The following is a 72,089-nucleotide window of genomic DNA, read 5'->3' on the forward strand; positions in this document are numbered from 1 at the left end:
GATACCAGCAGCAAAGACCACAAGTGAATCAACCACCTCCGCCTCCACCTCCCTCAAATCAAGGTATGTCACTTGATGAAAATGTTAAGGCTTTGGCTAACAATACACAACAGTTTCAACAGCAGACCAAAAATAGCATTCAAAACATACAGAGGCAGATTGGTTAGTTAGCCTCATCTGTGAGTAAGCTGGAAGCTTAAGGTTCTGGAAAGCTTCCATCACAAACAGTTATGAACCCCAGAGAAAATGCGAGTGCTATACTATTGTAGAGTGGGAAAGAAGTTGATAATCAGACTCCACATGAGCCAATGAAAAAGAAAAAGCAAGGAGCAAAAGAGCCAAAAGAGTCTAAAGTTCCTGAAGTTGAGGTAAATACTGAACCTAAACTGAATAAGGTTAATAATTTTGTTCTTCCTCCATTCCCCTGCAGGTTGGCCAAGACGAAGAAAGAAGAACAAGAGAAAGAAATTTTGGAGACTTTCAGGAAGGTGAAGGTTAATATACCTTTACTTGATGCGATCAAACAAGTTCCCAGATATGCCAAATTCCTTAAAGAATTATGCACTACAAGGCGCAAGTTGAGTACTAATGAGAAGATCAGTGTGGGGGAAAATGTGTCGGCATTAATTCAGCGAAAATTACCCCCTAAGTGTAAGGATCCAGGTTCGTTTTCTATTCCCTGCAAAATAGGTGATTCTAGATTTGAAAGTGCAATGGCATATTTAGGAGCATCTATTAATGTTATATCAAATTCAGTTTTTCAAATTTAAATTTGGGTCCTTTGAAAGAAACTAGTGTCATTATTTAGTTAGCTGATCGTTCTAATGCTTACCTGTAACACCCTAGGCAAATCCCACATCGACACACTGGGGTGAAAACTTCGTGTCCCACATCGGAAATGGGAAGAAAAGATTTGGGCCATATATGTGGGAGCCTTCCTCACCTGGTCAGCGCGCTTTTGGGAATGAAACCTCCCAAGGGACAAATCCATGAGGCCCATGGGCCAAAGCGGACAATACTAACTGGAGAAGGATAGGGCTGTTACATTACCCATTGGTAGCAGTTGAGGATGTGATGGTATAGGTTGGAGGATTGATTTTTCCTGTAGATTTTTACATTCTGGATATGGAGGATAGTGTTCCCACATCAAAGTCAGCTTTGATTTTGTTTGGAAGACCTTTCCTAAAACTACCAAGACAAAAATGGATGTGGATGATGATACCTTAACTATGGAGTTTGATAGAGAAACTGTCAAATTTAATATCTTTAATGCCATGAAGTATCCTGTTGATGACCATTCTATTTTTTCTATTGATGTTGTTGATACATTTGTGCAGGATGTTTTTGAGTTAAGCATGGAGGATGAGTTAGAAGTGGTGATTAGTCAAGGAATTCAAGAAATCAATACCAATCAGCCATTAAGTGTATAGGTTCAAGAGGCAGTAATGGCATTGCAGTCACTACCTCCTACTCCAAAAAGGTATGAAGTATCAAAGATTGACTTACCTGTATCTCACACAAAATTATTACCTTCTGTGGTGCAGGCACCAGTTCTTGAACTCAAGCCTTTACCTGAGCATTTGAAGTATGTTTACTTGGAAGACAATGAGACACTTCTAGTTATCATCTCAAGTAATTTAACAAATATTCAAGAAGACAGATTGATTAGAGTTCTGAGAATACACAAGGAAGCAATTGGATGGACAATAGCTGACATCAACGGTATAAGTCCATCAGTGTGCATGCAAAGGATTTTACTGAAGGATGAGGCTAAACCAAGTAGAGAAGCTCAAAGGAGATTGAACCCACAGATGATGGAGGTTGTGAAGAAAGAGATTTTAAAGCTACTAGATGCAGGAGTTATTTACCCAATTTTAGACAACAAATGGGTAGGTCCAGTCCAAGTAGTGCCAAAAAAATCAAGAGTCACTATGGTAGCAAATCAAGATAATGAACTTGTTCCAACAAGGATTCAGTGTGGATGGAGAATGTGCATAGACTCCCGCAAGTTGAATTTAACAATAAGGAATGACCACTTCCCACTGCCATTCATTGATCAGATGCTTGAGCGGTTAGCAAGTAAGTTTTATTTCTTTTTTCTCGATAGTTTTTCAGGATATAATCAAATTGTGATTGCACCGGAGGATCAAGAGAAGACTACCTTCACTTGCCCTTTTGGAACTTTTGCTTTTAGAAGGATGCCCTTCGGGCTTTGTAATGCACCTGCCACATTTCAGAGATGCATGATGAGCATATTTTCAGATTACATTGATACTTGCATTGAGGTGTTCATGGATGATTTTACTGTGTATGGTGATTCATTTGATGCATGTTTACATCAATTAACTTCTGTTCTTGAGAGATGCATTGAGAAAAATCTTATTTTGAATTATGAGAAGTATCATTTTATGGTGGAACAGGGGATTGTTTTGGGTCATGTTGTCTCTAATAGGGGTATTGAGGTGGATAAATCTAAAATTGATTTAATTGTTAACTTACCCTACCCCACAACTGTGAGGGAAGTACGCTCTTTTCTTGTTCATGCAGGTTTCTATCGCAGTTTCATTAAGGATTTCTCTAAGATAGCATTGCCTTTGTCTAGACTCTTGTAAAAAGATGTTCCTTTTGAGTTCAGTGAAGAGTGCAAGGAGGCTTTTGACAAATTGAAATCTGCATTGACATCACCCCCTATTATCCAGGCTCTTGATTGGACTATACCGTTTGAAATTATGTGTGACGCGAGTAATTATGCAGTGGGAGCAGTTTTAGGGCAGCGTGTTGATAAGCTCTTTCATATAATTTATTATGCATCCAGAACATTCATGTAACACCCTCCCCGTAGCAACTCCATACAGTCTACTGTTCTGGTGACCAGTGTCGGTCCGGACAGCTAGAACGTCCGGAAAAATATTTAAACTAAAGTGAGAAACCATAAATAACTCAAATATTGACAAGAAAAATTTAGTAAAAATTTTAGAAATAAAATGCAACTAAGTCAAACGAGCCGGTGCCCAAGCGATGGGTAACCAGAGGTAAGTTGCGGTTCTCCCAACTAGGAGCCCTAGACCCGAGGAAAAATTCATAAAATAATTTTTGGGACTCCAGAGAAGGGTCATTGAGGTTCCTATGGCATTAGAATGCCAAGAAAATATTTAGAAAAATTTTTCAATCGGTACAGACAATTTTGACCCGTTAAGCCAAACGGAGGGCATTTTGGTCATTTCGCCTTCAGAGGTGATTTTTGGCCAACTTGTCCAGTTAAGTAAATAATTATAATGATCTAAAATATGAATAAATATTGCTAAAAATTGAATTGAAAATGAGTAGAGAAAAGAAGAAAAGAAAATGAAGGAAAATGCTTAATTATGACATATGATGATGTCATTTAAAAGCCCCCCTCCAATCACCATTTGACAAACCAATAAAAAGAGATAAAAATGACTTAAAATGAGATAAAAAACAAAGGAAACCAGCAGTTTTCTTCTTCATACGGGCTAGAATAAGAGAGAAAGAGAGAGAAAAGGAAAAGAAAGAAAGAAAGGAAGAAGGAGAAGGAGATGAACAGTAGCAGAAAAAGGGGTTCAGCAGGGCAGCATGTTTCTCTTCCGTCCAGGTGAGTTTGGCTCAACATCTATGGCTGATTTTTGGATATGTTTGAGGTATATATGTGTGGAAGTTATGGTTAAAATTTGGTGATTGTTCAACAGTTGGATTTGGAGAAATATATTGTTGAACACAGGCTGTCTGTAGGTTGAATTCTGAATTTTGGCTACTGAAATTTGAGAAAAATAAATAGTTAGGATGCTTATAAAATTATGAAATTTGGTAAAAATGATATTTGGGATGTTGAGGCTGCTGGGTTAAAATTTGGTGAATTTTAGACTTATGGTTTATGAGATATAAATTGTTTTGCATGAGCTGTCTGAGTAAGACTGATTTCTGCAACAATTCAGATTTTGAAGGGTTGAATGAATGTTTTGATATCTCATGATATAGAGATTATTTGATGCTAAAATTTTTACTGATATTGTATAGGGATGTCTTGAATATATGGTTAAAATTTGGGATTTATCTAACGGTTAGATCATTATATATAAATTTGAATGCACAAGCTGCCAGATTGGGTATTAATGGGTGGTTGTGGATTTAAGATTTATGATAGGAGTTTAGTCCAATTTAAGGGGAAATGCTGTTGAATTTTTATTGGATATTTAATTTAGGAAAGTGAAGTTATAATTGATTATGATTATTATGATTCTAGGGGAAATCTTGAAGAATAACAAGCTCAAGGTTGGTTTCAAAAAGGTTAGTGCCTATTTACACTTAAATCTCTTTTAATCCATGTTAAAGACTTAAAGTGAGTAAGGTTTTGTGAATTAAATGAATGGAAACTCATGTGTATGTCCACCATAGAATTCGGCAGCCCTAAGGAAGGAATGATTTTGATTGTTTGATGGACTTAGAGTGGGCTAGAAATGATGTTTAAGGTATATATATTCATGGATAATGAACTAGTGTGCTAAGGTGTATGGGTAAATTGAAATGGATGCTAGGGTTTTGAGAAGTGAAAAATTGACTTGGCTTAGGAAATTGTTAGAGAACATTTTAATGGTCAATTAGTGACCATTTTAGGTGAGTTGACCATAATTTGGACTGAAATATGGAATGGCAAAGTGGAATGGTAGGCTGCCTAGGGGCAGCAGCAGGGTGACTGAAATTTCAGTCCACTTGGACTACCATATCTTTGGCTGTGTTGGTCCAATTGGTGTTTGGCCAATTGGACATGAAACTAGGCTTATAATGGCACATTTTTGCTGAAGAAACCATGCCCAAAAGACCAAAGCAAGTGGACCAAAAGTTGGCCCCAATCCGGATACCCTGCAACAGCACCTACAGAAATGACCAAATGAATAGTAACTGTTCATTTGGCCATAACTCACTGTAGATATGGTCAATTGATCTGAAATTTTTACAGCAACAAGTTAAGACATAGAAAAACAACTTTCATGAAGAAACCTACCCCAAATTATGACTAGAACCTAACCCAAATGGCAGTGGCATTCACTGTTCATGTTACTGTAGATATGGTCAATTCTGCAGTTTGGCAATCCGGCCAGCTGTGGTTTTTGGACCATATCTGGAGCTACAAAACTCCAAATGGAGTGATTCAAAAAAGGAAATTCAACTAGACAAAATAAGGAACAACTTTAATGTTTACCATTTCCTCAAATTCCCATTGCAACAGGGCTTAATGGAACAGTAAATTTGGGTTACAAAAACTGAAAATTTTGCCCTCTTGGTTTTAAGTTTGGAAATGGTATTTGCGACTTATTCCAACAAGTTTTAAATGCAAAATGTGGTATCTTTGAGAACTTAGGTTCAATAAATTTATTGTGTATGAAAAAGTCAACATTTTGGTTGACTAGTAAGGTGAATAGTAAACAAAATGACACATATTACATAAGTAATACAACTTGAAATATAAAATGTAATTAACACAAATGGATTGTTTAGAGTATAAATGAGATAAAGTTATCATTAGGATTTACGTCTTTGTTTCAAATAGGATTATAATACCTTGTACAAAAATTGGTACATGAGAGGTAATAATGTGAATACTAATTCATATAAATATTGTAACGATTAGATGAATCACATGGATGTGTAAATGGGTTAATTGCTCTCATCATGAGAGAAATGGAAATATTTCGATGTACAAAGGGTATATGAAAATCGATTGATGTAAATTGCAATTAACGTGAATGGTATGATGAATGCATAAATTATATAAAAATGAGATTTGAAGATTTATGCTTCTACTATAAATAAAATTAAAATACTATGAACGATAATTGGAACATAAAATGAAATAATAAAACTTATGAACATTTAATGATATTATGTGCCCTTGTATTGCCTAGACATGTGTGTCGGATTGGATAGTTTGGCATGCCAATAGGGTATTGTTTTAGCAGTACTGCGAAAGGCTTTATGCCTGTATTCATGGCTTTATGCCTGTATTCATGGCTTTATGCCCATATTCATGGCTTTTATGCCCGTATTCATGGCTTTTATGCCGATTATGTGATATCATGGCTTTTTAGCCATACTGACTGCATACGTGGTTGACGTTCTGCGTCCCATGGTATGACGGCCCGAGGCACCGCGGTGTCCAGTGCCAACGACCCGTTATCCAGTCCAGTCGTCCAGTATAGGTTACTTGGGCATGGAAAAGTATAACTGTGATTGAACTGATTATTAAAGAAAATACGAAAATTAAGTGTTAGGAATGATTACAAAAATACAAAGAAGCTCAATATCATGAAGAAAATAATTAACAAAATGCATGAAGAAGTTAATATCATAAAACATGATTAGCCCTCGACTAAACAATAAGTTAGTAATTATTCATTTCTTATGAACACAATAGCAAGGAAATTATTATTTTTATTTGCATATTATATTTTCTTGTATTATTGGCACCACTAAGCTTTATGCTTAGCGCGTCGCTTTTGCAACGCGTAGGTACTGAAGATTTGGACAGAGGGCCCAGTAGACCACCAGTTCGGTAAGGCGGTTCACAATCGCATAGTGTCCGTGTCACCTCAACCTGCGATTGCATTGGTAGGACACTAGGTGTCATTTTGGCATTCTGTAATAAATTTTGATTTTCTCATATGTAATGAAACTTATGTAATGTATTTTGATTTTCATGTAAATAATGCAAATTTGTGCTTGTAAATGGAAAAGTGAATATTGATCTGTGACTGTTACATGACTATCAAACGAGATGAATGATTGAGAATTGAAATTGAGAAATGAATGGTTGACAAATGTTGAGATGATGATTATTGGAGTTTGAGAGTAATTGAATACGAATATATGAATATTGGAAGTGTTTTTCACAGGTTCCGAAGAACTGTTTTCTCCATTTTTAGCCGGTACTCCGCCGGATTTTCTTTAAAATTTTCGGAACCTCAAATAAATTACAATTTCAATAAATGAATTATATTTCACAAGTTATTTTCAAAACTATGATAAAAATGAATTAAGATAAAAATAGAGTGCTCCGGCACACTGAGTGGCATAACTTGCTCGGCTACACTGTAGTCGGGTAAGGGGTGTCACAACTCAATTCAGCTCAGTGCAATTATTCTACAACCGAAAAAGAGTTTTTGGCTATAGTTTTTGCTATAGATAAATTTTGGTCATATTTGCTTGGTTCTAAAATAATTATCTTATCTGTTCATGCAGCGTTGAAGTATCTCTTGGCAAAGAAGGAAGCAAAACCAAGGTTGATTAGATGGATCCTTCTGCTGCAAGAATTTGATCTTCAAATCAAGGATAAGAATGGAGCTGAGAACCTAGTAGCAGATCATTTGAGCAGGTTAATGACACAAGAATATCCATTTCCTTTGCAGGAACTTTTTCCTAATGAGCAGTTATTTAAATTGCAAGGTATGATCCCTTGGTACGCTGATTTGGTGAATTATTTGATTACTAAGGTTGCGCCTTTTGATTTGAGTAGAGCTAAGAAAGAGAAATTGAAAAATTAGGCTAAGTATATGTGTGGGATAACCCGTATTTGTGGAAATTTTATTCAGATCAAATTATTAGGAGATGTGTTCCTGATAATGAGATTCAATCTATTCTTGCTTTTTGTCATGTCCATGCATGTGGAGGTCATTTGAACCCAAGAGAACAGGTAGAAAAATATTAGATTGTGGTTTTTACTGGCCCACTATATTTTGTGATGAAAGAGCGGAAGCATGAAAAACACAAGTTTATATCATTGAATTCAAAAATTTTTCACCTAGGGTCACATGCATCATGCAAGATTTATTTTTATCTATTTGATTTCAATGATAAACAACATATTAAAACTCTTTTAATATGTTTTTGGATCTACATTTGCCATTTAAGATTTTAGAATTAATCAGATTAATTTTAGAACCCTAGATTAGATCAAGAACAAGTGCACTAACTTCTTAATGCACTGCAGTGTGTTTGAGACCTTTAGGATGCGTCTTTATGACACCAGATGTTGTCCCTCTAGCTTGTCCACACCAAGATCACCTATGATAGCCCTTGAATAGCTTTTAAAGCTTTTTCTATTAATTAGAAAATCAAGTTTTGCCTTTTAAGAGATTAAAGATGTATACAGGACACTAGAAACAATTTCTAGTATTTTTAATTCAAGAGATTATTTGCTAATCTCTTGGAATTGATGAGAGATGAAGAAGAAGAGAGAATGGCAGCCTCAAGGGTGGTGGCACAAAGGGAGGCAGTAGCTGGTAGTCTTTTGTTCTTTCATCCTTACACTTATATAGCTAGGTCACCACTTAAAACCCTTGCCACATGTCACCTTCTGATTGGCTCTAGGTTTAATTGACCCAATCACATTGTGTCAAGTGTCAAACCTATATTTAAGCTTAATTTTAATCATCTTACATGATTAAAAGACATTTGGCAAGCTTATGTGAAGCGCCATGTGTCACCATCTCATAGTGCCATATGTCACCCTGTGAAATGACCAAAATACCCCTGTGTATTAATTTTGAGTTCTCAACCCAAAATAATTATTTCTCTTCTTCTAATCAATATATATCAAATATAAATTAATTAATTAATCTCTATTAATTAATTTCTCATTAATTAAATTCATATTTAAACACTTTAAATATAAATTTAACTTACACTATACATCTAATAACCTAGATTTGATTTCATCCAATAACTTATTTAATTAATCAATTAAACTCTTTAATTAATTAATTAAATCATATTTAATTTGGTGATAACTTGTGTATGTGTGTGACTTACTAGGCTCATCACTAATTAGTAATGAGATATGATATCAACTCTTAATATCATCAGAACTCTTTTTTACAATAAATGATTTCTCTAAACCATTTTATGCACCTCATAGACCATGGTTAACACCTAGCATAGTATGCCATGGCCACCCAATTAGTAATAAGGTTTACCTTAAATGAACCTATAATCATATGTTACCATGCACTAGAATCTCTCTGTTACAAAATCCCAATTCAAGCTAGAGTCATGGTTTATGTCAAACCCCATTTGCTATAAATATTATGTTCTCTTTTAATTCCATTTCTTGATTAAAAGATTTTCTCATCACAAACTCTTTTCTGATTAAATCTATCTGTCCTGGCCAGGATCTTGAAACATCAAGAAAAATTAAATGAACATAGGATTTTATCCCTATTTACTTAGAGGAATAGATTTCACCTTGATCAACACCTATCTCCATATATAACTAGTAGGAGCCAACAAATGCCCATATACCCATACACAGTACAAGTATGAAAGCACTGTCAAACTCAAACCATCTATATACAAGATAACTGTGCTATCTCAGGTCTAAAGATTATATGCACTGATACGATTTATGATAATACAATGAAAAGAGTAAACTCCATGTGCTTGTCATAAATGTCACTGGTTCGACCTACTTATCATGTATAAGTGCCTATCATGTTTGTCATATGGCATGAGACTCACTATTCCATCTTATTTATATCTCATATAAATAGCTTGGGAACAAACATGAATACAATTTTTCTGGATAACCCATGTCCTTATTGTGAAGTATCCTCGATTGTGAACCTATTTATGATACTTTGTACCAGCATTATTGTCACTCATATTCTTAACAACTTAAGAATAAAATTTCTAACAAAATATCAATGGACCTTTTCTATTACACATAAATATATTATGTAAACGGAAAAGTGAAAATGCCTTTCATTAATAAAAGATGTATAAGTTACATACTAAATGATATGCTCTAGGGCATACTACTAATAATCTCCCACTAGCACTAGAGCCATTCATTACAAAATCTTAGACCCATCTTCTCAAGATGTCGGTCTAGCTGAGTCTGTGACATAGGCTTAGTGAATGGATCAGCTGGATTTTCAGCTGATGCTATTTTCCGCATGGCTACATCACCTCGTCAAACTATTTCTCTGATAATGTGGTAGTGCCTTTCTTTGTGTTTGGATTTCTAGTGAGACCGGGGTTCCTTAGCCTGTATGACTGCTCCATTATTATTATAATGAAGTGGAACTACTGACTCAACGGAACGAACTACTACAAGTTCTATCACGAACTTCTTTATCTAAACAGCTTCCTTTGCAGCATCTGATGCAACAATATACTCAACCTCGGTAGTGGAATCTGCAGTCGTGCTCTGTTTGGAACTCTTCCAACTGACTACACCTCCATTACAAATGAACACATACACAAAGGTAGACTTTCTATCATCGATATCTGATTGTAAATCAGAATCAGTATAACCATCCAATTGCAAGTCTCCACCTCCATAGATCAAGAATAAATCCTTAGTTCTTCTCAAGTACTTAAGGATATTCTTGACAGCTATCTAGTGTTCCAAACCTGGATTGGATTGATACCTGCTAGTCAAACTAAAAGCATATGCAATATCCGCCCTAGTACACAATATTGCATACATTAAACTTCCAATAGCCCGAAGCATATAGAATCCTGGCCATTTTATCTCTTTCTTCAGGTGTCTTTGGAGACATCTCTTTAGAAAGTTGGATACCATGTCTCATTAGCAATAATCCTCTCTTGGAATCAAGCATGTTAAACCTTTTTAACACCTTTTCCAAATATAGACTTTGGGATAAACCAATTATTCTTTTTCGCTCTATCTCTATAGAGGCGAATCCCAAGAATATAGGTTGCCTCCCCTAAGTCTTTCATGGAGAATGTATTTGACATCCATACCTTTACAGTCGTCAACATACCTGTGTCATTACCCATCAATAGTATGTCATCCACATATAAGACAAGGAAAGTGATAGCACTGTCACTAACCTTCTTATATACACATGGCTATCCTCATTTTTTATAAAACCAAATGATTTAATGGCTTCATCAAAACGGATGTTCCAACTCCTCGAAGCTTGTTTCAACCCATAAATGGATTGCTCTAGCTTGCATATCTTAGAACCATCTTGGGATTCAAAACCCCTAGGTTGTTCCATTAAAATGTTTTCTTCAATGTATCCATTGAGAAAAGCTGTTTTGACATCCATTTGCCAAATCTCATAATCATAGTATGTAGCTATTGCTAATAGAATCCTAATTGATTTAAGCATGGCAACAGGCCAGAAAGTCTCCTCATAGTCGATTCCTTACCTTTGGACGCCTTGCCTTATAGGACTCTACCTTTCCATCAGAACCAATTTTCTTCTTGAAAACTCATTTGTTCCCTATAGGTACAATACCTTCAGGGGGGCCAACAAGATCCAAACTTGACTCTTATACATGGAATCAATCTCGGATTTCATAGCATCAATCCATTTTGAAGAGTCTATATCTGATATAGCTTCTTCATAGGCAAGGGGATCATTTCCATGATCTACTTCTTCATGAGTAGACAACTCTTATTCTTCTTTATAAAGGAAACCATATCTCACTGGTGGGTGAGATACCCTAGTTGTTCTATGAGGAACAGCTGTAGATGTTTCATCAACGGGTGTAGGTTGACTGGATGGATCTATATCCATCTGATCTGTTGGTTAGTCAGAATTCTCTAATTCTAACTCTATTTGCCTTCTTTTGCCTCCTTCTTAAACAAACTGTTGTTTAAGAAATGTGGCATCACTACTTACCACAATCTTTTATGAAGTAGGCAAATAAAAATAATATCCAAAATTATCTTTTGGATATCTAACAAATCGACCCTTTTCTGATCTGGTTTCCAATTTATCAGTGTTCAGCTTTTTGATATAAGCTAGATAACCCCAAATCTTAAATGCTTAAGACTTGGTTTTCTTCCATGCTATATCTCATAAGGTGTGAAAGAAACTGATTTTGATGGAATCCTATTCAGAATATACAAAGCTGATTCTAATGCAAATCCCCAAAAGGAGATTGGCATATTAGTATAGCTTATCATACTACATACCATATCCAGTAGGGTATGATTTCTCCTTTTAGATACACCATTTAGCTGTGGTGTTCCTAGAGTAGTCAGCTGGGAAACAATGCCGTGCTCTCTCAAGTATTCATCAAATTCAGTACTCAAATATTTACCTCTATGATCTGATTGAAGAGCTTTAATACTCTTTCCTATTTGATTTTCTACTTCAAATTTAAATTCTTTGAACTTTTCAAAGGATTCATGTTTGTATTTCTTCAAATACAAATAGCCAAACCTTGATTTATCATCAGTAAAGGTAATAAAGTAATGAAAATCGCATCTAGCCATTTCCTTAAATGGACCACATACATTACTATATATTAGCTCTAAAATATTTTCGGCCCTTAGCCCTTGTCCAACAAAGGGTGATCTAGTCATTTTGCCCTTAAGACAAGATTCAAAAGTTGGAGTAGGCTCAGAGCCCAATGAGGAAAGAATCCCCATTTTCTCCAGTTTTGCAATCCTATCTTCTGTAACATGACATAACCTTAAGTGCCAAATATATTTTGAACTTGAGTTGATTTTCACCATGGCATTGCATTCATTCAGATCACTTACATTCATTTTGTGTTTGTCATTATTATCCAAATAATAAAGACCATCATTCATATAACCCAAACGAACATATTTATTTTCAAAATAAATATTACAAACATCATCTGTAAACTGAAATTCATAACCATTTCTAGTCAAACTAGATATAGAAATGATGTTCTTAAAAGCATCAGGTACATATGAAATATTATCCAAACACAAAATATGTCCTGACATGTAAAAAGATTTAGAACCTATGGCTAAAGTTTCAACAGTTGAGCCATTGCCAATCCGAACTTTAACATCTTGAGAACGCAAGCTGCTACTATTTGCTAGTTCCTGCATATCATAAGAAATGTGAGAACTGGCACCAGTATCTAAAACCCAAGCTGTAGATGAACTATGAGTATCATCAGAATCTAAATAACAAGATATGGACATACCTTCCGAAGGTCTATCCTCTTTGTCCTTCAGAGAAGCAAGATACTCTGGGCAGTTCCTCTTCCAGTGCCCATCCTTGTGCCAGTGGAAACACTTTTCTTTGCCTCCATCAGCTTAGTCTTCCCTTTTTGTTTAGTTATTTTCTTGGAAGGACCAGGAATCTGAGGTTACGTTTTCTTATTGCCCTTCTTATTGTTGGACTTTCCAGCAGAATAAGATGCAATCAAAGCTACCTCTTTTCCTTTATTGCCCAGCATATTCTTTTGGGCAAGAACTACCATGTTCAGTAAACCAGCCAAGGTGCATTCCTGTTCAGTCATATGAAAATTTGTCGCAAAATTCCCAAAAGACTTAGGAAGGAACTGAAGTATCAAATCCGTCTGCAGTTGGAAATCCATGTTAAAGTCAAGATGTTCCAGCTGCTCAATTAGCTGAATAATCTTGTGGACATGATCCCCAACATTCTGTCCCTCAGACATCCTCATGCGGAATAGCTGCCTAGATATCTCATACTTAGCATTCCTGCTGTGCTCACCATACAACTCTTATAGGTGAAGGAGGATCTCACTCGCACTTTGCATGTTCTCATGCTGCTTTTGTAACTCCTTACTCATGGAAGCAAGCATGCAACACTTAGCTCTCATATCATGCTCCTTCCACTTATCCAAAGTTTCATGTTCCTCTTGAGTGGCCTTTGGAAGTAAGGGACCAGGAACATTTAAGTCTAGAACATATCCTATATGTTCAAGGTTCAGGAAAAGTTTCAAATTTCTTAGCCAATCAGACAGATTAGGTCCTGTCAACCTATTGCGATCAAGTATGCTTGCAAGGATATTGGATGGTGGTGGTTGTTCTGTGCTCATTTTTATCAGAAAATTAACTGCAGAAAATAACCAGATTAATTAGTAAATGTATCATGTGATTAACCAAAATGATTATGGTCTTTTAATCAAATTGGTTCTCCTACTAACTTAACAAATCCTACACTTCCAAATTAGAAAATGAAAATCCTAGTTGGATGGATTTCTAGTGGGTAATTGAATTCTTATAATTCTATTGATCATCCTCAGGTACATCCATTATTGGAATTACAATAAACTATAAGTGAGCAACTCCTTGCCCATTACATCTCATGTGGGGTTTAATAATTTACCTAGCCCCTAATGCTCAAAATCTCAAGTACATCCATTATTGACTTATCTTGCATTAGTTAAGTTGATCCCATTGAGCCAGTAATATGCAAATAATTTTAATGTCCTCAGGTACATCCAATATTGGCCACCAAACCATTTACATATTTACAACATCTCATGCTTAACAATTATTCTTAAGAAAATCTCTTAAATTAATTGCATCTCATGCAAGTATTTAAAGTTTCTTAAAATAATTGCCTCAATGTAGGGCCCATGTTATAATTACTTTAATTATAGCATATACAACTTAATCATTTGTTTGGAAGATTTTGTAGTCGTCCTAATTACTATTATGTTTTCACTTTGCACATTACCCAATTAGCATGCCTATATCATATAATTGCATACATTCCCATACATCTCATGCATTCATGGATAATCGGTAAATATGGTATGATCATGGACTTTCTAAGGGATTCAATTCTGAGCCACCAAGAATTGAATCAGGGCATTCCTAGGTGAACTTCATTCATTCATTTTACAAGAGTAGCTGAAAGAGTACATAATCAACACTTGATCTTGAATTCCTCCCACTGGTCCCACCAATGCTCTTGACCTCCTTGATCTTCTTGCAATCCAATTACATAGTAATCCTTGGCATACCAAGGTGAATTTATAAGAATTAAAATAAATGAAATTACAACCCAAAATTATTACAACCTTAATAATACATGCCCAAAATAAATTAAAATAAATAAATTAATTTACAATCCCAAAGAAACATAAAAGAAATAAATCCAATCACATTAGTCTTTTATAGTCCATTATCACCCACAATGCATATCACTATTTAACAATTAAATAAAATATACATACTTAAATTAAATTGAATATAGACATATTCAACTTAAAAATCTAGATTTGAATACGATTCAAACAAATTTAAAAATTCAGATTTGAATCACATTCAAACAAATTTAAAAATTCAGATTTGAATCACATTCAAACAACCTTAAAATTTCAGATTTGAATCACATTCAAAAAATTTTGAAAAATCAGATTTGAATCACATTCAAACAATTTTTAAAAAATTCAGATTTGAATATTATTCAAACAACTTTAAAATTCAGATTTGAATATGATTCAAACAACTTTAAAAATTAAGATTTGAATCACATTCAAACAACTTTTAAAATTCATATTTGAATCACATTCAAACAATTTTTTAAATTCTGATTTGAATCAAAATTTAATTGTGTGATTAAAACTCTAATTAAACAATTTAATTAAACATAGGATGAGCTTTTAGATCATACAAAAATTGTAACACCCCCATTTGCATTGCCTGGTAGATTTCACTGTTCCGGTGATCGGTGTCGGTTCGGACAATTGAGGGGATTAGAACCACACTTAAGACAACTAGATAAGCCACAAATACAAATAATTAGTACTGTTCAATTAGTTAAGTATAAACAAGAAAAATAGAACATAAGAAGTTAAACGAGCCGAGAGTCACAGCGATGGGTGACCTCCTCGGGAACGACTGCGAAGTCGTTTTAAACTCAAATTTCGAACCGTAAAAAGTGACGCTGCTGTCCTTAGGACCCTTATGAACATAGTGGAAAAGAGAAAATCACGAAAAAGAACTGTTAAGCTAGTCAAATAATTAGGTCAGGGAGCTGAAAGAAATATGGAATTATTGGCAAACCGGGATGAACTGGCGAGGGGCAATTTGGTCAATTGACCCCGAGAGTTGACTCCTGACCTAACTGTCAAATAAAATCGGAGAAAAGAAAATTTCGGAATCGAGAATTAAATTAAAGAACTAATAGAAAAATAAATAAATAAAAAAAAGAAGAAGATGGAAAAGTAAAAGTGATGACATCATGCATGATGTCATAAAGAAATTAATTAATTTATTTAGTAATTAGGATTTTTGGTCTTCTAAAAGGGATAAAGATTAAAGAAAAGAAAAGAAAAAAAAAATTTAGAAAGCCCTTCTTCTTCCCAAGTTGCCGCCCCACCTTCTCCATGAGCCCTCCATGGGAACTTCTCCATTAAAGCTTGCATTCAAGCTTTAATTTCTCCACTTAGTCTTAATAATTTCCCTAAAAACCTCACTAGACCTTGCAATCTCAACTTAAGAACAAGAAAGAAAGAAGAAAGGAGAAGAGAAATTGAAGAATTGGCATTAAAGTTGAGGTTAGTATGTTAACTTGTCATTTTTCCATTTTAAATGCATATGTGATGGTTGAAATGAGCTTAGAACTAATGAAATGAAAACAAATGTGTGGGGGGAAGGACAAACTGAATTTTCGGCCAGCTTGAAGAAGGGACATAATTTGTATGGTTTGATGCATTAGAATGAGTTTAAAGGCCTTAATTAGTTGAATGGTTAAGTTGAAATGCTTAAATGTGATTAATTGCAACAAAGTAGTGAGATTAGGGTTTGGAGGCCTAGGGTTTTGAGGCAAAATTTGGAGAAATGCATACATGATGAATTTGACCTATTTTGAAGTGAAAAATGGTCAATAATGACCAAAGGAGATGTGTGGGAATTATTAGAATGGAAGTCAAATTCGTAGGTTGAATGGTCATGCTGCTGGCAGCATGACCAAGTCAACTTTGAAGGACCAAAACGGAAATTTTACAAGTCCAATTGATATGCCACCAATTGGGGATGAAAATAGACATAAAATGACACAATTTTCGTTAAGGAACCATGCCCAAAAACTGACCAAAACCTAGTGAACAAATTGACCAAAGTTGAGTAAGAGCAGTCTGCCACTGCACAAACTGACCAAATGAACAGTAACTGTTCATTTGGTCATAATTCGAGCTAGGTAAGTCAAAATGACCTGAAATTTTATCAGTAATTAGATAAGATATAGATCTAAAACTTTCATGAAGAACACCAACCCAAATTATGCCATTAACCTAATCAAATGATTGAGCAAAGTTGAGTTACTGAACCTGCAGAACTGCAGATTTCCATTTGAACAGTAAAGTTCCAATGGCTATAACTCTCCCTAGAAAACTCCGATTTAGGTGATTCTTGAACCGATGGAAACCTAAGACATAGTAGAACATTTCGTATGAAGGAAAGTAGACCAAATTATGGACTTAACTTGATCAAATTACTGAACGAAGTTGGATCAAAAATCTGCCAGAACCAAAATTGCAGCATAAACAGTGCAAGTGAACAGTAATTGTATTTTGGCTATAACTTGAGCTACAAAACTCCAATTGGGGTGATTCAAAAATGAGAATACACTTAAGATAATAAGGAACATTTTCTATGAAGGAAGGTTTGCCAAATTCCAACAGTAAGAGGACCAATGAAACAGTGCAACTTAGGACTCCAAAACCGAAAATTGACAATTTTGCCTAAAAGACCTAAGCTTTGAGAAAATGACCAAAACCAACAAATTTAATGACCAAAATGTGGTATGTGGGTGAAGTTGGAGTTCCCATACCTATTAAGCCTTAGAAAGTCAAAAATTTGACTTGAATAGTGTAGTGAATAGTAACCCGAAACACAAAATTTCAAGAGCATCGAATTTAGCACGTTAGAGCTAGATAAAAGTGAAGTTAAATTTATTATTGGATTTATGCTAAGTTATGGTACTGAAACACTGTGAAATTGTGTTTCAGTGGATAAGAATACCGGGACTGAACCTGAGGAGTCGAGTCAAGGCCAACAGGCGACTCGTTTGAGGTTTGTGCACAACATCACTATGCTTTAAAATCCATTGATAAAGTGAATGAAATATGCATTTTACTTTTGCTTTGAATTGTGAAAGTTTATTTTGACCTTATTTATGATGTTTTGATTTAAATTGTGAAAGTTATTGTGTATATTTGAAATGACAATGTTTAGCAAATTGTTAAGATAAGTTTTGAAACCACAATGTCATGACCATATATTTGAACACCTCACTAGCTCGACTAGTGGGTGTAATTAGTTTCGAATTTTGATTCCTTCTCTGGAGAAGTGTTGAGGTGTGCCAGTAGAAGAGGATGTGAATGGATATCCATATATTTGAGCTAGCTAGCCTTGTGATGTGATTTCTCTTTAGCCTCTGGCAATTAAGATTCTATTTGTTTCGAATGGCACGATCTAACTGTGGGTTTTATGAAATGTGATTTGATACTTCAAAATGAAATTGTTTGGGATTAAAACCTCATAATTTATGTTTTGTGTTTAACTCACATGCTCAGTTCAAATTTTGAATAAATGTGATTTAATTTTTGCATAAAGATTATTTTAGTATGTTGTGCACCACTGAGTCCTAGTACTCAGCGATAGCTTCTATTGCTGTCGCAGATACAGAGACTAGAGGAGCAGCAGACTGAGCTGCTGAGGTGAAGAGCTATCAGCTTAAAGACATCGGGTATAAATTATACCCTAATTTTAAATATTTCTTTTGATGTATATATTACACATAAATGTATGGACATGTAAAAATGGGTCTTGAGCAGTTTGTATAAAATTTGTATAAAGTTGTAATATATATAGTAGTTTGAAATTCTATTAATGTAAATTTTGTAATGATGTATCTAAATTGTTTTGTTTCTAATGAATTATGAATGGAACTATTTTATTAATTTGAACGAAATGGATTGCTAGTATTTTGATGATCATTGGACAGTGGATTTGAAATTTGAAAGTTGATAAATGTGTTGGGAATTGATTGCGATTGAGTATGAAACTGAAGCAGTTGTTGAGGAAAGTTTTTAGAAGTGCTTTTTACAGGTATTTGAAGAACTGGTTGTTCAAAATACAGACAGAACTCTGTCAAAATTTTTATAAAATTTGCGAAAAAATAAAATAGGCCAAAATTTCCAACTAGCTTTCCACTTAATTACATGTTTTAAATACTTATTAGAAATGCTCACCACTTACCAAAAGTAAGAAATTTGTTTTAAAATCCCTTGTAGGGTGCTTAATGAGTTATCGGTAGGTGAAGTTCGGTAGTTCATTAAGTATTCTACGGGATCATGTTATGCCTTACAGAGGGGTAAGGTGTGACATGTTTTAGTGGTATCAGAGCAAATTGTTGAAGTATGTTTTAAATTATGAATTTGTGTCTTTTCTTTGTTAAGTATAACTGCTCAATGTCCATAATTGTTACATACAGTGCATTACATCATGAATATGAACTAACGGAGGGAAATCTCAATGTGTTACTTATTCAGGAGATACCCTAACTTCAGATTGAAATGGAAGAAGGGGATCGCTCAGTTGAGCAGTCTGTTGAAGCTAAGGCACAAGGGGAAGCCCCAGCTTTACCAAATGTTAGTGAGTCAGCAGCACCAGCCCCACAAATGCCGCAGTTCCCTTCACAGTTCGCACAGCAGATGGCTGCGATGTTTCAACAAATGGCTGGGGGTATGCCTGTTCAAGCTCCACCCCAACCACCTGTGGCACAACCACTGCCACCAGCCAGACAGTATGATAAATTACTGAAGTATGGGGCTACAGAATTTAAGGGTACAGTGGACCCTTTAGAGGTAGAGCAATGGCTTGAAAGAATGAAAAGAGTATTTAAGAAGCTGCACTGCCAAGATGAATTGAAGTTTGAATACTCTGTGTCGCTACTGCAAGGGGATGCGTATGATTGGTGGAAGACCATCCCCCACAGCTTGGCTGAACCACCAGTGCTAACCTGGGATGACTTCATCAGAGAATTTAGACAGAAATACATCCCAGACGCATATGTTGATCAGAAATTGAAAGAATTTTTTAGTTTGAAACAAGGCAACAGAACAGTGGCAGAGTATGAGAGGGAGTTCTCCCACTTAAGTCACTATGCAGGGAGTCTCCTCTCTACCAGCAAGGCAAGATGCAAGAGATTTGAGACTGGTTTGAAGCCTAGCATAAGGATGCAAGTTGTGGGATTTCGACACAGCAACTTCTCAGAGCTCATGTCTCAAGCACTTGAGTTGGAAAGAATAGAATCAGAAGCAACCCTAGTGAAAGAAAAATCAGAGAGAGCTGAGAAATCAGAAAAAGATAAAGGGGAAAAGTCAGTAGAGCCAAGTTCTGGTGCTACCTCTGGAAAGAGAAAGAAGTTCAGTGGACCCAGCAGGGGTCGAGGTGGAAGATTTGGTAGAGGCAGATTTTCTGGACAGAGACCCCCTAGGTCTAGACAGCAGTCGAGCAGGGGTTCATATTCTGCCTGCCCCTGTGAGACTTGTGGCAAGGTTCATGGGGGGGAATGTTATTGGGCCACTGGAGCCTGCTTTAACTGCGGAGGCAAGGGTCATTTAGCAAGAGACTGCACTAGTGCTCCGTCTTCGAGATTTGGTCCAGCTCCTACTACTGCCGAGGGATCTATTCAGAGTCCTGCTCCCAGAGGTTCACAGTTATTTGGCAGAGGAAGAGGTGGAAGTAGAGCCTTTGCTTGACGATCGAGCACGATTGGTCAATCAGCACAAGGAAGTGCTTCAGCCAGAGTCTACACAATGAGACAGCGAGAAGAGGCTGAGACTTCTGATGTGGTAGCTGGTACATTCTCTATCTCTGATCAAGATGTATTTGTGTTGTTTGATCCGGGTTCAACCCATTCATATGTTAGTGCTAGCATAGTCAGTTCACTTGCTGTTCCATGTGTGCAAATGGGTTTTGAAGTGCTAGTAACTAGTCCGTTAGGAGAAGAGGCCCGGGTCAACAGAATCTATAGAGACTGTCCTTTGGTGATCCAAGGACATGTTTTCCTGTCAGACTTGATTGAAATGCCCTTCAGAGAGTATGATATCATCTTAGGCATGGATTGGTTAGCCAGGCATCATGCCATGATTGACTGTAGACTGAAGACAGTCACTTTTGGTCTCCCTTTGTACGGTGATGTAGTAATAGACGGGTAGAGGCATTTATTGCCATCAAACATCATTTCGGCTGCACAAGCCAAAAGGATGATCAGAAAGGGGTGTGAAGCATACTTGGCACATGTGATAGACACCCAAGTGGGGAATCCAACACTGAGGGACATCCCTATGGTATGTGACTTTTCTGATGTTTTTCCTGATGAATTGCCATAGGTAGTTTGAGTTTGATACTGCTTTTATACTTGTACTGTGTATGGGTATATGGGCATCTGTTGGCTCCTACTAGTTATATATGGAGGTAGGTGTTGATCAAAATGGAATCTGTTCCTCTAAGTAAATAGAGATAAATTTCTATGTTCATTTAATTGTTCTTGATGTTTCAAGTTCCTGGCTAGGATAGATAAATTTATTGAGAAGAGAGTTTCTGATGAGAAAATCTTTTTAATCAAGAACTGGAATTAAAAGAAAACATAATATTCATAGCAAATGGAGTTTGACATAAACCATGACTCCAGCTTGAGTTGGGATTTTGTAACAGAGAGATTCTAGTGCATGGTAACATATGATTATAGGTTCATTTAAGGTAAACCTTATTACTAATTGGGTGCCCATGGCATGCTATGCTAGGTGTTAACCATGGTCTATGAGGTTCATAAAATGATTTAGAGAAATCATTTATGGTAAGAAAGAGTTCTGATGATATTAAGAGTTGATATCATGTCTCATTGCCAATTAGTGATGAGCTTAGTAAGTCATACACATACACAAGTTATCACCTATTTAAATATGATTTAATTAATTAATTAAAGAGTTTAATTGATTAATTAAATAGGTTTGGTTTGCAATTAAATTGCAAAGTCCCTAGCATGACTTGAAACCAAATTTAGATTATTGGATGTATAGTATAAGTTAAATTTATATTTAAAGTGTTTAAATATGAATTTAATTAATGAGAAATTAACTAATAGAGATTAATTAATTAATTTATATTTGATATAAATTAGAAGAAGAAAAATAATTATTTTGGGTTAAGAACTCAAAATTAAGACACAGGGGCATTTTGGTCATTTCACAGTGTGACACGTGGCACCATGAGATGGTGACACATGGGATTACAAATAAGCTTGCCAAATATTTTTTAATCATGTAAGATGATTAAAATCAAGATTAAATATAGGTTTGACACTTGGCACAATGTGATTGGGTAACTTAAACCTAGAGCTAATCAAAGGGTGACATGTGGCAAGGGTTTAATGTGTTAACCTAGCTATATAAGTGTTGTTATGAAAAAGAAAAACAACCAGCAGCCACTCCTCTCCTTTGTCACGCCATTTTGAGGCTCTCCATCTATTCTTCTTCATCTCTCATCAATTCAAAGAGATTAGCCATCAATCTCTTGAATTAAGAACACTAGAAATTGTTTCTAGTGTCCTGTTTACATCTCTAATCTCTTAAAAGGCAGAACTTGAATTTCTAATTAATAGAAAAAAGCTTTAGAAGCTGTTCAAGGGCTACCATAGGTGTTCTTGGTGTGGACAAACTAGAGGGACAACATCTGGTGTCCTGAAGACAAATCTCAAAGGCGCAGACACGCTGCAGTGCATCAAGAGGTTAGTATAATCGTTCTTGATTTAATTTAGGGTTCTAAAATTAATCTGATTAATTTTAAAATCTTAAATAGTAAATATAGATCCAAAAACATATTAAAAGAGTTTTAATATGTTGTTTATCATTGAAATCAAATAGATAAAAAATAAATCTTGCATGATGCATGTGACCCTAGGTGAAAATTTTTTAATTCAATGGTATAAACTTGTGTTTTTCATGCTTCCGTTCCTTCACCACCACCATCCAATATCCTTGTGAGCATACTTGATCACAATAGGTTGACAGGACCTAATCTTTCTGATTGGCTCAGAAATTTGAAACTTGTCTTGAACCTTAAACATATAGAATATGTTCTAGAGTCAAAGGTTCCTAGTCCTTTACCTCCAGAGTCCACTCAAGAGGAACATGAAACTTTAGACAAGTGGAAGGAGTATGATATGAGAGCCAAGTGTTACATGCTTGCTTCTATGAGTAATGAGTTATAGAAGCAACATGAAAATATGCAATATGCAAGTGAGATCCTCCTTCACCTGCAAAAATTGTATGGTGAGCATAGCAGGATTACTAGGTATGAGATATCTAGAAGATATGTCTATATCTTGTTATTTAGATGTCGATGATGCTCATAGTTCATCTACATCTTGGGTTTTAGTTATTGGTGCCAATTCACACATTTCTTATGATATGCAGGAACTAGCAAACAGTAGCAGCTTGCGTTCTCGAGATGTTAGACTCCGGATTGGCGATGGCTGAACTGTTGAAGCTTTAGCTATAGGATCTAAATCTTTTTATATGTCTGGACATGTTTTGTGTTTGAATAATATTTTGTATGTGCCTGATGCTTTTAAGAACATCATTTCTATATCTAGTTTGACTAGAAATGGTTATGAATTTCAGTTCACAGATAATGTTTGTAATATTTATTTTGGAAATAAACATGTTGGCTCCGGTTATATGCATGATGGTCTTTATTATTTGGATAATAATGATAAACACAAAATGAATGCAAGCAATCTAAAAAAATGCAATGCCATGGTGAAAATCAACTCAAGTTCAAAATATATTTGGCACTTAAGATTAGGTCATGTTGCAGAAGATAGGATTGCAAAACTGGAGAAAATGGAGATTTTATCCTCATTGGGTTCTGAACCTACTCTAACTTATGAATCCTGCCTTCAGGGAAAAATGACTAAATCACCCTTTATTGGACAAGGACTAGAGCTGAAAATATTTTGGAGCTAATACATAGTGATGCATGTGGTCCATTTAAGGAAATGGCTAGAGGCGGTTTTTATTACTTTATTACCTTTACTGATGATAAATCAAGGTTTGGGTATTTGTATTTGATGAAATACAAACATGAATCCTTTAAAAAGTTCAAAGAATTTAAATCTGAAGTAGAAAATCAAATAGGAAAAAGTATTAAAACTCTTCGATCAGATCGTGGAGGTGAATACTTAAGTACTGAATTTGATGAATACTTGAAAGAACATGGAATTGTTTCCTCGCTGACTCCTCCAGAAATGCCACAGCTGAATGGTGTATCTCAAAGTAGAAATCGTAACCTATTAGATATGGTACGCAGTGTGATGAGCTACATTGATATGCCATTCTCCTTTTGGGGATTTGCATTAGAATCAGCTTTGCATATTCTAAATAGGATTTCATCAAAATCAGTTTCTTCCACACCTTATGAGATATGGCATGGAAGAAAACCAAGTCTTAAACATGTTAAGATTTGGGGTTGTCCAGCTTATATAAAAAAGCTGAACATTGATAAATTGGAAACAAGATCAGAAAAAGGTCGATTTGTTAGATATCCAAAAGAGAGTTTTGGATATTATTTTTATTTGTCTACATCACAAAAGGTTGTAGTAAGCAGAGATGCCACTTATCTTGAACAACAGTTTATTCAAGAAGGAGGCAAAGGAAGGCAAATAGAGTTAGAATTGGAGAATTCTGACCAACTAACAGATCAAATGGATATAGATCCATCTAGTCAACCTCCACCTATTGATGAAACATCTACAGTTATTCCTCGCAGATCAACCAGGATATCTCACCCACCAGCGAGATATGGTTTTCTTCATAAAGATGAATAAGAGTTGTTTACTAATGAAGAAGTAGATCATGGAGATGATCCACTTACCTATGAAGAAGCTATATCAGATATAGACTCTTCAAAATGGATTGATGCTATGAAATTCAAAATTGATTCCATGTATAAGAATCAAGTTTGGGATCTTGTTGACCCACCTGAAGGTATTGTATTTATAGGTAATAAATGGCTTTTCAGGAAGAAAATTGGTTCTGATGGAAAGGTAGAGACCTATAAAGCAAGGCTAGTAGCGAAAGGGTTTCGCCAAAAGCAAGGAATCGACTATGTGGAGACTTTCTCGCCTGTTGCCATGCATAAATCAATTAGGATTCTATTAGCTATAGCTGCATACTATGATTATGAGATTTGGCAGATGGATGTCAAAACAGCTTTTCTCAATGGATACTTTGAAGAAAACATTTTCATTGAACAACCTAGGGGTTTTGAATCCCAAGATGGTTCAAAGGTATGCAAGCTAAAGCGATCTATTTATGGGTTGAAACAAGTTTTGAGGAGTTGGAATATCTGTTTTGATGAAGCCATTAAGTCATTTGGTTTTACTAAAAATGTGGATGAGCCATGTGTATATAAGAAGGTTAGTGATAGTGCTATCACTTTCCTTGTCTCATATGTGGATGATATTCTGTTGATAGGTAATGATATAGGTATGTTGACAGCTATAAAGGTATGGTTGTGAAATGCATTCTCCATGAAAGACTTAGGGGAGGCAACCTATATTCTTAGAATTCGCATCTATAGAGATAGAGTGAAAAGAATAATTGGTTTATCCCAAAGTCTATACTTGGAAATGGTGTTAAAGAAGTTTAACTTGCTTGATTCCAAGAGAGGATTGTTACCAATGAGATATGGTATCCACCTTTCTAAAGAGATGTCTCTAAAGACACCTGAAGAAAGAGATAAAATGGCCAGGATTCCATATGCTTCAGTTATTGGAAGTTTGATGTATGCAATGATGTGTACTAGGCCGGATATCGCATATACTATTAGTTTAACTAGCAAGTTTCAATCCAATCTAGGTTTGGAACACTGGATAGCTGTCAAGAATATCCTTAAGTACTTGAGAAGAACTAAGGATTTATTCTTGATTTATAGAGGTGGTGACTTGCAATTGGATGGTTAAACTGATTCTGATTTCCAATCAGATATCAATGATAGAAAGTCTACCTCTGGGTTTGTGTTCATTTGTAATGGAGGTGCAGTCAGTTCGAAGAGTTCCAAACATAGTACGATTGCTAATTCCACTACAGAGGCCGAGTACATTGCTACATCAGATACTACAAAAGAGGCTGTTTGGATAAGGAACCTCGGTCTCACTAGAAATCCAAACATATAGAAACCCACATTATCAAAGAAATAGTTGGACGAGGCGATGTAGCCATGCAGAAAATAGCATCAGCTGAAAATCCAACTGATCCATTCACGAAGACTATGTCACAAGCTCAGTTAGACCGACATCTTGAGAAGATGGATGTAAGATATTGTAATGAATGACTTTAGTGCTAGTGGGAGATTGTTAGTAGTATGCTTTAGAGCATATCATTTAGTATGTATCTTGTACATATTTTATTAATAAAAAGGCAATTTCACTTTTCTGTTTACATAATATATTTATGTGTAATAGAAAAGGTCCATTAATATTTTTTTATAAATTCTATTTTTAAGTTGTTAAGAATATGAGTGACAGTATTTCTAGCATAAAGTATCATAAATTGGTTCACAATCGAGGATACTTCACAATAAGGACATGACTTATCCAGAAAGATTATAATCATGTTTGTTCCCAAAGTATTTATATGAGATATAAATAAGATGGAATGGTGAGTCTCATACCATAAAACAAACATGATAGGCACTTATACATGATAAGTAGGCCGAACCAGTGATGCATATGACAAGCACATGGAGTTTACTCTTGTCAATGCATTGTCATATATCATATCAGTGCATATAATCTTTAGACCTGAGATAACACAGTTATCTTATATATAGGTGGTTTGAGTTTGATACTGCTTTCATACTTGTACTGTGTATGGGTATATGGGCATATGTTGGCTTCTACTAGTTATATATGGAGGTAGGTGTTGATCAAGATGGAATCTGTTACCCTAAGTAAATAGGGATAAAGTCTCATGTTCATTTAATTGTTTTTGATGTTTCAAGTTCCTGGCCAAGACAGACAGATGTAGTCAGAAAAGAGTTTCTGACAAGAAAATCTAATTAATCAAGAACTGGAATTAAAAGAGAACATAATATTCATAGCAAATGGGGTTTGACATAAATCATAACTCTAGCTCGAATTGGGATTTTGTAATAAAGAGATCTAGTGCATGGTAACATATGATTATAGGTTCATTTAAAGGTATTCCTTGTAACTGATTGGGTGGCCATGGCATGCTATGCTAGGTGTCAACTATGGTCTATGAGATGCCTAAAATGATTTAGAGATATCATTTATGGTAAGAAAGAGTTCTGATGATATTAAAAGTTAATATCATATCTCATTGCTAATTTGTGATGAGCCTAGTAAGTCACACACATACACAAGATAATCACGAAGTTAAATGTGATTTAATTGATTAATTAAGGAGTTTAATTGATTAATTAAATATGTTTAGTTTGCAATAAGATTGCAAAGTCTCTAGCATGGCTTGAAATTAAATCTAGGCTATTGGATGTAAAGTATAAGTTAAATTTATATTTAAAGTATTTAAATATGAATTTAATTATGAGAAATTAATTAATAGAGATTAATTAATTAATTTATATTTTGTATAAATTGATTAGAAGAGGAGAAATAATTATTTTGGGTTAAGAATCAAAATTAAAACATAAGGGTAATTTGGTCATTTCACAGGGTGACACATGGTACCATAAGATGGTGACACATGGCACCATATAAGTTTGCCATTTGTCTTCCTATCATGCAAGGTGATCAAAGTCAAGATTAAATCTACCTTTGACACTTGACTTAATGTGATTAGGTTAATTAAGATTAAGATGCAATCAGGTGATGACATGCGATAAGGGTTTTAAGTGATAACCTAATTATATAAAGTGATGTTATGAGAAAACAAAAAATCAACCAACACTCTTATTCTCTCTATGTGTGGCGGCACCTCTTTCTCCATCTCCTCTCTTCATCTTTTCTCATCAATTCAAAGAGAAATCAATTGTTTTCTTTGAATTAAAATTGCTAGAAATTGTTTCTAGGATATATACATCTACAACCTCTCTAAAGGCAAATCCCTAATTTCTAATTGGTTGGTAAGGCTTGAGAAGCTGGTTTAGGGGCTGCCATTGGTGATCTTGGTGTGGAAAAGCTAGAGGGACAACTCTTGGGGTCCTAGGTGCTTCACAAAGGTACCAATTACATCTACAGTGCATCAAAAGGTTAGTGCATATATTCTTATATCAATCTAGGGTTCAAATGAATTGATTTGTTAATTCAAAAATCTTAAATGGAAAATGTAGATCCTAATACATATTAAAAGTGTTTTAATATGCAAATGAACATTGAAATTAATTAGACACACAATGGATGTGGCATGATGCATGAAACCCTAGAAGAAAATTTTTGAATTCAATGTTCTAATCTAGCAATTTTCATGCTTCCGCTCCTTCATGAATTTGATGAATACTTGAAAAAGTATGGCATTGTTTCCCAGCTGACTCCTCCAGGAATGCCACAACTGAATGGTGTATCTAAAAGGAGAAATTGTATCCTATTAGATATGGTACGTAGTATGATGAGCTATACTGATATGCCAATTTCCTTTTGGGATTTGCATTAGAATCAACTTTGCATATTCTGAAAAGGATTCCATCAAAATCAATTTCTTCCACACCTTATGAAATATGGCATGGATGAAAACCAAGTCTTAAGCATGTTAAGATTTGGGGTTATCTAGCTTATATCAAAAAGCTAAACACTGATAAATCGGAAACCAAATCAGAAAAGAGTCGATTTTTTGGATATCCAAAAGAGAGTTTTGGATATTATTTTTATTTGCTTACATCACAAAAGGTTGTGGTAAGCAGAGATGCCACTTTTCTTGAACAAAAGTTTATTTAAGAAATAGGTAAAGGAAGGCAAATAGTTAGAATTGGAGAATTCTGACCAACCAACAGATCAAATTGATATAGATCCATCTAGTCAACCTACAGCTATTGATGAAACATCTATAGTAATTCCTCGCTGATCAACCAGGATATCTCACCCACTAGTGAGATATGGTTTCCTTCATAAAGATGAACAAGAGTTGTTTACACATGAAGAAGTAGATCATGGAGATGATCCACTTACCTATGAAAAAGCTATATCAGATATAGACTCTTCAAATATGGATTGAAGCAATGAAATATGAAATTGATTCCATGTATAAGAATCAAGTTTAGGATCTTGTTGACTCACCTGAAGGTATTGTACCTATGGAGAATAAATTGATTTTCAAGAAGAAAATTCGTTCTGATGGAAAGGTAGAAACCTATAAAGCAAGGCTAGTAGCGAAAGAGTTTCGCCAAAGGCAAGGAATCGACTATGAGGAGACTTTCTTGCTTGTTGCCATGCTTAAATCAATCAGGATTCTATTAGCAATTGCTGCATACTATGATTATGAGATTTGGTAGATAGATGTCAAAACAGCTTTTGTCAATCGATACGTTGAAGAAAATATTTTCATGGAATAACCTAGGTGTTTTGAATCCCAAGATTGTTCCAAGATATGCAAGCTAAAGCGATCCATTTATGGATTGAAATAAGCTTCGAGGAGTTGGAACATATGTACTAAGTCATTTGGTTTTATCAAAAATATGGATGAGCCATGTGTATATAAGAAAGTTAGTGATAGTGCTATCACTTGCCTTGTCTTATATGTGGATGATATTCTGTTGATATGTAATGACATAGGCATGTTAACAGCTGTAAAGGTATGGTTGTCAAATACATTCTCCATGAAAGACTTAGGGGAGGCAACTTATATTCTTAGAATTCGCATCTACAGAGATAGAGCAAAAAGAAAATTAGTTTATCCCAAAGTCTATACTTTGGAAAAGGTGTTAAAGAGGTTTAACATGCTTGATTCCAAGAGAGGATTGTTACCAATGAGACATGGTATCCACCTTTTCTAAAGAGATGTCTCCAAAGACACCTGAAGAAAGAGATAAAATGGCTAGGATTCCATATGCTTCGACTATTGGAAGTTTGATGCATGCAATGATGTGTACTAGGCCAGATATTGCACATGCTGTTAGTTTGACTATTAGGTTTCAATCTAATCTAGGTTTGGAACTCTGGATAGCTGTCAAGAATATCCTTAAGTACTTGAGAAGAACTAAGGATTTATTCTTGATTTATAGAGGTGGTGACTTGCAATTGGATGGTTATACTGATTTTGATTTTCAATCAGATATCGATGATAGAAAGTCTACCTCTGGGTTTGTGTTCATTTGTAATAGAGGTGCAATTAGTTGGAAGAGTTCCAAATAGAGTACAATTGCTGATTCCACTACAGAGGCTGAGTACATTGCTGCATTAGATGCTGCAAAAGAGGCTGTTTGGATATAAGGAACCCTAGTCTCACCAGAAATCCAAACACATAGAAAGGCGCTACCACATTATTAGAGAGATAGTTAGGCAAGGCGATGTAGCCATGCAGAAAATAGCATCAGTTGAAAATCCAGCTAATCCATTCATGAAGCTTATGTCATAAGCTCAGTTAGACTGACATCTTGAGAAGATGGGTCTAAGATATTGTAATGAATGGCTCTAGTGCTAGTGGGAGATTGTTAGTAGGATGCCCTAGAGCATATCATTTAGTATGTATCTTATACATATTTTATTAATAAAAGGCAATTTCACTTTTCCGTTTATATAATGTATTTATGTGTAATAGAAAAGGTCAATTGATATTTTATTAGAAATTCTATTCTTAAGTTGTTAAGAATATAAGTGATAGTATTTCTAGCAAAAAGTATCATAAATTGATTCACAATTGAGGATACTTCACAATAAGGACATGACTTATCTAGAAAGATTGTAATCATGTTTGTTCCTAGGGTATTTATATGAGATATAAATAAAATGGAATGGTGAGTCTCATGCCATATAACAAATATGATAGGCACTTATACATGATAAGTAGGCCGAACCAGTGACGCATATGATAAACACATGGAGTTTACTCTTATCAATGCATTGTCATATACAATATCAGTGCATATAATCTTTAGTCCTGAGATAACACAGTTATCTTATACATAAGTGGTTTGAGTTTGATACTGCTTTCATATTTGTACTGTGTATGGGCATATGGGCATGTGTTAGCTCCTACTAGTTATATATGGAGGTAGGTGTTGATCAAGATAGAATCTGTTACCCTAAGTAAATAAGGATAAAGTCCTATGTTCATTTAATTGTTCTTGATGCTTCAAGTTCCTGGCCAGGATAGACAGATTTAGTCAGAAAAGAGTTTCTGATAAGAAAATCTAATTAATCAAAATTAGAATTAAAAGAGAACATAATATTTATAGCAAATGGGGTTTGACATAAACCATGACTCCAGCTCGAATTGAGATTTTATAGCAGAGAGATTCTAGTGTATGGTAACATATGATTATAGGTTCATTTAAAGGTATTCCTTGTAACTAATTGGGTGGCCATGGCATGCTATGCTAGGTGTCAACTATGGTCTATGAGATGCCTAAAATGATTTAGAGAGATCATTTATGGTAAAAAAGAGTTCTGATGATATTAAGAGTTAATATCATATCTCATTGCCAATTAGTGATGAGCCTAGTAAGTCACACACATACATAAGGTAATCACCAAGTTAAATGTGATTTAATTGATTAATTAAGGAGTTTAAATGATTAATTAAATAGGTTTGGTTTGCAATAAGATTGCAAAGTCCCTAGCATTGCTTGAAATTAAATCTAGGTTATTTGATGTATAGTATAAGTTAAATTTATATTTAAAGTGTTTAAATATGAATTTAATTATGAGAAATTAATTAATAGAGATTAATTAATTAATTTATATTTGATATAAATTGATTAAAAGAGGAGAAATAATTATTTTGGGTTGAGAACTCAAAATTAAAACACAAGGGTAATTTGGTCATTTCACAGGGTGATACATGGCACCATGAGATGGTGACACATGGCACCATATAAGTTTGCCATTTGTTTTCCTATCATGCAAGGTGATCAAAGTCACGATTAAATCTAGCTTTGACACTTGGCTTAATGTGATTAGGTCAATTAAGATTAAGATGCAATCAGGTGATGATATGTGGCAAGGGTTTTAAGTAATGAATTAATTATATAAAGTGATGTTATGAGAAAATAACAATCCGCCAACACTCGTATTCTCTCTATGTGTGGCGGCACCTCTTCCTCCATCTCCTCTCTTCATCTTTTCTCATCAATTCAAAGAGAAATCAATTGTTTTCTTTGAATTAAAATTGCTAGAAATTGTTTCTAGTGTCCTATACACGTCTACAACATCTCTAAAGGTAAATCCCTAATTTCTAATTGGTTGGCAAGGCTTGAGAAGCTGGTTTAGGGGCTACCATTGGTAATCTTGGTGTAGACAAGCTAGAGGGACAACTCTTGGGGTTCTAGGTGCTTCACAAAGGTACCGATTACATCTATAGTGGATAAAAAGGTTAGTGCACATATTATTTTTTTAATATAGGGTTCTAATGAATTAATTTGTTAATTTAAAAATCTTAAATGGCAAACATAGATCCTAATACATATTAAAAGTGTTTTAATATGCAATTAAACATTGAAATCAATTAGGCACATAATGGATGTGGCATGATGCATGAAACCCTAGAAGAAAATTTTTGAATTCAATGTTCTAGTCTAACAACTTACATGCTTCCGCTCCTTCATTGGGATCCTTCATTACAGGGTTAGAGTCACCAATATCCGCCACTCATTCATCAATCTAATATTTCACACCAACCATTCGAGCTATAATTAAAGAGGAGAGTGGTATTTGAAGAGGTGATAGCTCTATTCAAAAATTTTGACAAACTAAAGGTGAACAATGAGCTATCACTTTACGAAGAGGAATCATATGAACAAAGTAGGGAGAATGAAGAAGCTTCATGGGAATTGAACCTAGAGAAGAAGTTGAGCTTCAAGAACAAAATTCCTTTGAAGATGACTTACCAGTAGAATTCCCACAAGAACAGGAGTTACTTAAAGAACAAGTGGAACCTAAAGTTGAAGGAAACAACTCCTTTATAGTTGGGGGATCATTGGAAGAGTGTTTCCATGAAGAAAAATCAGAGATAAAGGTGGCAGATGAAGAAATTGATGAGACTATCAATTTAAGTTCATTAATGATGCTTATACATACACCACCAGAAGACTCTTTTCTACCATGGACACCTCCTACATCATTACATGTCCTCCATGACCTAAAGCAGTTCTCTTCCCAAGCAGATAACTCTAAACCATGTGTTGTTTGTGCTATGTGCAATCTTATTCCAAATCTTGCCAATCTTGAGGGTACCACAAATCAAGACCCATATTTGGTGTTACATGACAACTACTATGGGCGAAAACAGCTTTTTGATTAGTATTCTAAAAGGGGTCAAGCTAAAGACCTTAAATTAGCCCTTCTTGGGAGGTAACCCAAGTTTTAAATTTAATATTTGCATTTGTTTATTCATTTTGTTTTATCACCCTTCCAAACTTATTTTGATGATTATTCTCTTTGTAGTTTCAAGAAGCACTTGAAGGAGCAATGGGGAACAATCATACAAATCTTCAAGGGAAGGCACGCTTTAAGGGGGAGTATTCTATATCCATTAGCTTTTCCTTGTTATTACATTTATGATGTTGCTCTTGACCTGTTTATGATATCTTGATGACATTGAGGACAATGCCAAATTTGAGTTTGGGTGTGCATTTCAAGCATTGCATTCATATATTGCATTTCATTACCTTATCATGTCTATATTATATTTGTGTGTCAAAAATCCAGAAAATTTTTATTGAAAATTCTGGACTTTTTCAAAAAGCTTTTAACTTAAAATTATAACTAAAACCTTGATGAGCTAATGATTGGACTCTCTGGGAAAGAAGAATGAATGTAATTGAAAAAAAAGGCTTCAATTTGTTGTTTGTGAAGAACTTAATCACCTAAGTGGAGTTAAACTAGTTAAACCCCTTCATAGCCATTAATTTATCACATTGAAATTGTAAAATTAGGAGAAAATTTTTGAAATACAAGCAAACCTAAAAATGCCTCAGCAGCTCTAGAATATGTCTCTTGGACCTATCAAGGCGAAATCCTAGCATATGCTTGATGAAGAGATGATTAAGGTATTCTTTAATATAACCTCACTAAGCCTTAGCCACCCCTAATTAAAATATATATCCCTTGCAGCCAACTTGAAGCTTATATTTATCCCTTATAATTTATTGCTTAACCATATTATTTACCTAGCCCCTAGCCTAAACACCTATCCTACCCTTTTGAGGAGGCTAAATGCATAAGTAAAAAGTACATTAAGTGCAATAAAAAAAAATGGAGAGAGGATATAGAACTCAAGAAAGAGTGCAAGTGTACAATTGAAATCAAAGAAAAATTTGCCTTTCCTACCCAGCAAAAGCAATGAGTTTGGGGGAGAGGACAAAAGGGACATAAATAGAAAAAAGCAAAGAAGAAGAAAAGAAGAAGAAGAAGAAGAAGAAAAAGAAGAAGAAGTCCCAAGATAAGTATCACGGAAGCATGCTTGGCACTATAAAAAACCAAAAGCCCTTCCTCTCTATACAAAATCAGTAGAATAAACTTAGTATACTTGATATTTTATACATACATGCTATCCTCATATTTGCATTTCCTAAAAACCTTTCATTGGCAACCAAGTCATTATCCCTTAGCCTCATAATTGGACTCCATGGGATAGAGGAATGAACGTATCTGGATAGGCAAAAAGGGATTCTAACATGTTGTCTGTGAAAAACCTAATCTCTTTAGTGGAACTAGACTAGTTAAACGCCTTCATAGCCATTAATTTGTCACATTGAAATTGTAAAATTAGGAGAAAATTTTTTGAAATACAAGCAAACCTAAGAATGCCTCAGCAACTCTTGAACATGTTTCTTGGACCTATCAAGGCGAAATCCTAACTTATGCTTTATGAAGAAATGATTAAGGCATTCTTTGCTACAGTCTCACTAAGCCTTAGCCACACCTAATTAAAATGTATATCCCTTATAGCCAACTTGAAGCCTATATTTATCCCTTAGATTTTTCCTTGCTTACACATATTATTTACCAAGCCCCAAGCCTAAACACATACCTACCCTTTTGAGGAAGCTAAATGCATAAGTAAAAAGTATGTTAAAGTGCAAAAAGAAAATGGAGAGAGGATGAAGAACTTGAGAAAGAGTGCAAGTGTGAAATTGAAACCAAAGAAAAGTCTGCCTTTCTAACCCAACAAAAGCAATAAGTTTAGGGGAAAGGACAAAAAGGGACATAAATAAATAAAATAACATAAAAGGAAGAGAAAAAGGAAGTCTCAAGAATCATGGAAGCACGCTTGGCACTATAAAAACTAAAAGCCCCTCCTCTCCAGACAAAATCAATAGAATAAACTTAGTATGTTTGGTATTTTATGCATAAATGTTGTCCTCATATTTGCATTCTCTATAAACCTTTCATTGGCAACCAAGTCATTATCCCTTTAGCCCCATTACAACCATTTTAAAGACCTTTTGATCTTTTGAAAAGTATATGCTACATTAGTGGAGATAGAAAATTGAGATATGCCTATGGAGATTGAAATTGAGTTACTTCATCACAATTACTCACAATAGAGGCAAATTTGGGGAAGTAAGTGTTTCTCAAGTCTTGCAAAGAGGAATAATTAGTTAAAGCACCAAAAAGGACGTGAAGTTCTAAACAGACAGCTATTAGAACCCTTATGCCTTGAAAGAGGGTCATTGGTATGAAGGTTGGAGGAGTTTAATTTTGTGCTTATTAAATTATTGGTTATATTCCTAAGTTGTACCCTGAAATGAGTTTTAAAACAGAGTTTTGTTTTGCTTGAGGAGAAGCAAAAGTTTGAGTTTGGGGGTATTTGATACACTTGAATTGTATAGATGTTTTTAAGCACAATTGTATATTTTCTGTATCATTTCAGGTGTTTAGGTGAAGCCCGAGAGTATAGGAGTGCAAAAGGGAAGCTTAGAGAGGTCAAAAGACTCAGAATTTCTACTGATACAATGTACATGGGCTGCGTAAGCAAAGCCATAGACCCGTGTAAACTTTTGCCAGACGAAAGCCAAAGAGCCAATGGAGAAATCTATAGGGACCCATGTAATTGGACCCGTGTAATCTGTAGGGACCCATGTAAGTCCCTGCCGGGCACAAGCTTGAAGAACTTTCTAAGAACAAAAGTACACGGCCCGTGTAACCAGGCCCGTGTAGCCAGCGTAGACCCATGTAAGTCTCTGTGCCAATGCAAGATTTCACAATTCCACTCTAGTAAGTTACACGGACCAAGGCCGTGTAGTGACACACGGGCCGTGTACCATGCGGTAGCCAATTTTTAAACTTGAGTTCCCACTCATGTTTACACATTCAAATCAGACTCCTAAGGCTTTTTGGACTCAAAATGACCTAACCCTAGAACAACTATTATAAATAGAAGCAGAAAAGATCAAATCGAAAGGAGGGATCCTTTAATAACACTTTTTAGGAGTTTTAAAGAAACTTGCATTCTGCACTCTCTCCAGCCATCTTGAGGAGAAGAATATCAATATCAAGAGGAGTTTTCCAGCTGAAGTTTCACAAGATCAATGCTGCGAAGTCTCTTTGGTTCCTTCATTCCAATCCTTAAATGGATTTTTATTATTTTATTTCTTCTATATGATTTCTTTTTACTGTCTTTACCTTTTTATCATGATGTTTGCTAAACTCATGAGTGAGTAGTTTTCATATTCTAGAATTGGGAGAGTAATGCTTGTAATCATTGTTATGGATAAATATTAAGTTTTATTTATTAGATTTGAGATTTGTTCCTTGATTTAATTTCTTGTGATCTTAATGCATGCTATGTGCCGGTACCCATTTAGTATTGATTGTAGATATTAATTGAAGGACTAAAAGGTGAAGATTAATATTAGAAAATTAAGATCTTGAACCTAGGAATTCTGACCTAGACATAGGCTGATACCTTTGTGGAATTTCAAAATTGGTCAAAGACCTTAAAGGATTTTAATTAATTTAATCGCTATGAAAGTTGGGTTTAAGTTAATTAGAATATACCCTATGTGCCTTGAGAGAGGACTTAGGATACCTTAGAACTGATTTCCATCAAGGCAAACAATTCTCAGCCCAGTAAATAAATAAGATAACATCCATAGTACGATTCAAGTGTGAAATCTTAATTCCGGAATTGTTCCAAAATAGATTACTTCATTTTAAGTTTATCATTTTAGTGTTTAAAATAAACAACTTTCATTCCCTCAATGTTCAATAGCCTAAACAGTCAAAATTACTATGTAGATTGGTACTTACTAATCAAATTCCTCGCAGGAACGATACTTTATGGAGGAGTAGAAGCATGAAAAACATAAGTTTATATCATTGAATTCAAAAACTTTTCACCTAGGGTCACATGCATCATGCAAGATTCATTTTTATCTATTTGATTTCAATGATAAACAGCATATTGAAACTCTTTTAATATGTTTTCGAATCTACATTTGCCATTTAAGATTTTAGAATTAACTGATTAATTCATTAGAATGCTAGATTAGATCAAGAACAAGTACACTAACCTTTTTGATGCACTGCAGCGTGTTTAGCACCTTTGGGATGCGTCTAGGACACCAGATGTTGTCCCTCTAGCTTGTCCACACTAAGATCACTAATGGCAGCCCTTCAACAGCTTCTAAAGCTTTCCCAAACAATTAGAAAATCAAGTTTTTCCTTTTGAGAGATTACAAATATAAATAAGACATTAGAAATGATTTCTAGTATTTTTAATTCAAGAGATTGTTGTCTAATCTCTTTGAATTGATGAGAGATAAAAAAGAAGAGAAGGAGAGGCAGCCAAGGGTGGAGGAACCAAAGAGAGAATAGCAGCTTGTAATTTTTGTTCTTTCATCCTTACACTTATATAGCTAGGTCACCACTTAAAACCCTTGCCACATGTCACCTTCTGATTGGCTCTAGGTTTAATTGACCCAATCACATTCTGCCAAGTGTCAAACCTATATTTAATCTTGACTTTGATCATCTTACATGATTGAAAGACATATGGCAAGCTTATGTGTAGTGCCATGTGTCACCATCTCAGGGTGCCACATGCCACCCTGTGAAATGACCAAAATACCCTTGTTTCTTAATTTTGAGTTCTCAACCCAAAATAATTATTTCACTTCTTCTAATCAATTTATATCAAATATAAATTAATTAATTAATTTTTATTAATTAATTTCTCATTAATTAAATTCATATTTAAACACTTTAAATATAAATTTAACTTTTACTATACATCCAATAACCTAGATTTAGTTTCAAGCCATGCTAGGGACTTTGCTATCTAATTGCAAACCAAACCTATTTAATTAATCAATTAAACTCTTTAATTAATTAATTAAATCATATTTAATTTGGTGATTACTTGTGTTTGTGTGTGACTTACTAGGCTCATCACTAATTGGCAATGTGACATGATATCAACTCTTAATATCATCAGAACTCTTTCTTACCATAAATGATTTCTCTAAATCATTTTATGCAGCTAATAGACTATGGTTAACACCTAGCATAGCATGCCATAGCCACCCAATCAGTAATAAGGTTTACCTTAAATGAACCTATAATCATATGTTACCATGCACTAGAATCTCTCTGTTACAAAATCCCAATTCGAGCTGGAGTCATGGCTTACGTCAAACCCCATTTGCTATGAATATTATGTTCTCTTTTAATTCCAGTTCTTGATTAAAAATATTTTCTTATCAGAAACTCTTTTCTAAATAAATCTATCTATCCTAGCCAGGAACTTAAAACATCAAGAACAATTAAATGAACATAGGATTTTATCCCTATTTACTTAGAGGAACAGATTAGAACAGATTCCATCTTGATCAACACCTATCTCCATGTATAACTAGTAGGAGCCAACACATGCCCATATACCCATACACAGTACAAGTATGAAAGCAGTAACAAACTCAAACCTCCTATACACAAGATAACTATGCTATCTCAGGTCTAAAGATTAAATGCACTAATATGATTTATGACAATACATTAACAAGAGTAAACTCTATGTGCTTGTCATAAGTGTCACTGGTTCGGCTTACTTATCATGTATAAGTGCCTATCATGTTTGTTATATGGTATGAGACTCACCATTCCATCTTATTTACATCTCATATAAATAACTTGGGAACAAACATGATTACAATCTTTTTGGATAAGTCATGTCCTTATTGTGAAGTATCCTCTATTGTGAACCTATTTATGATACTTTGTGCTAGAAATACTGTCACTCATATTCTTAACAACTTAAGAATAGAATTTCTAACAAAATATCAATGGACTTTTTCTATTATACATAAATATATTATGTAAACAGAAAGTGAAAATGCCTTTTATTAATAAAAACATGTACAAGATACATACTAAATGATATGCTCTAGGGCATACTACTAACAATCTCCCACTAGCACTAGAGCCATTCATTACAATACCTTAGACCCATCTTCTCAAGATGTCGGTCTAATTGTACTTGTGACAAAGGCTTAGTGAATGGATCAGCTAGATTTTCAACTGATGCTATTTTCTACATGGCTACATGGCCTTGCCCAACTATCTTTCTGATCATGTGGTAGCGCCTTTCTATGTGTTTGGATTTTTGGTGAGACCGGGGTTTCTTATATCCAAACAGCCTCTTTTTGCAGCATCTAATGTAGCAATGTACTCAGCTTCTATAGTGGAATCAGCAGTCGCACTCTGTTTGCAACTCTTCCAACTGACTGCACTTCCAATACAAATGAACACAAACCCAAAGGTAGACTTTCTACCATCAATATCTGATTGGAAATCAGAATCAATATAACCATCCAATTGCAAGTCACCATTTCTATATATATCAAGAATAAATCCTTAGTTCTTCTTAAGTACTTAAGGTTATTCTTGACAGCTTTCCAGTGTTCCAAACCTGGATTGGATTGATACCTGCTAGTCAAACTAACAGCATATGCAATATCCGGCCTAGTACACAATATTGCATACATCAAACTTCCAATAGTCGAAGCATATGGAATCCTGGCCATTTTATCTCTTTCTTCAGGTGTCTTTTGAGACATCTCTTTAGAAAGGTGGATACCATGTCTCATTGGTAACAATCCTCTCTTGGAATCAAGCATGTTAAACCTCTTTAACACCTTTTCCAAGTATAGACTTTGGGATAAACCAATTATTCTTTTCGCTCTATCTCTATAGATGCGAATCCCAAGAATATAGGTTGCCTCCCCTAAGTCTTTTCATGGAGAATGTATTTGACAACCATACCTTTATAGTTGTCAACATACCTGTGTCATTACCCATCAACAGAATATCATCCACATATAAGATAAGGAAAGTGATAGCACTATCACTAACCTTCTTATATACACATGGCTCATAATTATTTTTGATTAAAACCAAATAACTTAATGGCTTCATCAAAATGGATGATCCAACTCCTCGAAGCTTGTTTCAACCCATAAATATATCGCTTTAGCTTGCATACTTTGGAACCATCTTGGGATTCAAAACCCCTAGGTTGTTCCATGAAAATGTTTTCTTCAATATATCCATTGAGAAAAGCTGTTTTGACATCCATCTGCCAAATCTCATAATCATAGTATGCAGCTATTGCTAATAGAATCCTAATTGATTTAAGCATGGCAATAGGCGAAAAAGTCTCCTCATAATCGATTCTTTGCCTTTGGCGAAACCCTTTCGCTACTAGCCTTGCCTTATAGGTCTCTAACTTTCCATCAAAACCAATTTTCTTCTTGAAAATCCATTTGTTCCTTATAGGTATAATACCTTCAGGTGGGTCAACAAGTTTCCAAACTTGATTCTTATACATGGAATCAATCTCGGATTTCATAGCATCAATCCATTTTAAAGAGTCTATATATGATTTAGCTTCTTCATAGGTAAGTGGATCATCTCCATGATCAACTTCTTCATGAGTAGACAACTCTTGTGCTTCTTCATGAAGGAAATCATATCTCACTGGTGGGTGAGACACCCTAGTTATTCTACAAGGAATAGCTGTAGATGTTTCATCAATAGGTGTAGGTTGACTAGATGGATCTATATCCATCTGATCTATTGGTTGGTCAGAATTCTCCAATTCTAACTCTATTTGCCTTCCTTTGCCTCCTTCTTGAACAAACTATTGTTCAAGAAATGTGGCATCTCTACTTACCACAACCTTTTGTGATCTAGGCAAATAAAAATAATATCCAAAACTATCTTTTGGATATCCAACAAATTGACCCTTTTCTGATTTAGTTTCCAATTTATCAATGTTCAGCTTTTTGATATAAGCTGGACAACCCAAAATCTTAACATGCTTAAGACTTGGTTTTCTTCCATGCCATATATCATAAGGTGTGGAAGATACTGATTTTGATGGAATCCTATTTAGAATATGCAAAATTGATTCTAATGCAAATCCCTAAAAGGAGATTAGCATATCAGTATAGCTCATCATACTACGTACCATATCCAATAAGGTACGATTTTTCCTTTCAGATACACCATTCAGCTGTGGTGTTCCTAGAGGAGTCAGTTGGGAAATAATGCCATGCTCTCTTAAGTATTCATCAAATTCAATACTCAAGTGTTCACCTCCAAGATCTGATCGAAGAGCTTTAATACTCTTTCCTGTTTGATTTTCTACTTCAGATTTAAATTCTCTGAACTTTTCAAAGGATTCATGTTTGTATTTTATCAAATACAAATACTCAAACCTTGATTAATCATTAGTAAAGTAATGAAAACCACCTCTAGCCATTTCTTTAAATGGACCACATACATCGCTATGTATTAGCTCCAAAATATTTTCAGCTCTTAGCCCTTGTCCTACAAAGGGTGATCTAGTCATTTTGCCCTGAAGACAGGATTCACAGGTTGGAGTAGGTTCAGAACCCAATGAGGATAGAATCCCCATTTTCTCCAGTTTTGCAATCCTATCTTCTGCAACATGACATAACCTTAAGTGCCAAATAGTTGATTTTCACCATGGCATTGCATTCTTTTAGATTTCTATACTCTGGGCAGTTCCTTTTCTAGTGCCCATCTTACTAGCAGTGGAAACACTTTCCTTTACCTTCATCAGCTTTAGTCTTCCCTTTTTGTTTAGCTATTTTCTTGGAAGGACTTGGAATCTGAGGTTTCTTTTTCTTATTGCCCTTCTTTTTATTGGACTTTCCAGCAGAAGAAGATGCAATCAAAGCTACCTCTTTTCCTTTATTGCCCGGCATATTCTTTTGGCCAATAACCAGCATATTGAGTAAACCAACCAAGGTGCATTCCTGCTTAGTCATATGAAAATTTGTCATAGAATTCCCAAATGACTCAGGAAGGGACTGAAGGATCAAATCCGTCTACAGTTGGAAATCCAAGTTAAAGTCAAGATGTTCCAGCTGCTCAATCAGCCGAATCATCTTGTGGACATGATCCCGAACATTCTATCCCTCAGACATCCTCATGCGAAATACCTGTATAGATATCTCATACTTAGCATTCTTGCTGTGCTCACCATACAACTCTTATAGGTGAAGAAGGATCTCACTTGCACTCTGTATGTTGTCATGCTGCTTCTGTAACTCATTACTCATAAAAGCAAGCATGTAACACTTGGCTCTCATGTCATGCTCCTTCCACTTGTCCAAAGTTTCATATTCCTCTTGAGTGGCCTCTAGAGGTAAGGGACCAGGAACATTTGAGTCTAGAACATATCCTATATGTTCAAGGTTCATGACAAGTTTCAAATTTTTTAGCCAATGAGATAGATTAGGTCCTGTCAACCTATTGCGATCAAGTATGCTTGCAAGGATATTGGATGGTGGTGGTTGTTCTGTGCTCATTATTGTCAGAAAATTAACTATGAAAAATAACCAGATTAATTAGTAAATGTATCATGTAATTAACCAAAATGATTATGGTCTTTTAATCAAATTGGTTCTCCCACTAACTTAGCGAATCCTACTCTTCCAAAGTAGAAAACGAAAATCCTAGTTGGATGGATTTCTAGTGGGTGATTGAATTCTTATAATCCTATTGATCATCCTCAGGCACATCCATTATTGGAATTACAATAAACTATTAGTGAGCAACTCTTTGCCCATCACATCTCATGTGAGGTTCAATCATTTACTTAGCCCCTAATGCTCAAAATCTCAAGCACATTCATTATTGACTTATCTTGCATTAGTTAAGTTGATCCCATTGAGCCAGTAAACATGCAAATAATTTTAATGTCCTCAGGCACATCCATGGAGGGCCCATGTTATAATTACTTAATTATACCATTTTCAACTTAATCATTTGTTTGGAAGATTTTGTGGTTGTCCTAATTACTATTATGGTCTCACTTTGCACATTATCCATTTAGCATGCATATATCATATACTTGCATACATTCCCATACATCTCATGCATTCATGGATAAACAGTAAATATGGTATGATCATGGACTTTCTAAGGGATTCAATTCTGAGCCACTAAGAATTGAATCAGGGCATTCCTAGGTGCATTTCATTCATTCATACTACAAGAGTTACTGAAGGAGTACATAATCAATACTTATCTTGAATTCCTCCCACTGGTCCCAGCAATGCTCTTGACCTCCTTGATCTTCTTACAATTCAATTACATAGTAATCCTTGGCATGCCAAGGCGAATTTACAAGAAACAAATAAATGAAATTACAACCCAAAAATATTACAACCTTTATAATACATGCCCAAAATAAATTAAAATAAATTAATTGATTTACAACCCAAAGAAACATAAAAGAAATATATCCAATCACATTGGTCTTTTATAGTTCATGATCATCCAGCATGCATATCACTATTTAACAATTAAATAAAACATACATACTTAAAATAAATTGAATATGTCATATTCAACTTAAAAATCCATATTTGAATATGATTCAAACAACTTTTAAAATTTAGATTTGAATCACATTCAAACAAATTTAAAAATTCAGATTTAAATCACCTTCAAACAACTTTTAAAATTCAGATTTGAATCACATTCAAACAACTTTAAAAATTCAGATTTGAATTACATTCAAACAACTTTAAAATTTCAGATTTGAATCACATTCAAACAACTTTTAAAATTCAGATTTGAATCACATTCAAACAACTTTTAAAATTCAGATTTGAATCACATTCAAACAACTTTAAAAATCTAGATTTGAATCACATTTAAACAACTTTAAAAATTCAGATTTGAATCACATTCAAACAACTTTTAAAATTCAGATCTGAATCACAATTTAATTGTGTGATTAAAATACCTAATTAAACATTTTAATTAGTCATAGGTTGAACCTTAGATCATGCAACAATTGTAGATTCAAAAATCAAACCTTGTGCACACCATTGGAGACCATAAAGTGTGCGCACCATTGGTGTTCATCACCATGTCGCCACTTTTCCTTTGTAACCAGCAATGGATCTATCATCTCATGATCAAACCACGCAAATAAATCATATAATCAACAATCTAAATGGCAAATATAGTGGCTCTGATACCAATTGGAGGAGCGAAAGCATGAAAAACATAAGTTTATATCATTGAATTCAAAAACTTTTCACTTAGGGTCACATGAATCATGCAAGGTTCATTTTTATCTATTTGATTTCAATGATAAACAATATATTAAAACTCTTTTAATATGTTTTCGGATCTACATTTGCCATTTAAGATTTTAGAATTAACTGATTAATTCATTAGAACCCTAGATTAGATCAAGAACAAGTGGACTAACCTTTTTGATGCACTGCAGTGTGTTTGGCACCTTTGGGATGCGCCTAGGACACCAGATGTTGTCTCTCTAGCTTGTCCACACTAAGATCACTAATAGCAGCCCTTGAACAGCTTCTAAAGCTTTTCCAATCAATTAGAAAATCAAGTTTTACCTTTTGAGAGATTACAGATGTAAACAGGACACTAGAAATGATTTCTAGTATTTTTAATTCAAGAGATTATTGTCTAATCTCTTTGAATTGATGAGAGATGAAGAAGACAAGGAGAGGCAGCCAAGGGTGGCGGCACCAAAGAGAGAATAGTAGCTTGTAATTTTTGTTCTTTCATCCTTACACTTATATAGCTAGGTCACCATTTAAAACCCTTGCCACATGTCACCTTCTGATTGGCTCTAGGTTTAATTGACCCAATCACATTCTGCCAAGTGTTAAACCTATATTTAATCTTGACGTTGATCATCTTAAATGATTAAAAGACATATGGCAAGCTTATGTGTAGCGTCATGTGTTACCATCTCATGGTGCCACATGTCACCCTGTGAAATGACCAAAATACCTCTGTGTCTTAATTTTGAGTTCTCAACCCAAAATAATTATTCCTCTTCTTCTAATCAATTTATATCAAATATAAATTAATTAATTAATTTTTATTAATTAATTACTCATTAATTAAATTCATATTTAAACACTTTAAATATAAATTTAACTTATACTATATCCAATAACCTAGATTTAGTTTCAAGCCATGCTAGGGACTTTGCTATCTAATTGTAAACCAAACCTATTTAATTAATCAATTAAACTCTTTAATTAATTAATTAAATCATATTTAATTCAATGATTACTTGTGTATGTGTGTGACTTACTAGGCTTATCACTACTTGGCAATGAGACATGATATCAACTCTTAATATCATCAGAACTCTTTCTTACCATAAATGATTTCTCTAAATCATTTTATGCAGCTTATAGACTATGGTTAACACCTAGCATAGCATGCCATAGCCACCCAATCAGTAATAAAGTTTATCTTAAATGAACCTATAATCATATGTTACCATGCACTAGAATCTCTCTGTTACAAAATCCCAATTCGAGCTGGAGTCATGGTTTATGTCAAACCCCATTTGCTATGAATATTATGTTCTCCTTTAATTTCAGTTCTTGATTAAAAAGAGTTTTTTATCAGTAACTCTTTTCTAAATAAATCTATCTGTCCTGGCTAGGAACTTGAAACATCAAGAACAATTAAATGAACATAGGATTTTATCCCTATTTACTTAGAGGAACAGATTCCATCTTGATCAATACCTACCTCCATATATAACTAGTAGGAGCCAACACATGCCCATATACCCATACACAGTACAAGTATGAAAGCAGTATCAAACTCAAACCACCTATATACAAGATAAATGTGCTATCTCAGGTATAAAGATTTTATGCACTAATATGATTTATGACAATGCATTGATAAGAGTAAACTCCATATGCTTGTCATAAGTGTCACTGGTTCGGCTTACTTATCATGTATAAGTGCCTATCATGTTTGTTATATGGCATGAGACTCACCATTCCATCTTATTTAATCTCATATAAATAACTTGGGAACAAATATGATTACAATCTTTCTGGATAAGTCGTGTCCTTATTGTGAAGTATCCTCAATTGTGAACCTATTTATGATACTTTGGGTTAGAAATGCTGTCACTCATATTCTTAACAACTTAAGAATAGAATTTCTAATAAAATATCAATAGGCCTTTTCTATTACACATAAATATATTATGTAAACAGAAAAGTGAAAATACCTTTTATTAATAAAAACATGTACAAGATGCATACTGATATGCTCTAGGGCATATTACTAACACTTTACTCATCACTTTATTACTTGTTAGCGATCCGTGCACTTGCGGTGGTTGTAAAACTAGCATAACAGAAAACATGTTAATCCAACTCAATTCATTAATTTTTATATTTTATCAGGTGTTTTTATGTGATTCTAGAATCAAAGACAAGTTTGGAAGAGATTTGGTAGTCAAAACATGAAGAATACAGTGTCAAAAACATTACACGGGCCGTGTAACTTACCCCGTGTAACTTCTTGGACCCTGTGCAACCTTCTAGAAAAAGAAAACTTGAAAAACAAGAGTGGCAGAAAGTTACACAGGGCAGGAGCGTGTAACACTATAAGGGCCATGTAAAGTACCCTGTCAGTAATTTTGATGCGACATTTCTTCATTCCAACCTGACCCGGATGGACTTCCAATGCTTCTAGGACTCTGAAATTAGAGTTTTTACACTAGATATAAATATAACAAGTCAGGAATTGAGGGGAGGAGGAGAAATAACATGCAAGAGCCAATTTACGTTCAAGGAGGCACATCAACCTCAAGGGAAGCAAGGGAGAAACAAGATCTGCAAGATTGTTAGAAGGGTGTAACCCTCTTACCCGGTCTATAGTGCAGCCAAGCAAAGTGTGCTACATTCGGTGCCGGAGCACCCTATTCTGTCTTGTCATGTACAGTATTAATTCATTTATATTATATTATGTGTAGAAAAAAAATTTTTTATCCCATTCTGTCACATCATTTCTCATGTTAATCATTCATGTACCATATCATAACATTACTCATAAAATTTTCAAATAAAATAAACCTGCATTTTATTCATATAACATTACTCACAATAATATACAATTTTATATACAATCCAAAATTTAGTTGCATATCTCCATCTGATTTATTACATACAATAACCAAAATACAAAATTTAACTATACATGAGCCCTACCAGAAAGAACTGGTGAGGTGACAATTTACACTGTAGCAGATCTGCTCAAGTCCTGTCTAGGCTCTACTGCTGCTACTGCTATGGCTCTCCTGTATCTACGCGTGGTAAGAACCAACGCGCTAAGCATAATGCTTAGTGGTGCATATATTGAAATAAAAATAAATAAATAACTGAAATAATTATTCTACGTGTATTCTTATAAGGAAATATAAAATTTTATGAATTTTCTAGGTCTTTTACATGTTTATAGAACTTTGGACAAAATAGATTAATCGGAGTCTTTTTATCATGTATCTTATGTTTAATTCATTGAAGTTCACCTTAACAATCTTCTCATGTATTTATTTCCATTAAGGATTTATACTCATTTCTGTGCCCAAGTAACCTATGACAGACTATAAAGACTGGATACACGGGGGTATACAAGTTAGACAGCCGTATGTCTATCAAGTATACAACGATCATATCAGGCACAAGGCCAGCGGGCAGGCATAAGCTAGTAATAATAAAAATTGGCACTATGGCCATCGGGCAGGCATAAAGCCAGTAGAATAATCATCTTAGACATATGTTGTCTGTCAATGATTATCCCTGTGGGCAGTACTGCAATATGTAGTCCCTAATTGGTATACCAATCGATCCAAGCTATATAAATGAGTCTAGGTGTACTTTGGGCAGAATAATATTATTAAGTAATTATAATTTCATTAATTCATGTTATTTTTATGCTTAACAATTTATTCTAATTCATTTCATCTCATATGCCTAATTGTTTTATGGACTTTTCTTTAGGTCCAGATTTGGTGCACTGTATTTACATAGCAGATTGACTAGGATTTGGCCACTGTTTAGCCACACTCCCTTCATAGAATTTGTTTCTCTATGTCTTATAGTCACTCAGAAATTTTTATTACAATTTTTCAAGTTTTGTAGAATTAATTATGGCAAAATCACTAGCCTAGACTCATGTACCCTGTTCTACCAGGACTCATGTTTAGTTCAGAAACTTTGGCTCTCATTTTAGGGTTCTTATGTTCATAATTTGAGGACCAAGTCTAAAACAAAGTTGGATCCCTATTTCTTAGGGTTCCAGATCTGTATGGCCCAACCTAATTGGAGTTTTCTAGTAGGAGATATAGCTAAATATGTGTTCTGAGGTCAAATGGTTCTTTTGAAAATTTCCAGAATTTATATGTTAATTTAACCTAGTCAATTGACCTAGTTCCCTAGGTTTTTGGGTTTTGGTTAAAAGATTAATATTGTATATCTATGTCTTATAAAACTTTTGCCATTGGTTTCATTGCATTTGGATTTTTATAGACCAAGTTATGGCCATTTTGCCAAAACTGGTCGGGTGAGCTTTAGTCCGTAAAATTCAGGCGTAATGGTGCAGGTCAGTTTGGTGTCCTAACTTGAGTCAACAATTTCATTTGGTTAGAGGCATTTCTGAGCTTGGTGTTCTCAATGAAAGTTGTAGTCCTAGTTCTAATCTTTCCACTGGTTAAAATTCAGGTCATTTAGACTTGTCTAAAAGAAGTTATGGTTCATTTGGTCAATTTTCTGGGTTCAAGGTCTGGACATCCGAATTGGAACAGTAAATTAGTCAACTTATGGACAGAATTTGGGCATGATTTCTTCATTAAAAATGGGGCATTTTGTCCTAGGTTTCATCTACAATTGGCCTCACACCAATTGGAGCAACACAACTCCAGTTATAACTCAAACAATGCACTGGACTCAAAGGTCCGATTTTCCTGCATAAAAATCAACACTCCCAAACTCAATTCTCCCAACTCCACAAACTTCATTTAACATATATAGCTCTTCTAATGGTCATTAAATCATCTCAACATCATCCATTTCAAAACACACATCAATTTCCTCAAAGTTAGGTCAAAAACCCTAACTCACAATTCTTCAATTCATGTAAACACATGCCAATCAATTTGTTCATCACAATTACTCATCAATATCACTAATAAACACAAATAATTTCCTCAAAACCATCAAACCACAACTCATATAATGGCTGCTGAAATTTAGAAATTTTTTATCCCTACAAATTTCTTTTAATTTTATATAAATCTAACTTAATTTAGCAAACTTGTCATACTTAGAAAAGAAATAGAAATAAATTAGTGCACTAACCTCTTTGAGATCAATTTAAGTTCTCCAAAACTTCAATATTTCTTCTCTTTGTTACTACCAATAGCTTTCCCAAGACTAGAAATGAATTTTTTGTGAAGGTTGTATGAGGATTTATGGAGGAAATTAAGAGAAATAGAGCTTGAAAAAAGAAGAAGCTATTCTTTAGGGAATGGTTCGGCTAACTCTAGAAAATGGAAGAAGATGAGTGATTTTTGGGTTTTTTTATCTCATTTTAACCTTTTTATGAATGCTTGTTGAATAGTGATTGGCTAACAAATTTTTATTACATCATGCTTACATGTGCATGATGTCATAATCCTAATTAAATTTCATTTTCTTTTCTTTTCTTTTCTACTTAATTTCAATTTAATTTGTAGCAATATTTATTCATATTTTAGATCATAATAATTATTTATTTAACTGGACAAGTTGGCCAAAAATCATCTCTGAAGACGAAATGACCAAAATGCCCTCCGTTTGACTTAACAAACTAAAATTGTCTGTACCGATTGAAAAATCTTTCTAAACATTTTCTTGGCATTCTAATGCCATAGAAACCTCAATGACTCTTATCTGGAGTCCCAAAAATTATTTCATGAATTTTCTCAAGGGTCTGGGGTCGGTACCTGTCTTTACCGATACTTCCCTGTGCGGTCACCTATCGCTAGAGCACCGGCTCATTTAACTTGATTATATTTTATTTCTAAACTTTTTCCTTAATTTTTCTTACACTTATTTGAGTTATTTATGACTCCTCACTCTAGTCTAAATATTTTTTCAGACGTTCTAGCTGTCCAGACCGACACTGGTTACCGGAATAGTAGAATGTACGGAATTGCTACAGTGAGGGTGTTACAATTCTTCCCCTCTAATAAAAATTTCATCCTCGAAATTTACTCGGTGTAAATAGTCGAGGAACTACTTCTCCTTAGTCTGTTTTACTAGTTCTGGCTTTACGATCTTGTTCTTAACTAGTTCTATACCTATTTACTTTTATCTCATACATAGGGTTTATTATTACATATACTAAAATTTTATAATGAGAAATATACCTCTAGCAATGTCTGCCAGCTCTGGCTCCTCCTGTGCCCTCATAGTGCACACACGAGGTGCTGCTCGAGCCTCGGGTCGCTCAATCATTTCAGAAGCTGGTCTCTGTGAGGTACCCGTCACCTCTGGTCTCGCAGGTCGTCTACCCCTCTGAACTGCTGGGACAGATCTCTCAGTCGGTGGTGGGGCAGTGGAAACACTCCTATGGGGACAATCTCATAGAAAATGGTCTGTAGCTCCGCATCGGAAACATCCCCCAGTCAACAATCGGCACTCTCCTCGGTGCCTCCTCTCATAGTAGGTGCATAATGGTATGAAGGTAGATCCCCCTACCACTGTGCCAAGAGAACTCCCCACTGATGCTCTGGACTGTCCTCCTCTCTAAGTAAACTGAGACGCCTGTCTCTGGCCCTGGCCCTGGGAAACCTTGGGCCTCTTACCCTCAGAAACTGGTGTACTGAACTGACCTTGTCTAGAACTCCTCTTTCGCTGTCTATCTCTCCTAGACTGCTCCTCATTTTGTACTCTCTCTACATTAAGTGATGCAGCCACTAGCCGGGAGAAATCTATATACCCATGTGCCGTCACTATAATTCTGATATTATCATTCAGTCCATCCTCAAACCTACGGCACCTCTCTACCTCTGTAGGCATTACCTCTCATGCACATCTACCCAGCCTCACAAACTCTCTTTCATACTCAGAAACCGTTAACTGTCTTTGCTTTAAGGTCAGAAACTCTCTCCTTCGGGCCTCTAAGTATATATGACTAATATACTTCTTTCTGAATTCAGTCAAAAAGAAATCCCAAGTAAGCTCCGTTGGTGCACTGCTTCTAGACACGATCCCACCACCGGTAGGCTTCCCTTGTACTAACGATGAGCGCACTCTAATCGCTGTTGCGTGCAATGTAATCGCCAAAGACTCTCTCAATCCACTCTAGCCAATGCTCAGCAGTGGATGGGTCATCTTCCTTCTTACCCATAAAGTCAACGGCCCCATACTTTCTTAATTTCTCTAGTGGGGACCGTTGTGTAGGCTGTGGGGTGGCTCCGGTAAATTGGCGAAGCATCTGAGTCATTTGCTCCAAAAACGCCTACTGCGTTCTACTTGCTGTACCCCGGGATGACTCCTCTCTCCAGTTATAACTCAAAAAATGCACTGGACTCAAAGGTCCGATTTTCCAGCATAAAAATCAACACTTCCAAACTCAATTCTCCCAACTCCACAAACTTCATTTAACATATATAGCACTTCTAATGGTCATTAAATCATCTCAACATCATCCATTTCAAGACACACATCAATTTCCTCAAAGTTAGGTCAAAAACCCTAACTCACAATTCTTCAATTCATGTAAACACATGCCAATCAATTTGTTCATCACAATTACTCATCAATATCACTAATAAACACAAATAATTTCCTCAAAACCATCAAACCACAACTCATATAATGGCTGCTGAAATTTAGAAATTTTTTATCCCTACAAATTTCTTTTAATTTTATATAAATCTAACTTAATTTAGCAAGCTTGTCATACTTAGAAAAGAAATAGAAATAAATTAGTGCACTAACCTCTTTGAGATCAATTTAAGTTCTCCAAAACTTCAATATTTCTTCTCTTTGTTACTACCAATAGCTTTCCCAAGACTAGAAATGAATTTTTTGTGAAGGTTGTATGAGGATTTATGGAGGAAATTAAGAGAAATAGAGCTTGAAGAAAGAAGAAGCTATTCTTTAGGGAATGGTTCGGCTAACTCTAGAAAATGGAAGAAGATGAGTGATTTTTGGGTTTTTTTTATCTCATTTTAACTTTTTATGAATGCTTGTTGAATAGTGATTGGCTAACAAATTTTTATTACATCATGCTTACATGTGCATGATGTCATAATCCTAATTAAATTTCATTTTCTTTTCTTTTCTTTTCTACTTAATTTCAATTTAATTTGTAGCAATATTTATTCATATTTTAGATCATAATAATTATTTATTTAACTGGACAAGTTGGCCAAAAATCATCTCTGAAGACGAAATGACCAAAATGCCCTCCGTTTGACTTAACAAACTAAAATTGTCTGTACCGATTGAAAAATCTTTCTAAACATTTTCTTGGCATTCTAATGCCATAGAAACCTCAATGACTCTTATCTGGAGTCCCAAAAATTATTTCATGAATTTTCTCAAGGGTCTGGGGTCGGTACCTGTCTTTACCGATACTTCCCCGTGCGGTCACCCATCGCTAGGGCACCGGCTCATTTAACTTGATTGTATTTTATTTCTAAAATTTTTCTTTAATTTTTCTTACACTTATTTGAATTATTTATGACTCCTCACTCTAGTCTAAATATTTTTTCAGACGTTCTAGCTGTCCAGACCGACACTGGTCACCGGAACAGTAGAATGTACGGAATTGCTACAGTGAGGGTGTTACAAAGGGATTTTCAGCTGAAGTTATATGAAATTAAGATAGGGGACAGAATTTGGACCTTAAGAAAGGTTAATGAAATTATTTGATACATGAAATATAAGTTACCTAAATAATTTACCAAATAACGTGAAATTTGCTATAGAGCACTAATAGTGCATAACATGAAATAATAGGTCCATAAATATTTAATAACACTAATTTGCCCAAAGTATGCCTAGACTTATATATATAGCTTGGATCAATTGGTATACTAATTAGGGACTACAGATAGTAGTACGGTCTACATGAGCGATCATTGGTAGATAATATATGCCTAATATGGTTGTTTTATAGGTTTTATACCTGCTCGTTAGCCATTGTGCCTGATATGATTTCTGGCTTTATGCCTATCCACTGGCCTTGTGCCTGGCATGACAGATGTATAAATGATAGATATATGGATGTCTAACTCGTATACTCCCGTGTATCTAGTCTTTATAGTCTGTTATAGGTTACTTGAGCACTGAGATGAATTTAATAAGAAAAAATATGGTATAAATGAGCAGGAAAGGTCCTGATAAATTTATTTGCTCTCAAAGTTCAATAAACATGTAAATGACTCTAAATTCATGCAATCTGCATTTCTTTATGAAATTATACATGGAGCAATTATATTTAATTATTTAGTTATTTTTACTTTAAATTATGCACTACTAAGCAATATGCTTAGCGTGTTGGTTTACCACGCGTAGGTACTGGTGAGCAGGACTAGTTCAGACAGTGAGTTCGAGCCGACTTTGCAGTAGTGTGATGCGTCACCTTAGTAGTCTATTTTTGGTAGGGCCCATGTGTATTTAGCTTTTGTATTTTGATTATTATACATAAGTGAGTGATGTAATAAAATTTTGAGATTGCATAATAGTTTATAAATATTGTATATGATTTGATATGAATGAAATGAAACGTATTTGCTTGAAATGAATATGAGAATTTAAATGAGAAATTCTATTCTTAAGTTGTTAAGAATATGAGTGACAGTATTTCTAGCACGAAGTTTCATAAATTAGTTCACAATCGAGGATACTTCACACAGGACATGACTTATCCAGAAAGATTGTATTCATGTTTGTTCCCAATTTATTTATATGAGATATAAATAAGATGGAATAGGGAGTCTCATGCCATATAACAAATATGATAGGCACTTATGCATAATAAGTAGGCCGAACCAATGACATTTATGACAAGCACATGGAGTTTACTCTGGTCAATGAATTATCATAAATCATATCAGTGTATATAATCTTTAGACCTGAGATAGCACAGTTATCTTGCTTATAGGTGGTTTGAGTGTGATACTGCTCTCATACTTATACTGTGTATAGGTATATGGGCATTTGTTGGCTCCTACTAGTTATATATAGAGGTAGGTGTTGATCAAGATGGAATCTGTTACCTTAAGTAAATAGGGATAAAATCCTATGTTCATTTAATTATTCTTGATGTTTCAAGTTCCTGGCCAGGACAGATAGATTTAATCAGAAAATGAGTTTCTGATGAGAAAATCTTTTAATCAAGAATTAGAATTAAAAGAAAACATAATATTCATAGCAACATAAACCATGACTCCAGCTCTAATTGGGATTTCATAACAGAGAGATTCTAGTGCATGGTAATATATAATTATAGGTTCATTTAAGGTAAACCTTATTACTAGTTGGGTGGCCATGGCATGCTATGCTAGGTGTTAACCATGGTCTATGAGGTGCATAAAATGATTTAGAGAAATTATTGATGGTAAGAAAGAGTTTTGATGATATTAAGAGTTGATATCATATCTCATTGCCAATTAGTGATGACCCTAGTGAGTCACACACATACACAAGTAATCACCAAGTTAAATGTAATTTAATTAATTAGTTAAAGAGTTTAATTGATTAATTAAATAGGTTTGGTTTGTAATTAGATTGTAGAGTCCCTAGCATAGCTTGAAACCAAATCTAGGTTATTAGATGTATAGTATAAGTTAAATTTATATTTAAAGTATTTAAATATGAATTTAATTATGAGAAATTAATTAATAGAGATTAATTAATTAATTTGTATTTGATATAAATTGATTAGAAGATGAGAAATAATTATTTTGGGTTGAGAACTTAAAATTAAGACACAAGGGTATTTTGGTCATTTCACAGGGTGACATGTGGCACCATGAGATGGTGACACATGTCACTACACATAAACTTGCCAATTGTCTTTTAATCATATAAGATGATCAAAGTCAAGATTAAATCTAAGTTTGACACTTAGCACAATGTGATTGGGTCAATTAAACTAATAGCCAATCAAAAGATGACATGTGGCAAGGGTTTTAAGTGGTGACCTAGCTATATAAGGGAAAGGATGAAAAGAAAAAATTACAAGCTGCTGTTTTTCTTTTGCACCGCCACCCAAAGAGCCTCTCCCCTCTCTTCTTCTTCATCTCTCATCAATTCAAAGAGAATTGCCAATATTCTCTTGAATTAAAAATACTAAAAATCATTTCTAGTGTCCTGTATGCATCTTTAACATCTCTAAAGGAAAAACCTGATTTTCTAATTGATTGGAAAGGCTTGAGAAGCTATTCAAGGGGCTGCCATTGGTGATCTTAGTGTGGACAAGCTAGAGGGACAACATTTGGTGTCCTAAGCACATCCCAAAGGTGCCAAACACAACTGCAGTGCATCAAAAGGTTAGTGCACTTATTCTTGATCTAATCTACGATTCTAATGAATTAATCTGTTAATTCTAAAATCTTAAATGGAAAATATAGATCCAAAAACATATTAAAAGAGTTTTAATATGCTGTTTAACATTGAAATCAAATAGATAAATAATGAATCTTGCATGATGCATGACACCCTAGAAGAAAAATTTTGAATTCAATGATCTAAACTTATGTTTTTCATACCTCTGCTCCTTCAATTGGTATCAGAGCTACTATATTTGCCATTTAGATTGTTGATTATATGATTTAATTGTGTGATTTGATCATGAGATGATTGATTGCTGATCGCAAAGCAAAGGTGGTGGCTTGATGAAGAACACCAGGGTGCGCATGGTTTGATGCATTCAACCATGCGCATGGCTGTTTGGGTTTATTTGTGGGCTTGGTTTCAAGGCCCATAATTAGGCCCATGACTAATTAAAGTGTTTAATTAGGAGTTTTAATCACACAATTAAATTTTGATTCAAATCTGAATTTTTTAATTTATTTTGAATGTGATTCAAATCTAAATTTTTAAATTTGTTTGAATGTAATTCAAATCTGAATTTTTAAATTTGTTTAAATCATATTCAAATCTGGATTTTTAAGTTGAATATGAGATATTCAATTTAATTTAAGTATGTATATTTTATTTAATTGTTAAATAGTGATATGCATGATAGATGATCATGGACAATAAAAGACCAATGTGATTGGATTTATTTCTTTTATGTTTCTTTGGGTTGCAAATTAATTATTTTACTTTAATTTATTTTGGGCATTTATTATAAAGGTTGTAATATTTTTTGGGTTGTAATTTTATTTATTTAGTTCTTGTAAATTCGCCTTAGTATGCCAAGGATTACTATATAATTGGATTGCAAGAAGATCAAGGAGGTCAAAAGCATTGGTGGGACCAGTGGGAGGAATTCAAGATCAAGTATTGATTATGTACTCCTTCAGCAACTCTTGTAATATGAATGAATGAAATGCACCTAGGAATGCCTTGATTCAATTCTTGGTGGCTCAAAATTGAATCCCTTAAAAAGCCCATGATCATACCATATTTATTATCCATGAATGCATAAGATGTATGGGAATGTATGCAAGTATATGATATATGCATGCTAATTGGATAATGTGCAAAGTGAGACCCTAATAGTAATTAGGACGATCACAAAATCTTCCAAACAAATGATTAAGTTGGAAATGATATAATTAAAGTAATTATAACATGAGCCCTCCATTGAGGCAATTATATTAAGAAATTTTAAATACTTGCATAAGATGCAATTAATTTAAGAGATTTTCTTAAGAATAATTGTTAAGCATGAGATGTAAATAGTTTGGTGCCCAATATTGGTGTACCTGAGGACATTAAAATTATTTGCATAATTACTGGCTCAATGGGATTAACTTAACTAATGCAAGATAAGTCAATAATGGATGTACATGAGACTTTGAGCATTAGGGGCTAGGTAAATGATTGAACCTCACATGAGATGTGATGGGCAAGGAGTTGCTAACTTATAGTTTATTGTAATTCTAATAATGGATGTACCTGAGGATAATCAATAGGATTATAAGAATTCAATCACCCACTGGAAATCCATCCAACTAAGATTTATGTTTTCTACTTTGGAAGTGTAGAATTTGTTAAGTTAGTGGGAGGACCAATTTGATTAAAAAACCATAATTATTTTGGTTAATTACATGATACATTTACTAGTTAATCTGGTTATTTTCTGCAGTTAATTTTTTGATAATAATGAGCACACCACTGTTAGTAGTATGCCCTAGAGTATACCATTTAGTATGTATCTTATACATATCTTTTATTAATAAAAGGCATTTTCACTTTTCAGTTTACATAATATATTTATGTGTAATAGAAAAGGTTCATTGATATTTTGTTAGAAATTCTATTCTTAAGCTGTTAAGAATATGAGTGACAGTATTTCTAGCACAAAGTATCATAAATAGGTTCATAATCGAGGATACTTCACAATAAGGACATGACTTATCCAGAAAGATTATATTCATGTTTGTTCCCAAGTTATTTATATGAGATATAAATAAGATGGAATGGTGAGTCTCATGCCATATGACAAACATGATAGGCACTTATACATGATAAGTAGGTCGAACCAGTGACACTTATGACAAGCACATGGAGTTTACTCTTGTCAATGTATTGTCATAAATCATATCAGTGCATATAATCTTTAGACCTGAGATAGCATAGTTATCTTGTATATAGGTGGTTTGAGTTTGATACTGCTTTCATACTTGTACTGTGTATGGGTATATAGGCATGTGTTGGCTCCTACTACTTATATATAGAGGTAGGTGTTGATCACGATGGAATCTGTTCCTCTAAGTAAAAAAGGATAAAATCCTATGTTCATTTAATTGTTCTTGATGTTTCAAGTTCCTGGCCAGGACAGATATATTTATTCAGAAAAGAGTTTGTTATGATAAAAATCTTTTAATCAAGAACTAAAATTAAAAGAGAACATAATATTCATTACAAATGGAGTTTGACATAAACAGTGACTCCGGCTTGAGTTGGGATTTTGTAACAGAGAGATTCTAGTGCATGGTAACATATGATTATAGGTTCATTTAAGGTAAACCTTATTACTAGTTGGGAGGCCATGACATGATATGCTAGGTGTTAACCATGGTCTATGAGGTGCATAAAATGATTTAGAGAAATCATTTATGGTAAGAAAGAGTTCTGATGATATTAAGAGTTGATATCATGTCTCATTGCCAATTAGTGATGAGCCTAGTAAGTCACACACATACACAAGTAATCATCGAATTAAATATGATTTAATTAATTAATTAAAGAGTTTAATTGATTAATTAAATAGGTTTGGTTTACAATTAGATAGCAAAGTCCCTAGCATGGCTTGAAACTAAATCTAGGTTATTGGATATAGTATAAGTTAAATTTATATTTAAAGTATTTAAATACGAATTTAATTAATGAGAAATTAATTAATAGAGATTAATTAATTAATTTATATTTGATATAAATTGATTAGAAGAATAAAAATAATTATTTTGGGTTAAGAACTCAAAATTAAGACACAGAGGCATTTTGGTCATTTCACAGGGTGACATGTGGCACCATGAGATGGTGACACATGGCATTACACATAAGCTTGCCAAATGTCTTTTAATCATGTAAGATGATTAAAATTAAGATTAAATATAGGTTTGACACTTGGCACAATTTGATTGGGTCAATTAAACCTAGAACTAATCAGAGGGTGACATGTGGCAAGGGTTTAATGTGTTGACCTAGCTATATAAGTGTTGTTATGAAAAAAAAAAATAACACAACCAGCAGCTCCTCATCCTTGGTGCCGCCACCCAAGAGTCTCCCTTCTCTTTCTCTTCATCTCTCATCTATTCCAAGAGATTAGCAAACAATCTCTTGAATTAAAAATACTAGAAATTGTTTCTAGTGTCCTGTTTACATCTTTAATCTCTTAAAAGGCAGAACTTGATTTTCTAAATAATAGAAAAAGCTTTAGAAGCTGTTCAGGAGCTGCCATAGGTTTTCTTGGTGTGGACAAGCTAGAGGGACAACATCTGGTATCCTGAAGACGCATCTAAAAGGGATAAATACATTGCAGTGCATCAAGAGGTTAATGTGTTTGTTCTTGATTTAATCTAGGGTTCTAAAATTAATCTGATTAATTTTAAAATCTTAAATAACAAATACAGATCCAAAAACATATTAAAAGAGTTTTAATATATTGTTTATCATTGAAATCAAATAGATAAAAATAAATCTTGCATGATGCATGTGATCCTAGGTGAAAATTTTTGAATTCAATGGTATAAACTTGTGTTTTTCACGCTTCTGTTCCGTTAATTGGTATCAGAGCCACTATATTTGCCATTTAGATTGTTGATTATATGATTTAATTATGTGTTTTGTTCATGAGATGATTTATCCATTGCTAGTTGCAATGGATGTGTGGAGGCATGCAAGAGAACACCTTCATGGTGCGCAAGGTTTTTGGCTTCACGGGTGGCTCAAGGTTTGGCTTTTTAATTTACAATTGTTGTATGATCTAAAAGCTCATCCTATGTCTAATTAAATTGTTTAATTAAAATTTCAATCACACAATTAAATTTTGATTCAAATATGATTTTTTAAAAATTGTTTGAATGTGATTGAAATCTAATTTTTAAAAATTGTTTGAATGTGATTCAAATTTGAATTTTTAAATTTGTTTGAATGAGATTCAAATACGAATTTTTAAATTTATTTGAATCATATTCAAATCTGGATTTTTAAGTTGAATATGAGATATTCAATTTAATTTAAGTATGTATGTTTTATTTAATTGTTAAATAGTGATATGCATGATGAATGATCATGGACTATTGAAGACCAATGTGATTGGATTTATTTCTTTTATGTTTTTTTGGGATTGTAAATTAATTAATTTATTTTAATTTATTTTGGGCATGTATTATTAAGTTTGTAATAATTTTTGGGTTGTAATTTCATTTATTTAAGTTCTTGTAAATTCGCTTTGGTATGCCAAGGATTAATATATAATTGGATTGCATGAAGTTCAAGGAGGTCAAGAGCATTGGTGGGACTAGTGGGAGGAATTCAAGATCAAGTGTTGATTATGTACTCCTTCAGCAACTCTTATAAAATGAATGAATGAAATGCACCTAGGAATGCCCTGATTCAATTCTTGGTGGCTCAGAATTGAATCCCTTAGAAAGTCCATTATCATACCATATTTACTGCTTATCCATGAATGCATGAGATGTATGGGAATGTTTGCAATTATATGATATATGCATGCTAAATGGATAATGTGCAAAGTGAGACCTTAATAGTAATTAGGATGACCATAAAATCTTCCAAACAAATGATTAAGTTGGAAATGATATAATTAAAGTAATTATAACATGGGCCCTCCATTGGGGCAATTATTTTAAGAAATTTTAAATAGCTGCATGAGATGTAATTAATTTAAGAGATTTCTTAAGAATAATTGTTAAGCATGAGATGTTGTAAATATGTAAATGGTTTGGTGGCCAATATTGGACGTACCTAAGGATGATCAATAGAATTATAAGAATTCAAACACCCACTAGAAATCCATCCAACTAGGATTTCTATTTTCTACTTTGGAAGTGTAGGATTCGCTAAGTTAATGGGAGGACCAATGTGATTAAAAGACCATAATCATTTTGGTTAATTACTTGATACATTTACTAATTAATCTGGTTATTTTCTGTGATTAATTTTCTAATAATAATGAGCACAGAACAACCACCACCATCCAATATCCTTGTAAGCATAGTTGATCGTAATAGGTTGACAGGACCTAATCTCTCTGATTGGCTAAGAAATTTGAAACTTGTCCTGAACCTTGAACATATAGGATATGTTCTAGACTCAAATGTTCCTGGTCCCTTACCTCTAGAGGCCACTCCAGAGGAACATGAAACTTTGGACAAGTGGAAGGAGCATGATATGAGAGCTAAGTGTTACATGCTTGCTTCCATGAGTAATGAGTTACAAAAGCAGCATGAGAACATGCAGAGTGTGAGTGAGATCCTCCTTCACCTACAGGAGTTGTATGGTGAGCATAGCAGGAATGTTAGGTATGAGATATCTAGACAGCTGTTCCGCATGAGGATGTCTGAGGGACAGAATGTTGGGGATCATGTCCACAAGATGATTCGGCTGATTGAGCAGTTGGAACATCTTGACTTCAACATGGATTTCCAACTTCAAATGGATTTGATCCTTCAGTCCCTTTTTGACTCTTTTGGGAATTTTCTGACAAATTCCCATATGACTAAACAGGAATGCACCCTAGCTGGTTTACTCAACATGCTGGTTATTGCCCAAAAGTATATGCCGGGCAATAAAGAAAAAGAGGTAGCTTTGATTACATCTTCTTCTGCTGGAAAGTCCAGCAAGAAGAAGGGCAATAAGAAAAAGAAACCTCAGATTCTTGGTCCTTCTAAGAAAATAGCTAAATAGAAAGGAAAGACTAAAGCTGATGGAGGCAAAGGAAAGTGTTTTCATTACCAGAAGGATGGGCATTGGAAAAGGAACCGCCCAGAGTATCTTGCTTCTCTGAAGGACAAGAAGGATACACCTTCGGAAGGTATGCCATATCTTGTTATTTAGATTCTGATGATACTCATAGTTCATCTACAGCTTGGGTTTTAGATACTGGTGCCAGTTCTCACATTTCTAATGATATGCAAGAACTAGCAAATAGTAGCAGTTTGCGTTCACAAGATGTTAGAGTTTGGATTGGCAATGGCTCAACTGTTGAAGCTTTAGCCATAGGATCTAAATCTTTTTACATGTTTGGACATGTTTTGTGTTTAGATAATATTTTATATGTACCTGATGCTTTTAAGAACATCATTTCTATATCTAGTTTGACTAGAAATGGCTATGAATTTCAGTTCACAGATGATGTTTGCAATATTTATTTTGGAAATAAATATGTTGGTTTGGGTTATATGAATGATGGTCTTTATTATTTAGATAATAATGACAAACACAAAATGAATGCAAGTAATCGAAATGAATGCAAGTGATCTAAATGAATGCAATGCCATGGTGAAAACCAACTCAAGTTCAAAATATATTTGGCACTTAAGGTTATGTCATGTTACAGAAGATAGGATTGCAAAATTGGAGAAAATGGGGATTTTATCCTCATTGGGCTCTGTGCCTACTCCAACTTATGAATCTTGCCTTAAGGGCAAAATGACTATATCACCCTTTGTTGGACAAGGACTAAGGGCTGAAAATATTTTAGAGCTAATACATAGCGATGTATGTGGTTCATTTAAGGAAATCACTAGAGGCAGTTTTCATTACTTTATTACCTTTACTAATGATAAATCAAGGTTTGGGTATTTGTATTTGATGAAATACAAACATGAATCCTTTTCACATTTTGATGCAATTTTGATGAATTTTGTATATATTGATATGTTTTTTATAACAATTTCTCATGATTTATGCTTCATAGAATTATATTTCTTTATTCTGGGATATTTTTCAAACTTGCAATTCATTTTCAATTGTAATCTCAATCTTGTTGAATTGTGCATAAGTAACTGCATAGCTTATGCAGCTTTTAGATCACAAATTTTGCCATTTTCTCATCTTGCCAAAAAAACTGCATAAGAATGTGCATAGCTTATGCAATCCTGCATAACCACAATTCTTGCCATTTTTCATCTCTGTTGCAAACTGCATAAGGATGTGCATAGCTTATGCAATTCTGCATAGCCACATTCTTGTCAAATTTCATATCTGCCGAAACTTGCATAAGTGTGTGCATGACTTATGCATTTCTGTATTACTTCAAATCCTGCATTTTCTCTTTCCACCGAAACCTGCATAAGGAGAGTGCATAGCTTATGCACTTTTGCATGACCACACTCTCTGAAATCAAAAACTTGCTGAGACTTGCATAAGGAGAGTGCACGGCTTATGCACTTTTGCATGACCACAATTCCTACACTTCCATTTTTAGACAAAACTTGCATAAGTCAGCGCATAAGCTATGCACTCTTGCATAATCAATTTTTCACACTCTTTATCTTCCACCGAAACCTGCATAAGAGAGTGCATAAGTTATGCACACCCATTCTCCCCTTATGTAGTTTTACGCATGTCCTGTTCAAATCAAAAATTTTTTCGGTATCCACTTTCCCACCCCCACTTCCCGTCGTTCCTGTTCACTCCTCCCCCCAAGTTCATTTTTCTTGGCATTACTCTTCCTCCCCACACCTCTTTTCACCGCCCGATGCCCTAACTTCCCTTTACCTCTTTCACTCTCTTCTTTCCTCCTCCAAACTCCTTATGCAAATATTCTGCATAGCCTGTGCAGTCCCTTATGCAACTCATGCAGAACTGCACAGCTTATGCACTCTCCTTATGCACCTGTTCTGTACAACATTTTATTCTGCATAACCTGTGCAGCTTCTTATGCATCACCATCATCTCTTGAATTCACATCTGCTCTATACCAGGTAACTCTTTCTTTTTGCTCTTAAATTTAACTATTCCTGGTCATTCCTTTTGCTTTGATTTTTGATGATGCACTGCTTTAGACATTGAGGACAATGTCCAATTTTGAGTTTGGGGGTGTGCATTTTGATTTTTGCTACATTTTTCACATTTTGAGTATAGGAACATCTCATCCCATTCCATTTACATATATATTGTAAATATTTTACATATACATCCATACATACATATACATAACACATTTACACACACATTATACACCACTTAGAAATTGTACACATTGCACACAAATAAATTTTCTCCATTTAGTTAAGGCATTGCTCATTTTTTAGGAATCATGCATCATGAAATAAAATCTTTTGCCAAATCCCTTGAGTATTGAAAAGTTGCCTATGAGAGTGATTTGACTTACCTTTAGTTGGGTTTGTGGATTGAAAGTTTCCTAAGAGGTGCAAAGTTTTGAAGTGTTATCCCTTGCCTATATCTTCTTAGCCAAAAAGCCACCCAACTAGTCATTTGGAGATGGAAGTGTTAGAGGGAGTTATTGGATATAAGGTAGTCAAATGATGTCTCACCAATCCTAGAACAAATTTTCTAAACCTTTCAAGGCGAAATACCAGCTTATACTTGAAAAGATAGATGATTAGGCATTCTTTGATTTAAACCTTCTCATTTTAAACCTTTGGCCCTTTTCCTAATTAAAATTGACCCTTGCAAACCCCTTTGAGCCTTTTTATTCCTAATTTTTCTTGAAACCCTTCTTGAAACCCTTATTGCTACCTAGCCAATGAACCAAACACTCCAACCCTTTTCATGAGAATAATTATTTATAATATTAGGTACACTATTAAAACAAAAAAGAGAAAAAGAAAAAGGGAGAAGAAATGCTTGTCATCTTGTAAAAGTGCTAGTATATATGCTTTTCACTATTGTCATTCAAATTGAAAGAAATCTACCCAAAGTATTAAAAGAAATGAGTTTGGGGGTGGCATTTTTAGGGACAATCATCAAGAGAAAATGCAAGATACAAGTTTAAAGTATCAAAGTGTCCCTCCATTTTTTATGTGTTTTGTAAATTATGCTAGCACTTGACAATTCTCATTGTGTATTTCTCTCCTCCACATATATATATATTAAAAAAAAAGAGAGAAAAAGGGAAAAAAATATAATAAAATAAGAAGTGTACCTTATGTTGTCAAGATTGAAAATATTCTCATGCTTTGAATCCTTTTTACCCCTTTTTCTTCTTAGCCTCATTTTGAACCCCATGGCCCCATTACATCCCTAAAAAAACCTTTGATCTCTTGATAGTACTTGCTACATTAGTGGAGATAGGAGTAGGGAATTTGCCTATGGGATTGAAAAATTATCTATTCATTCATTTAATTCCATCATTTTATATAGAGACACTTTGACTATTGATTGTCCTAGAATTCCTTTTGAGCATGACTCTCTCTTTTGATTGGTTGGTTTGGGAATTTTGAATGATAATTGACTTAATGGCTAAGCAGTGAAAGCTTGGATAAGCATTAGATTCTTTGCATTTTGAAGGATGGGTATATGGATTGTTGGTATGGCTAAAGGTGTGTTAAGTTACTTTAATAGGTGATTTACATAGCTCTTTGGACAAGGCACCCCTAAAAATTGCATTATATTTTGAAGTTTGCTTGAGGACAAGCAAAAGCTTGAGTTTGGTGGTATTTGATACATGCATTTTGCATAGTCATTTAGATTTAATTTCATAGCCATTTTATTTGATTATTAGTCACTTTTAGCTAATTTCATTAGTTATTTAGATAGTTTTTCATAATTGCCACTTTTTGGATTAATTTGTAATTTTACTTTGTTTTGTAGGTAAAATGGTGTTTTTGAGGGACTAAAAAAGAAATTTTGCCATTGAGGAGTGATTTCTGCAGCCAAAGATGTCAAAAACAAGTTTCAAAGTTGAAGTATGCATTGGCCAAATTGCGCATAACTTGCCGCATAAGTTATGCAGTTCTGCATAAGGAGAAGAAACTGTCCTAAGCACCTGCCAAAATCTGCATAAGTTGCCGCATAACTTATGCAAATTCGTGCCTCCCTTATGCAACCTCACAGAATTGTGCATAACTTATGTAGTCTTGCACCTTGCTCATGCAGTTTCGCACAGGGAGCCAGAAACCAGCAGAAAATTGCATAAGGGACTGCATAACTTATGCAGTCCCATAAAGACTTTATAATGAGCTGGCAGAAGATTCCCTTAGAAAATCACACCTCAAACACACCATTTTAGGGCTCCTTATCAGAAAAGAAAAAGATATAAATAGACCCTTATCCCATTTTAGAAGGGGGGAGGAAGAAAAGGAAAGGAAAGGAAAGGGGCAACAGCTGAAGAGTCAAAAACGTCACCCACACCATTTCCAACCAGATTTGGAGTTTTCTTTCCTTTCTTGCATATTTCTTACCTTTTTTGTATTGGGTTTCTTTAGTTTTAGTTTATTTTCATGATCTATTTCCTCTTTTACTCAGAATTTCTTGTATTAAACATGGATTGTGAGTAGTTTTCTTTGATTCTGGAGTAAGGGATGTAATATTTAGTTATTTTTTATGGATTTGAACAGGGTTAGTCCCAATTTAATGAATTTTATGAGGTTTAATCCATTTCTTGTGTGCTTATTCGCATGCTTAATGAAGGGCCCCATTAAGTTATGTTCTTAATCCTTGGTTGAAGCACCGAAAGGAGAAAACCAAGTGATAGTTAATCAAGAAATTGGACTTAATTAACTTAGATCTAGAAATAAACTAAGGGTTAAGAGGATTTTAATAGATTGATTAAAGAACCTAATGGGTCTTGGTTAATTTTAACTCCTCGAAAGTAGGATTAAGTTAATTAAGGCACTCTTTGTCTCACTCGAAAGAGTTTTCAAAGGATTTTAGAATTAATCTCCTTTAAACCCATAAATTTCACGGATTGGGCTAGCTAGGGAAAATCCCAAAATGACTTAAATATGAACCCTTAACTCCAGAATTGTCTTTTATCAATTATTGCTTGGAATTTTATTTTTGAGTGTTTAGTTTAATCTCATTTTATTAATTTTTCATTATTAATATTATCAATTTCTTTATTTTGCGAATTATTAAATTAGTCATTGTTTGAATTTAGTTTTGCATTTTCATACCTTATGCTTCAAATTCCTAAATTTCTTTTATTAATTTGATTAAAATACAATTTTAACATATTTTATTTTATATCAAAAATTCAATCATTAACACAACTCCTCGTGGGAACGATATCTCTTTCTATACTACTTGAACGACTCGTGCACTTGCGGTTGGGACACATCAAGTTTTTGAAGCATCTATAGTAAGATATAAAACAATATCACAATCCTTTTAATGAGCATAAATCACAATACAATTCGATTCAAAGTCAATTCCAATATCCAATAATTTTTATGCTCATCACAATTCAAATCATAAATTTGCATTTTTCCATGCAAATTGCCCATCACAATTCAAAACATGTTCTATCATAATTTTCCAAAACATAATTTATTCAATTCACAACAATGCTTAATACTTGTGAAAATACCATTTCACAAAGCTAAATTCATACATACTATAACAATTTCAATAATCATTGAATTAAATCCAATGCTTGTTAAACATAATACATAAGAAAAATATGTCATTTAATCATATGAAATATTCAGAACAAAATCAGTTAAAAACTAGTTATGCACAAACCTCTGAAGAGTAACCTATTGGCCTTGACTCAGTGTTTCTTATGCTTCTCAATATCCTTTTCAACTGAAACACACAATTTAAAGTGTTTCAGTACTCAATGAATTTGTTTCTAATAATAAAATCCAATATTTAAATTTTCTTGGTACTATTCCCTTCAATTCATTTCATTAGTCAACCTATAATGTTGACCCTTGATGCACTCTAAGTGAGTCAATTCTAATGTTACCAATATGTCATATTTTATAGCCTTTTAGTGTTGGTATATGTTACCAATTTCATTTCCAAGTGTATTGCATTTTATTGCAATTTACCGGATTTTGGTGTACTATTTTGACCTAGCCGGATGACCTAGTTCCCTCGGTTTTTGGGTTTCGGTCCAAACTATAAACTTGTAGGTATGTCTTATTGCACGCGGGGAAAAATTTCAGGTCATTCTGAGTTGTGTAGACCAAGATATGGTCAATTTACCAATGCTGGACAGAATGCACTAAAATGGTAGGCTTAGGTCATTTTTAGGTCACTTTTGGTTCGGCCAGTTTTGGTACCTGAATTTGTGCAAGCTATTTGGCTTGGTTTTGGCCATTTTTGGGCTTTGGTGTCTTCATAAGAATTGTAGATATATGTATAAACTATTCATGGTAAAAATTTCAGGTCATTTGGACCTGTTTTGAGTGAGTTATGGCCAAAACACTAACTATTGCCCAAATGGTCAATTTTCAGGCTTTCAAGTCACTAATCCAGATTTGGTCATTTTTCAAGTCACCATCTAGGCAGAATTTTGGTAAGCTTCCTTCATGAAAGTTGGTATATTTTATGCCTAGTTTCACCTCCAATTGGTCTCATACCAATTGGAGTCGCACACTTAAGGTTCTAAGCCAAAATACACATTGCCCTACTATACACTTCTCATCACTTACCAATTACATATTCAACACTTACCAAACTACTTCCTTCATGCCAATTCTGATTTGTACCTTACCATTAACACCTTTAACAACACATATTTGGTCATTTTGGACAACTTGTAACTATTCTCAATATGCATACTATAATACAGAATTTTCAAAGTCCATTTACATCATTTAACCTCATGAACATACCCCATTTACATACCCAATTCCAAACCATTATACACATATCCATGCTGCCATTAATAACAACATCTTAAACAACCATAAATAAGTAAAAACAAGCTATATATATGCTGAATTTCCATGGCTGCCAAAATGTACATCTCTATTAAAACATCAAACTTCAAAAATTCTTCCATAAATCAACTACCCACAACCTTGGTTATAATTTTAATGAAACAAGAATTGAAAACACTCACTTACCACTTTTGAAGTTCTTCAAAACCTCACCAAAACTTAACTTTCTTGCTCCTAGTATGCTGCCCATGATGTGTAGATCAACTTTAGTGAAGAAGACTTGATGATTCCATGGCTTGATCTTGAGTGGATGAAGCTCCACATATGGGAAGGCAATGGAGTTTTTTTCTTTTCTTTGGAATGAAATGGTTTTGGCAACTTTAAGATGAAATGAGGAAGAAGATGTTGAATGGCATATTTTTGTCTTCAAGTATGTAACACCCCTATTGGTATAGCCTGGTATATTTCACTATTCCGGTGACCAGTGTCGGTCCGGACAATTAATGGGATTAGGGCCACACTTAAGACAACTTGAGAAGCCATAAATACAAATAATTAGTAATGTTTAATTAGTTAACTATAAATAAGAAAAACAAAATATAAGAGGTTAAACGAGCCGAGAGTCACAGCGATGAGTGACCTCCTCGGGAACGACTGCGAAGTTGTTTTAAACTCAAATTTTGAACCGTAAAAAGTGACACTGCGGTCCTTAGGACCCTTATGAACACAGTAGAAAAGAGAAAATCACGAAAAAGAACTGTTAAGCTAGTCAAATAATTAGGTCAGGGAGCTGGAAGAAATATTAGATTATTTGCAAACCGGGATGAACCGGCGAGGGGCAATTTGGTCAATTGACCCCGAGTCGACTCTGACCTAATCACAAATAAAATCAGAGAAAAGAAAATTTCGGAATCGAGAATTAAATTAAAGAACTAATAGAAAAAAATAAATACAAAAAAAAAAGAAAGAAGTTAGAAAAGTCAAAGGTGATGACATCATGAATGATGCCATAAAAGATTAATTAAATTATTTTATTAAATTGGAAATTTTGGTCTTCAAAAAGGGATAAAGATAAAGAAAATAAAACAAAAAAAAAATAGAAAATTCATCTTCACCTCTCTCTTTGCCGCCCCATTTTTCCCAAAATCCTCCATGAATGGTTCTCCATTTAAGCTTACATTTAAGCTTAATTTTCTTCACTTAACCTTCTTAACTTCCCTAAATACCTTACTAGAGCTTGTTCTTGCAACTTGAGAAGAAGATCACAAGGAGAAAGAAGAGTTAGAGATAGTGATTTGAAGCTTTGAGAAAGGTTAGTATGTTAACTCCTTATTCTTCCATTTAAATACATAATTAGTGTTTGAAGTAAGCTTAGAACTTGATTAAATGAAACAAATATGGGAGAAGGACTAAACTGAAATTTCGGCCTGGTTGATGGGAGTATGATTTGGTATGGTTTGATGTGTTTAAAGGGAATTAAAGATGTTAGTAAACTTACATTAGTATGGTGGTAAGATGGAAATGCACCAATTGTGATTGAATGAATGAGATTAGGGTTTTGGACTTAGGGTTTTGAGGCAAAATTTGGAGAAATGCATAAATGGCATGTTTGACCAATTGTGAACTGAAAAATGGTCAATAATGACCAAAGGAAATGTATGGGAATTGTTAGAATGGAAGACAAATTCGTAGGTCAATTGGTCATGCTGCTGGCAGCATGACCAAACCTACTTTGAAGGACCAAAACGGGAATTTTACAAGCCTAATTGATATGCCACCAATTGGGGATGAAAATAGACATAAAAGGGCACCATTTTCATTAAGGAACCATGCCCAAAAACTGACCAAAACTTAGTGAAACAATTGACCAAAGTGAAATGAGAGCAGGCTGCCACTGCACCAAACTGACCAATTCATTTAGTCATAATTCGAGGTAGACAGTTCAAATTGACCTGAAATTTTACCAGCACTTAGATATGATATAGATATAAAACTTTCATGAAGAACACCAACCCAAATTATGCTATTAACCCATTCAAATCATTGAACAAAGTTGAGTTACTGTACCTGTGATTCTGCAGAATTGCCATTGAGCAGTAAAGTTCCAATGGCTATAACCCTCTCTAGAAAACTCCGATTTAGGTGATTCTTGAACCGATGGAAACCTAAGACATAGTAGAACATTTTGTATGAAGAAAGTTAGACCAAATTATGAACTTAACTTGATCAAATAACTGAACAAAGTTGGACCAAAAATCTGCCAGACCCAAAATCTCAGCATGAACAGTGCACGTGAACAGTAATTGTATTTAGGCCATAACTTGAACTACAAAACTCCGATTGGGGTGATTCAAAAATAAGAATACACTTAAGACAATAAGGAACATTTTCTATGAAGGAAGTTTTGCCAAATTCGAACAGTAGATTGACCAATGGAACAGTGCAACTTCGCAGTACCAAAACCGAAAATTGACAATTTTGCCAAAATGACCTAAGCTTTGAGAAAATGACCAAAACCAACAAGTTTAATGACCAAAATGTGGTATGTAGGTAAAGTTGGAGTTCCCATACCTATTAAGCCTTAGAAAGTCAACTATTTGACTTGAATAGTATAGTGAATAGTAACCCGAAACACAAAATTTAAAGAACTCGAATTTAGCACGTTAGAGCTAGGTAATTGTGAAGCTAAATTTATTTTGGATTTATATTAAGTTCTAGTACTGAAACATTGTAAAATTGTATGTTTCAGTTGAAAAGAATATCGGGAAGGAACCCGAGGAACCGTGTCGAGGCTAAGGGACGACTCGCTTGAGGTTTGTGCACAACATCACTATGCTTTAAAATGTAGTGATAAAGTGAATGAAATATGTATTTTACATTTGCTTGAATTGTTGAAATTTATTTGTGACATTAGTTATGATGTTTTGACTTAAATTGTTGAAAGTTATTGTGTACATTTGAAACGACAATGTTTAGCAAATTATTAAGATAAGTTTTGAAACCACAGTGTCATGACCATATATTTGAACACCTCACTAGCACGACTAGTGGAGGTAATTAGTTTCGAATTTTGATTCATTCTCTGGAGAAGTGTTGAGGTGTGCTAGTAGAAGAGGATGTGAATGGATATCCATATATTTGAGCTAGCTAGCCTTGTGATGTGATTTCTCTTTAGCCTCTGGCTATTGAGATTCTATTTGTTTCGAATGGCATGATCTAACTGTGGGTTTTATGAAATGTGTTTTGATACTTCGAAATGAACGTGGTTTGCATTAAAATCTCATAATTCATGTTTTTGTGTTTAATGTTCA

Source organism: Hevea brasiliensis, chromosome 13, assembly GCF_030052815.1.
Source record: "Hevea brasiliensis isolate MT/VB/25A 57/8 chromosome 13, ASM3005281v1, whole genome shotgun sequence".
Classification (NCBI taxonomy): Eukaryota; Viridiplantae; Streptophyta; class Magnoliopsida; order Malpighiales; family Euphorbiaceae; genus Hevea; species Hevea brasiliensis.